The 72,089-nt window shown below is 43.1% G+C and overlaps 1 protein-coding gene across 1 annotated transcript; it reads right to left on the bottom strand.

Annotated features, from left to right (window-relative positions):
• Nucleotides 1-42,733: 42,733 nt before the first annotated feature.
• On the bottom strand, nt 42,734-71,716 carry LOC311496311 (forkhead box protein O6-like). The gene is made up of 2 exons (XM_084556121.1): nt 69,937-71,716; nt 42,734-46,842 (listed from the first exon to the last, which is right to left on the bottom strand). The coding sequence occupies exons 1-2, from the start codon at nt 70,423-70,425 to the stop codon at nt 45,121-45,123; spliced, it is 2,211 nt and encodes a 736-aa protein (XP_084412247.1). The 5' UTR covers nt 70,426-71,716; the 3' UTR covers nt 42,734-45,120.
• Nucleotides 71,717-72,089: the final 373 nt, after the last annotated feature.

Below are 72,089 nucleotides of genomic sequence, written 5' to 3'. Positions count from 1 at the left end.
AGCCACGGCCAAAGCCCTATATTTCAAAAAGTTGCAACACTGTGCAGGATCCAGAATTGCTTTTATGCCTCCAGCAGTTCGGCCGTTGGCTTCCCGGAACGTAGATTTGGAAGCCATACTGTCCCACTGCTTGGCATGAATGTAGAGCATTTAAACCTAATAGGACCTATGTGAACTAAATAGTGTAATGTTAGACCTGAGACTAGCATGAAATGTTGTGGAACAGGTTATTAATCTTCATTTTGATGCTAATCATTTTCTGAGGAGTTGCTTTTACCGCCACATCTAACATGTATGGATGGGTAAAGAACCTTGCTGCTGTCAAATATGTGTCACGGACCTGGTCTGATTAATAAAATATATATGTTTTGATTAGAAAGTCAATTTTTTATACCTCATTACACCACAGCATCTTGTATGTGCTGTAAATAAAGTAAAATTAATCAAATGGGTAAGATTTCTTGGTGATTTCAGTCAAAATATGACATACAAAAAGTACTGAACTCAGATTATATATAAAATACAAGTGATATCCATGCATATATATATAAAAAATACAGTTTTATCAATAACTGCTCATGTGGTCAATGTGTAAATATATGTGACTGACGTACCACTACAATTCATCGTCCCCAACACTCATCTACGTAAAACTGCTCTGGCCTGCTCATGTTGAGACACATGCTCCTGTCTTTTGTGCCAAATGATAGGCCGTACTGCAGAGTGTATAATTATTGTAACAAGCCTTCTGTCTTGCCCTGTATACACCAATGACGAGAAAGCCTTCAGAAAAAACAAACAGTGACACTGATGACTGATGCCTACTCTTAGACGCTCACATTTAAAGGCTACCAAACCATAAGACTCCTTTCTCTGCGTGGACTCTTTTTTTTTTTTCTTTTCATGTGCTCTCTCTTTTCAGTGTCATTGACTGCTTTATGCCAGATATAAAAAGCAATGCATGGCCAACGAAGCGCATAATGGGCAGATTTGACTAACGTGTCAGTGCAGAGAAGTGAAAAAGCGGAGGGAGTGAGTGAGGGAGGGGGAGAGGAAGGAGAAGAGGGAGGGTGAGGAAGGTGAGAGGAGGAGGGAGGGAGATAGAAAGGCTCCAGGAGAGGTAAAAGTAGAAAAAAGAGGAGAGGAGAGACAGAGGCAGAGGGGTGGTGACCTGTGCCCTACCCTACAACAGAGGTAGCCGCCCTGGCATCTGCAGGCGCAGCAGGCATCAGATGACATGCAGCACGACTCTCAGCCTGTGACTGAAGCAGATTGGACCGGCACATTCACGCTGAGCCATGGTGGAGAGTCTCTGCTGTCAGATAAAGTGACTCTCTGTCAAATGAAAACAGATGATAAACTGAGTGGACGTCCAGTCTGAATCACAACTGAAGCAACTATGAGCCAAATCCAGGCAGGCGCTGCTGTGAATTGAGAGCTTCTTTGAGTCAAAACCCGCACGGGCTCGATGAGAGATCGAACGGAACAGGCATTGAGAGTCCAACCATGCATAACCCCCTCAACCTGACTCACCCAGATTCGATTGAAGCTGACGTGACCGGAGCTGCGGACCCCATTGAGAATCTTCGCTCTGAGCCTAATTCTCCACTCTGTCATGTGAATCACGTACACCATGAGCGCAGTTGACTCCAGCTGATGTGTGCTGACATGTAAGTGCCCATAGTGTGAATGTTAAATCCAGCACCGCGCTTCTATCATCCATGTGTAAACTCCACGCTGTGTGTCTGTACAGTGCATTAATCCCTACTGGAGATGATGTAACTGGAATTCAACACAGGTCAAGCATTGTCCATAGCTGACTACTCCACATAATGTAGTGAATACATTAGTTACATCATCATGTAAGAGTCCTCATAATGTCAAATATCAACATGTAACTGCCTTAGGCTTACATGAAAGATTGTGAGAGACGTACAGAATAAAGGCACTCGTAATCATATAGATCGCCATCTTTTATTACATCCTCCTACTTATAAAACACAGAAAACATTAAACTTCACAATTTTTATTATCCTATCTCAACTAGTGAGATCATTCAAAAGTAATATTCCACCAATAATGGTGTTAGTCATAATACTGTGGAAGGAACAAGAAAGTAGAAGTTGTCACGGAATACACAAAAGATCAACAAACAGTCTCTGGAAACGAAACTATTGAATTTACGGGAAATAGTCTATATCTTCTATTATGTGTGTAATGTAAAATCCAAGAGTTTAATTTAAAGCAAACAAAGAATCTGTCTCACCTTATCTGTCGCAGATGTTCAAAACTCCGCATCCCGTCACGTTCCTCTTCATTTCTCTCAAAGTGCAACACCTCCATCACTGCACTTAGAAAATTAGCTTGGCGCTCAGCCAATTTTCACACCTTTCCAGACATGGTCAATTGCACTAAAAAAGGTGACTGTCAGTTTTTTCTTTCTTTCTTTTTTTTTGAGAGAGAGTCAAAAAAACGGGTATAAGAAAGCTCATTATCTGATCCTCTGAATAATGTTTTATTTTTCCATTATGTCTAAACATCACATCTGAAAAACATGGCTTAACACCCACACCTGCAGTATGTTGTCAGATATGATAATTGTTTTCTGAGAGCGGTCGAAGCTGGTGATTCTGATCATTACGAGCAACTCCACCTCATCTACTTCATCACTTCATCTGCAGATTTTGTCATATATCTGAAGTCCTTATTGTTTTTATTGAGTAGATTAATATGGATAGATGGACATCACAGTTCTGTCTGTAATCTTTAAGGGATTGTTGTGTCTTTGTCAGTGATTGCCCTTTGCTGTAAAAATAACACATTTTAATGTAAACTGGTATTCCCCTTTCACTGCTGATGAACTGTTGTGGACTCTTGATTGGCTCCAGATGTCTGCCTTGTTGTCATTTTCCATGGGTGGCCACTGCCCTGCGTGAACACATAGTGGAAGAATACTGGTTTGTGGGCAGACAGACATGCAAGGAGCAGGTGTATGCCGTAGTGGTGCAGTCCCAGTCTCCACCCCCCACTACTCCGCTTTTTAATGACTGTGGTACAGCCCTCCACTGTGGCTTTGCCACACCCCTCATGCCTTTCTGAGCGTTTGAAATGTGCCAGCCAGATGTTCAGAGCTTACACCTGTAGGAGACACAGTCTTTGACATGGTCTCTGCGGATCTGTGATGAACACACACACACACACACACATACACATATATAATAAGCCCATATGCATGACTGTGGACTGAAGCACGATATAAATACGTCCATGTGCCCAGCAGAAGTGCATGCTCACACATATGCCAACAGATGGATCAGCAGACACGAGCCATCATGCAGACACCCTGGCAGACAGAATCAGTCACACACAAACAGCTCCATCTTTAACCCCTCATTTATCACCACGCACTCACCCACAGCTTGGCTCCGATGTGAATTTCAGGGCGCTGGTGGGGCAGCGCGGCACACAGTACATGCCACCTTGGTGCCATTCACCTCTCTCCCACATTTGAGCCTCCCTCCACCTCCTTTTCTCCTTCGATATTGTGTGCCATTACGCTTCAGCATTTTGTAACTGGAGACTAACTGTCTGGCTGGTATAAGCTAATGGAGAAGAGCGAGTGTATGGACCGACTATAGGAGAGACAGTCTTGCTTCCTCGCATGCTGCTGTCAGAAAGCATACGGGCCTGATTAACGACAACAGCCACAATAGCTCTTTATGCATTCTCTCCCCACTGCTGGCCCGCTGCCAACTCACCCTGAGGGAAGGAGAGGTATACACAGTGTGAGCAGTGTATGTGTGTGAGACAGAGACAGACTGAGGAAGGTGAGATATGTAATGTGCTCTGATTTTGTGTGCATGAGAGAGCTAGGTGCGAGAGGGACCATTCAAAAAGTGCTAAAGAGAACAATCAGACACTGCACATCCAATTCACAACTCTTGAATCTCCAGCCTTTTCTGTGAAATAACATAAAAATAAAGAACTACTTACCATGGCATCTTATATCTATAATGTCTATCAACAACTCTCAAAGTGACCTAAACATGACGCTTGTTCTAAGGAGTAAAACGAGCCGGGATGTTGTACCAAATACATGGGAGATGGATGAAAATAGCCCTAAAACCTCACATCTCTTTTAGGTTGTGTTTTGGGTCTCAAGTCTCTGCAAATGCTGAATACTTGCGTGTGAGTGCTTGCGTGGATGTGCTTGCGTGTGTGTGTGTGTAAATATGTGTGTGGCTAGCTAGCAGCTATCTCCCCTCGCTCCTAACACAGAAAGGTTGAGAAGAGCCATCTTTCATCTCCTCAGCATCATCACAGCGTCTGCATTATTAATGGCCCTGATTACTGTAATCAAAAATTCTTATTTATTTGGAGGAGTCGGAGGAGGGGGGAGGAGGCAACGAGGCCTGGGCTTCTCTCTCCAGACAAAAAACCTTTGGTCTCCTGCTTTAATTTTTCAGAAACAGAGATGCTGCAGTGCCCTATCTTCCCCAAGTTCGGAGCTAAGCTAGTTAGGCGCACATAAACATGCAAGTACTGAGGCATAGACAGTCGAAACTTTTTCTTTGCACACAAAAACCCACGGTTGCACTGAGATGCATGTGCACGCACGCACACAAATGTAACTGTCAATAATAGCATCTTAACAAAGACCTTGATTTCCAGACAGCCAAAAATATGAAAAGACAAATTCACTCATCCCTGCGTTTCATCTGGTTTTGAGTTTCTTTTCCACCTCCTTACCCTCTTTCAGTAAAGTCTGCTTCCTTGCTTTCTTCGTTCTCCTCCTCCCTTGCTTCCTCCACCATCCACTCCACCCTGTCTAATCTTTCCAGGCACTGCCATTTGCATGCAAATAGTCCATTACCCAGTGGCAGGGAGACACAGCCAGGAGCTCACTACTAGGTAATCAAGGACAAAAGAAGTGCAGGAGGGATGCAAGAAAGAAATGGGCGAAAGAGAGAGAAAGAAAGCGGGGAGAGAGCGGTGAAAGATCACAGGTGAATGAATGTTATAGAAAGGCATCAAGTGACTTGGCAGAATAAAAGAATGAGGGAGTAAAGAAAGAAAGAGGAGGTGAGGCAAAAGGGAGAGAAGGAATAGCCTACTGTGCAACTAACAGAGAGACGTGTTTGAAGAGGTGATTGGAAGCAAGGATCTTTGTAACGTAAAAGTTACAAGTTAAGTTGAAGGCTAGAATGAGCGCAGCTTAGAGTGTGAGAAGGATCAAAGACCACTTCATTGCAGCTTGTCAGCCTGTCAATCTGCTGCAGCTTTATGAAATAAAAGACTGTTACCCTGAAGTAAGCATCCAGAGGAAAGGTTTCTCCTTACATGTTGTGTCTGCATTTTAAAGAACAGCTTGCAACAAACAGCTTGTCACCATGGCAGGGCCCTTAAAAGGCCAAATTTGTAGCATTTGAAAAAGGTACATTTCAAAGCGAATATAGGCACACATTGACATTTTGAATATATTTGATTGTTTTATTTTGTCAGTAGAAATTTGTCACACTGAAAAAAAACCCAGCCATTCTGAGGTTTCTGTAAATTGTGTTCACATTGTTCACATTCCTCCCAAGTCCAGCTCTATTGTTGTGTTTTGAGGACTGTCAAGGACAGACGCGCATTGTGACAACTGTTGACGAAAATGGCTGTCTGAAATGTCAATCTCAAATAACGTCAATGCATCCCTTTAAAGCACAACTTTGTCACTGGAGCTGCGTTAAGAGTCTCTAATGAGACAACAGTGCAAATTATGTTACGGATACAATATGGAGTCCAGTATGAGAATATGAGGCGTGCCAGCCGATACTGTGCACTGATCAGTGCTGCGTATCGAGACAATACTCATAAATATTTGTTTGTCTTCTCTCACCGGCAGTAAAACCCCAAGAGGTAGAGCTCAACGAGGTACAGCACAACAATCTTCACATTTCCGAAGCAGGGAACAGAAAATGATTCACAATTAAATTGACTATGCGTCAATCCAACCATTACAGCTATAATTTTGTGACATTGTGACATACAATGAATAGCTGTGATATTATTAAGACTAAGGGTCCAGGCACACCAAAACTGACATCAAAGAACAACGATGAAATGGAGCCTTCCATCATGTATTGGGTCAGAAGGTTGAACACACCGCAAAGACTACAGCCAACGGCCAACTAGCAACGTACGTTCTGTGCCTATGCGAGAGGAAATAATTCTAGTCTAGAAGGTGGCAGCTTGTATCTGACCATATAAAAGTAATACACTGACTGACAAGCCAATATTGCGATTCCTCGAGCCACATAGCTAGCATAAATACCTAATGTTCGGGGAACCAAGACTTCTGCTATATTTTGTCACATTTTACAGATTAAATGTCTGATTTGTTAATAAAAATGGTGCTGATGCAAATTATTCTTTGCAGCTCTAGATTAAAATACATATTTTCTATATTTCTGAATATATGAAATGTGCCTCGTTGCTATAGATATTTCCAGTCCTTCATCTTTTCAACACACAAAGTTGTTCCACCAAGCCACCTTCTTGAGGATTGAGAAACAGGGAAGGATTACAGCTGCAGACAGATGCTTCTGTGGAAAAGCTACATCCATTGTCACTGGCTTGAAAAATAATATCGATTCCTAATTGTCAAAAGACTGCAAACAGATGATGACACCGAAGGGAAATATTTCCACTAAAATAAGTTAACTTAGCCAGCCTGTGTTGTCCTCCTGCCCTTCTATATACCCTAAACTAATAAACCACGTGACCTTCTCCACAACCTCTTTCAGCTTTTGTTCCACTTCCACATCTTTATCACCCCACACCTTGTCTCGCATTCAGTACCTCTCCATCTCTCAAAAGATGCTTGAAGTAGCTAAACTTCTTCTTATGGGAGAAGAAGAAATGCATTAACGTCAAAGGAAATGAGCCCCCCACTGCCGCCGCCACCTCCGAGCCCCTCCTGTCCCCCAAACCCCCTTCCTCCTCCTCTGCGAAGCGCTTGATTGCGGCCCGTTTGATGTCCTAAACGCGGCGTGCTAAGATTTGCTCTCTGTTCCTCGCCGAGCCTGTTTGAAGCTCTGCATGAGCGACACACATTTTCGACGTTACACTCTGCTAAAACGGGCAATTATTTTTTTCCCCCCTTTTTATGTTCAGCTTTGGAATCGCAGAACATAAGGAGGTGGTACAGGAGAGAGACAGGGAGCAATGACTTGCACCCACACATTTCTCTAACTAAGATGTAAATATGCATGGTGCACAGACCTTTCTTCTAAGACAGGCACTTTATCGTTTTCTAAACTTTTTTTTTGCTTTTTTTCTGTCACAAGCATTACTGAAATTACACCTCCTGCAGATATCACCAGCATGCACCTATTAAGACCCATATATTACTGTCAGTAGTGCTTGGTTGAACCTGCCTCAACCACCTCTCAGCATCCCTGAGCACTTTCATAAGCTTCCTGTGTCAGTCGTGGGAATATAAAAGAGTCTTCTGTGAAACAAGTTGTTGTAAAGGGGTTTATTCAATGTATGAAGCGCAGCTGAAGCTGCCCCAGGCTCGTTTCTTTCTACACCCACTGCAGCAGCTCCAAGACATTGGCTTGGAAAAAAAAAAAAAAACGCTCTAGCCTTGGACCTGCTCCTCACCCACCCACTCATCTCTATGTGAAGCAAGGTTACCACTTATGCAGATTTATCATTTTACAGACTTGCATTTAACGTGTAGTCTATCCAGAGCTCTCGCAGACTGCGATATCTGCTTGGCTGCAGGTTCGGCTTGATGTGCTGTGGCACATTAGCAACATATGCCAGCACACACATGCTCACATGTACACACCCAAGCATGCATACACTGAGACCCAAGCATGCAGACTCACAACTCTCTCAGCACTTGGCCTGTGCCCAGCATTGCACTCCCCTTTTATGACCCTTGCTTTATGGTTTATTTAAAAAGTAACAGTCCCTTTATAGGTCATTAAAGCAGAAATAAAAGGCAGCAGACGGCCTGCAGTGGATTGAGGAGTGAGCAGACGCCAGCCAGATTAGCACACACACACACACAAACACACACAAAAACAAGTGTATGCAATGGTGCATCCAAGGCCAAGGGTTGTGACCCACCTTGTGAGAGTGAGTGGCCGCACATCATCACTTTACACATAATTACCCTGGTCGTATACTGAGCTAAAAGGAAAAAAAGGAGGGACAAATAAACACATGTACAGGATGCACATACAGTATGTGTGCAGCACTGCATGGACTTAATGCAAATTTGAAGATGATACTACATGAAAATATATAGTGGTTTCAAACACATAAGCACACACATATAGTCAACGGGTTGCTCACAGCAAACATCCTGGCAGGCATGTGTGATTCACGTGTAATTTCATCCTTTTTAGGTTGTCTCTCCTTCCCCCCTTCTCTCGTACTTACCCTCTTCTCATTCACACACACTCTGACCTGTGCGTGATGGTAAAATGGGCATGATTAACTGTACAGAAATGTCAGCCGAGAATAATGGCTGAAATGTAATTACGGAGCGAATGCGGTCCATGGAGAGATGAGTAAGACGGAGAGGAAAGGAGAGACACAGAGCGAGAGAAAAACTGAGAGAAAAATTATACGATTGCATTCATTCAGTATACTGGTTCTGTGTGTGTAGAACGGGGTTGTTTATGCACGGTGAAACACAATTTTGCCAACATTTTTCTTTTCCAGTTTATGTGCTAGGATACTTCATTCATGTGTTCATAAAAAAAAAATAAATAAATCTGTCAAATTTATTTGTGCACATGCACACTAGTGTTTCGTGTGTTTCCAAACAAGCATGCACGCACATGTTCGAATGACTTATGTAGATACCGTATATCCAGAGCTAACAAGATTGATTGCGACTCCATCGGAATTGCTTGTGTTTCTTTCCGGCGTCCCTAATCCAAAAAGCAGATGCTCAGTGAACTGCACTTACAATAGAAATATTTGCTACTTAGATTATGAACCACAGTGCAATTTTGACAGTAAGTAGTGAGAAATAATTGAGTTTATATACAGAGTGTTAGTTCTGCCTCAGATATCTTTGCGGCTATAAATAAATCTCAGGCTGATTTAGTGTAACGTCCTTGGACTGATGTGTGAAGAATGGCGGCGTGCATACATGTGTAACTGTGTATGAAACAAAGACATGGGAAGAAGCCGTGACAGTGAGTGGGTGTGTCGATGTTACATTTAATATTAGTAGAGGGTACATAGTGTGTTTATTTGTGTGGCAGAGAAGGAGAAAAGGAAAAAGAAGGGGGGGGGGGGATCACCAGAGAGATGATTTATTTAAAAAAAACATCGATAGGCAAGAATCCACTATCGAACTCTTTTTGCGAGGTTTTTTAAGAGCCAGTGCCCTTACTGGAAAGTGTTTGTCTGGAGTGCTGCTTTACTGTTGGTGTGTGTATGTGTTAGATTTGTGTAACGTGTGTGTGCTGTATCAGTGTGTGTGGACACATGTGGACAAATCTGAAATCGTTTGCTTTCAAAAGGCTCTCTCTCTCTCTCTCTCTCTTTCTCTCTCTCTCTCTCTCTCTCTCTGTATCTGCTCATCTCTCTCATCTAACCGACCATAGAGAGGAAAAGAGGCAGCAGAGAGCAAGGCCATAGTCTTATTAGTGATAATGAGAGAGAGCCACTCTGCCAATTTACATCCGTAATCTGATATTAGCTCTTGCCACCCGCACTAAGGGAGCACATGCACACGGATACCCACTCAGCTGTAGACAGGCATGGACACATTTGGATAGCAGACACACAAGCGCACACTCAATTGTTTGAAATCAGCTATTCATATTCATGAAAAATAGCCAAACTGCTTTTGAGGGAATACTACGCTGCCCCCTGAGGACAATGGAAATATGCTCCAAAGGTCGAAATATCCGAAACCACGCGACAAAGAGGGTAGTACCCGAGTAATGTTCGTAAAATTAACGAAAAAACAAGTTATAGTCAGGACAAATGCAGAAAGACATTGAAAATTAACGAAGCAATGTCCATGTACTGTATACATGTTTAAAAAGCTCTCTTCTTACCCTGACGCGCTGGTTCCCCACTATCCTTCCAGTTTTTAATAATACGTTGGACAGTTCCTAACCTAATTTCAGTAGTTTCTTCAATCTCCTTAGACTTAGTTTTCTCTGCTTGTGTCATGGTTTTGTCATGTTTTCTTCAGTCATGTCTTTCGTCAGGTCTTTTCATAGTCACGGTTTAAGTTTCTTGAGTTTCTGTTTATTGTATTTTGCTTTTTTATAGTCATGGTTAGTGTTTAGTTTTTCTGTTCTGTTTCCTGTTTTATTTTGTTAGGTTCTGGACTTCCTGTTTTTGTTACTTCCGTGTTTTCCTTTTGATTAGATCACTGGTTTTCACCTTGTGTTATTTCTTGATTTGCTTCACCTGTGTCTCGTCACCCCTCTGTTCCTCGTGTGTATATGTAGCCCTGCCTTCCCCTTTGTTCCTTGTCGTGTCATACTATTTGTCCGCCATGTCCAAGTTGTAGTATTGATAGTGTTTTTATTTTTTGTTTGTTTTTGGATTCCCTGCCACGTCAGCAGCAACCTTAGTTTTTGTAAGTTGTTTTTTGTATTAAATAATCCTTTTGCTAACTCCTGCCTCCAAAGTACTGCGTTTGGGTCCAAAACTCCCAATCCCCGTTACCCATACTTGACAGTTTGATGCATGCCAATGATTTGACCCTTCTTAGACAGACTAACATCTTTTCCACGACCACGACCTTTCGACATGGTTGTTTAAGAACTGAGAAGCTACTCATTGCATCAGTTGAGGTTAAATGACTTGTTGCCCATGCACTTATTATCCAATAGGAGGCTCGTACCTATTTGCTTATTTTAAACCAGCTGGCAGCTCTTTTTTTTTTTTTTTTTTTGGCCAGGCTGTGTATTTATAATTAGTGCTGTGTATGTACAAAGAAAGGCACTGGCAGCATTGTGAAGCAAAGAAAAAAAAATTAGTTTAAAGCATATTTAGCATGAGCTCATATATGTAAGTTTTGACTAGTTCATGTTGCGGCGGCAGTTCTGGCCAGACCTTAGCCAGGAATTAGTTGCTGTGATAAAATGTAAACATGTTGAATCTGCTTTAAACTGGCAGATCCAGAGGGTTGCACCTTTAATAGAAAATGCAGTTTGTGCTAAGGAGGTCAGACTCTATCTAATTCTGCAGCTTCCGTCTGGTATTAAAAATGGAGTTAAATGGTGGAGAAATGTGAGTGTAAGTGTAAGGTTAAAACTGAGTAAACTATACTTTTTAACATGTTTCTATAATGAAATCCCAGTGGTTGATAGCTTGAGTATAAAGAGCTGTAAGTGGTTTGCTTTCTGTCCGTGAATGCGTGTATGCTGTCAGTTTTCCAATACAAAAACCAATGGGTTTGGAACGGTGCGCCTGGGATTTTTCCAAAAAGACAGGATGCAATTGTCTGACTGAAAATAAGAAATCACCTAAATTATGATGTACACAAGTGCATGCAAGGCAGCCCGTGTACACATTTAGCAACATACTCCTGCAGACAAATATTCACGAGAAGCATCACATGCACAGCAAACTGTATGATACCTGGAGAGACATATGGCCTCTGTCCCTATATCAGTCAACTAATGGCTCCAGGAAACTGATGGATACAGTAGGCTCTCCTGGGTGAACACTGAAGAATTTTTGTGAACATAATAAGTCCTGGCAACATGTTAATGAATATTCCATCTACACTGGAGAGGCAAACCTTTCAATCACTCTCAATCCCTTGTGTTTCAATTAGATCCAAACCATCCAGAATCAACTAATTGTCGTAAGCACTTAGGCATGTATGGCAGGATCCCCACTGCTTATCTGTGGGATACAATGTGGGTTTCAACTATGAGGGTGACAGAACATTATGCAAGCCAGAGGGGGAACTTTTTAGCTGTAATAACATACACTTAAACACACTGTCATGTCAAGCAACCACTCTGAGATCACATGCTTTTACTAAAGGCTGTGGTTACGCTTCTCAATATCCGCATTGTTTCAGTAGAAATTTCATCATCCATGCATGCCCAGCAGTCTGGTTTAAGTGCCATACGGATCTAGAAGCGGCACCGCACAGCATTATCTAATAACAGCACATCTTGCTCTAATCTAATCTACTCAGTTCCCCGGTCTTAAAAACACTGTTGTTTTGGCAATGCAAATGAAGTGGAATGATGATTGTCATGTAAGTGCGCTGGTTCCTGCTGTATGTTATTCAACACACCTGTCACCTCTTTGCACTTCTTCACAAAAGTGCAAACGAGACAACAAATATATCATTAAAATATTATTATGTATACATTTAATCATTTATACTGAAGACAGGAGGCAAGTCCACAGCTTTTCAATGCAGATAGCAATTAATTAACAGTTTGTACGTGTAATGTGTGCAACAGCAGCTTGCCATATGTCCTTAGTGTACTGTGTATTTTCTTGATGTCGTGCATTGGTGTATTTGAATCGAAAATTCAACAGTCGGAAATTATTTGTGTCTGGTCTGCTTATTAGTGCTGTAATCCTTTTAATTTCCTTTTTTAATTTTTATTAATACATTGTTTAATTATTATATAATTCTTAAATTGACCAATGCTTACGTACACAACCTCCTGTGGCATGTAAACTTCTCTGTCTGAGCCATGTCAGCTCTCTATTTAAAGCCAAACCGTGATCTTTTTCCAAACCTATTTTGTCCTTCAACCTAACCAAGTAGTTCAGTTGCCCTGAAAGTCCGGCTTTTGATGTAGACCACCATCCACACTGTCCCCTTCAAAAGTGGACTTTGTTGCTCCTCATCACACTATATGTCGTTTGGACATTCACCGGCATTCAACACACAGTATTCTGTGTTTTTATGTTTGAGGGCTGGATGGAGTAATTCAGCTGGTTTATTTTCAATAGATATGTCGATCATTAGCCCCGTGTCACCTAAGAGAATAAGTCTGTTGGCCCAATACTTGCGTCTTGACCACCAAGCCAAACTCCTGAACTATTTTAAAAAATTGCTGAAAAGATGCATGTGAAATGTTCAAGGAGGAATGTCAAAAGTTGTATCATTTATTTTTTCAAATGACTATTCAATTTATTTATTTATGTGGTACATCCAGTAAAGAGGCTGACAAGTACTGCTTTGACTAAAATGGATGAAGCGTTGTTATGCTTCATTTATTCATTTCATTAAATGTGTAGTTGTAGTTTAGAACAGGTTCAAGAACACCAATGTTTACTGACTCATTGTTGTGAGGCTGTTATTTTCTCCTTCATTTTCAGTGTTTTCAAATCTCTAGTATCTCTCATTCATAAGAACCCAAGGTTGATAATTTACAGCTTTAGATATGTTATTGATTGACTTTGGGGACATTTCTTGAGGTGGAAAAAAATGCCATAGGCGTTTTAGGCATTAATTAGTCTATTAACAAGTAAAAATTATGTCATATGTCATAGTTTCAGCAGAAGTTGTTTTTTTCTGTTTCTGTTTCTGTGATACCAAAATCAGTATTTTTATGTTTTCAGTTTTGGTTGGACCAAGCAATCAATATGAAGTTATCTTATCTCCTAGACTGAAACTATAACAGGGCCTTTTTGTGATTTTGTGACATTTTACAGATCAAATAATCTAGTTTTCCTCATGCCAGTAAACACTTTGATTAGTATTTTTGCCTCTTGTTCTTGCCAAACTCTGCCTAAGCTTGAAAAACAAAAGAAAAAAAATGAAAACTGAACAATTTATTTACTGGATCAAAAATATATGGATGTAAAGGTGATATTGCTATATCAAAAGGAAAACACAGATCTTGGAGCCTTTCCGGTCTCAGCTTTCATCTCACTGCATTTTATTTTGGAGCATATGTAAATGTGATGTATGTGGATAGAGATGTCTGGTCGTCTGTCAGCATGCTGAGTCAGAGTCTGGCTCCAAATTGGGAAATCCATCACGCATGGAAGAAAAGCACATTAACTGGATTAACTGGACATAAATGGAAAATGAATACGGTGTAGTTGGAAAGACAGTACATGACTTAAAGGCCCATGCTTCAGCAAACTGCTGGACTTTAATTACATTCATTATATTCAAGCTGTGACTTGTCTAATAGTCACAGTCTCTAATATGGGTATTGTAGTTTGAAACAATCAGGCACCTTATTAAAATCTGTTTTAATCTCACACTCTTAATTCTCTGGTTTTCCTTTGGCATTGACTGCATTAACATTACTTAGTGCCTAAACCCTCTTGCTTTTGAGTGTGGAGAAAAATACAGCCAGCCGGAGCATTGTGCCTGTGTGTGTGTGTGCACTGCATTTTCTGTTTGACTGAGAGTGACTTCTACTTCTCCCTTTCAATATCGTGTGTGCCGTCTCGCCTGCACACTGCCAATGTACTGTACCACACACTCTTTCTCACCAATTACCTGTCTGTATCTCTCCGTCTGTGCTGTGTGATTGAGAGAGGGTGTGAGAGGAAGAGAAAGTGAGAATGCGTGTGTGTCTGTGTGTGTGTGTGTGTGTGTGTGTGCGTACCTGCATGTGAGCGTCTTCACATTCAGGCGTGCGTGCGAATGTGTGTGCAAGAATGTGTGTCCGCGTCTCATTCTTCTGCCTCTGTTTCCCCTCCGGATCTCATGTATAATTTATGACACTTCTCATGAATATGCTAATTAGCCGACGTGCAGGGAGAGGTGAGAGGGCTTCCCCTGTTCTATTCTTACTCTGGTCTGATGAGAGAGGGAGGAAGAGAGGGATGGAAAAGGGAGACAGAGAGAGAAGAAGAAGATGATGATGGGGGAGAAACTGTGTGTGTTGAGTGAGAGAGGGGAAAAACGAAGTGCAGAAAAGGAAAATGCTGGAAGGAGAGGAGTGTGGAAATACATTTATGAAATCCCCGGCGTTCAACAAATAAGTATTGTGGCAATATGGACGGTGGTGAGCCCATGTTGTGCTATATTGTGCTGGAGACAAATGAATCACCCATGCTGAGGGGACGTGGAGAGGCGAGATTGGAAGAGGTAGTGAGAGAAACGGGGAGATGAGAGGAAAAAAAAAGAAGGGAGAAATAGTTGTCATTGTTCCATCAGCATTTCAGTCGTGTTTTTGAACGGCTAGACAGGCAGGCAAATAGGACCGGTATTCCAGTTTCAATTGCTTCTGCCATAAATAGATGATAGGTGCCAAGTTTCTGAAGAGACACTGAAAAACACCCTTCTGAGTATCGTTCTAGACAAAGGCAAAGGGAGGGTGACGCAAGCGCTTAACACTAATCAGATAAATTGCAGAGAACGGGAGGTAGACGGTAGAAAGATTAATCCAATAGCTAACAAACTAGCAAACTAAACATCAAACGCTTCGTCTTCAAAGTTGCGTAACATGAAAAACCTTTTAAACCACATCAAAACCCTCACAGACAGCTGAGGGAAGATCTCTGTCTGCTTTCTTCTCTCTCTCTTTCTCTCTCTCTCTCTCTCTCTTGAACTTTCCGTCAGTCTATCTGTAAGGATCTCTCTCTCTTTTTTTTTTGTCTCACACTCAACTTCTCTCGCTCTCTCTCACCCTTGAATTCCTTGTCTTCTCTCCCTCTCTTGTTGGCCTACTATATCGCCTCTGGAGTTAAATCATGAGGATTGAGTCTCATGTGAAATAGTGCGTGACACTCTACGGATGTGTTTGTACATGCATGTCGGTGTGTGCACAATGTTTGCATGAATGCATACAGTTATAGCTACGTGTGCGTATGTGTGCGTATGAGAGAGTTCATAAATGAGTGTGTGTGTGTGTGTGTGTGTGTGTGTGTGTTGCCTTCCCTCCTGGCACCCTCTGGGTAGAGAGAGCATTCCAGCGGGCAGCTGATGATTCAGCATCTGTCGCCCTGCTTATGTAAGAGAGCAGACATGGCCCGGATGGCTGACTGGCTGAGTTAACTGACTGACTGGATGAATGGCTCACTTACTGACTGACTGACCAACTGACTCAGTAAATAAGCTGACTGATTTACCAACTGACAGCCTGACTTAAAAACTGACAGTTTTAAAATGGTAGTGAAGATTACTTAAAAAACCTAAAATGGTCTTAAACTGGGGTGTCCAAACTGAAGCCTGCGGACAATTTTTAATTGGCCTGTAGCAAATTCTAAACACACCATATAACGGCGTCTTGAATGCTGCAGCTTCTTCACAAAACAAGATTAATCAAAGGAGACTTGTGCCGCAGGTGACCAAAAATGGTAGAACCAAAGAAACACAAGATAGCAAGTGAGTGCAGAAAATCTTTCAAAGAAAAGAAGGAGAAGTGTGTCTGTTAGATTTGTAATAAACTCTTGCTCTGATGAAAGCGTATAAGAAATGGCACCGCCAGGAAACCAAACATCAGACCTACACTGGTGCTGAACCACAGCAGAAAGTTAAGCTAATGGCAGCTAGATTATAAGCTCTACAAGGTTTTTATCCACGCTAACAAAACACAGGAAAATGCCTCAATAGCCAGTTCCAAGGTCCTCAACTCATTACCCGACATGGTAAACCTTTCTCAGATGTTGACTTCATAAAAGAGTAACTCACTAAAGTTTCTGTAAAAAAGGCAGGCATTCAACAACCGTTAGCATGTTGAAAAACACAGTTGTGCGTCGAATCAAAGACTTGTCGATTGCATGTGATGAGAGCGCAGATTCCACAGACACCACGCAGATGTTCATTTTTTATCAGGAAGTTGAAGATAACTTACTTGGTATTACAGAATCGTACAAAACATTTGTGTTATCCCAGTGGGAAAAGGAAAGACGAGAGGCAGAGAGACTGAGCGAAACACAGTACAATCTAGCTAGCCAGCTTTCAGCTAAGCTATGCTAGCTGATACGAGTGATTACACATAAGGAGTCCGGCGACCAACTTGTGCAAATGACGTGAGCCACAATTTGCTTTCATTTCTTTCTGAACACACCCTCAGTACCAGCTGATAGCAAGTTTTTATCTATTTTTTTATAATTATTATAGATTTTAGATTTTTGACAAACGTCAAGTCGACCTTTTTGAAGCACAGATGCATTAATGATGGATGCTTTCCACTTCGGGGAGGTCCTGCTTTTGTAGAAATTGGTTCACTGTCACGCCTTACTGGCTCACTTCGTGGAAACGGAGTCATATATAGTACATGTGCTTTTCCCACTTTGACATCAAAATACCGCACTGTGAAACATGTCTGCTTTTGTAAGAAAATATATAGGAATCCCTGTTGTTTCCCTCAAACCAAGATGCCATCATAAACTCTTTTTTAGTCCAAACAACAGTAAAAAATAAATAAATAAAGATATTCAGTCTACTGTCATGTGCAAATATTCTTTTTGCTAGAAAGACTAAAACTAAGAAAAGAAAAAACACTGTTTAAATACAGTTCCAAAAATTAAATGTGTGAAGGTAACTTTATTTTATTCCCCCCACTCCCATCACTAAGTCCAAAACTGGAATCTAGCCTTGGTTTCCTTAGTTAACAATAACTGAGTTACGAATTCAAATATTTACTTGACAGTATATATTGCTTGACAGCTAGCTATCAGATTCACTGACTAACTAGCTTGCTGACTGGAGCTAAATAGACAAGCTGGTTGCCTGGGTGTCTGATTAAATGTCTGATTGGCTGGAGTCAGGTGGGGAGTAAGAGAGGAGGAGAAGAAAGAGAAGCACAGAGGCAAACCTGAGTTCATTACAGTGAACTTGCAGAGGCAGTGGTGACAGGCCTGAGAGAGAGTGCAGAGACGGGAAGAAATTGAGAGTGACAAGAATACTCTGAGCCCCCATGCAAATAGAAGCAGTTACCTAGATGGCCTGCTCCTTATAGAGGAGCAGAATCGCAAACACACAATAGAAATCTGTCGGCAAATAAGCACACAATGCAAAACACTCGCTGTGCGGCTGCACATGCACACTGGGTGTAGGAGTTGTTTCTCAGGTGAAAGGTTTTTGCTGGCCACAAGCACAGAGGACAGCTAGGACAGAGGTGGTTGGTATGGCAGCGTGTGCGTTCATGGATAAGGAAAAAGAAAGATCAACAAGAAAAGAAGAATAGGGGAGGAAAAAATGAAAAAGAGGAGATGCTGTCTAGTTATTTGACCTTCAGTGTTGGGCTGTGGGAAGGATCAACCTCTGGAAGACACGGACTTCTTGGCAAAGTCACTCCTACACAGGGCTCACTGGAAGACGGGTCAGGCCAAATACACACATACACACACACACACACACCCACACACACACACACACACACTTCTACCCCTGAGCCAGCCTTTAGCAGACACTCAGCCAATAGATATGAGGTGCAATAACACCCGATGTGAGTGGGTTCTCCTCTCATCGCTTTAAAACAGAACACACCAGCAACACATGCACACGCACATGTACTCATTGCGCTCTCCAATTCACACATCTCACTTTAGTGGCCTCAGACTAAGGGAGAAGGAGGACTAAAAGTAGAGGAGGAGGAGGGGGATGACAGCGGGAGTGAGAGAGAGAGAAAGCAAGAGAGGTGTCGCCTCTCCTCACTGATCCCTTATGCTAAGAGGGATTTGCATACATTTTTAATCAAAGCAAATTAGATCATAACCAAATTAAATCACGCTTTCCAGCCGCCCCCTTCTCTGTCTGCCTCCTGTTCCATCCACCCACCTATTCCTCATCATTTAATTATAGTCACTAATAGGTATGGTTAGACAAAAAAACTCTGCACACATATGAAGCTAATTGTCAAATACATGCAGTATATACTGTGTGTGGAATATGTCTTTGCTGCCATTCAACTGAATAACATTAAAAATGTATTTTTCCACAAACGGCAGGCAAAGCCAATCTTACATAAACGGCAGACTGCATTTTTGCGGGGTTTGCTACTGTATCTGTCAAACATGTACCGACAAATACTGCACAATAAATCACATGAAATAACACACACAAAGCAATCACCCAGCACAGAAACTAGACACCTCCTCCCACATTCCTCTCCACACCCTATGCTGCTAAACAGATTGGTATCTGCCCCCATTGCTAGGTATTGCCCATTACATAACGACTTCTTACAGTTGTCCAATAACTCAATAGCAACCCTATTATATGTAATCATCATCAAGTCCACCTCTTCACTGGGCCAAACACACAATGTTCCGAATACATCCCTGGAAAAAAAATGAATAAAAAGATCTTCTGTCACATATATCACATATGCCAATACATACTTAGAGCTAAATAATATACTCACACTTGCCAGACACAGACACTCATGTGTGTGTTGAAGTGTACTCTGTTTCTCTGTCACACACACACGCACACACAGGTGCCTGTAGGCCTAGTTGAGATGCAGACTTCCATGTCCCAGTAAATGATATTAAAAGTCATATCATGAATAAATCAGCAGACAGGGCGTTCACATCTCCACACTCAAATACAGTAGACAGAGAGGGAGAGGAAGACAGAGAAGCCCCCCCACCCCCATCAAGCATGCCATCACATAGAGCACCAACCAGCACACATGTACTGTGAGTGCACGCTGACATAGTCATAATGAAAATTATGATGGAAAATAACAAAAGGTATTTGTACTTCTTAAATGCTATGTTTAATGTTATTTAACACTGAAACGGACTATGTAGTTTTAAGGTCAACACTAGCATTGTCAGAAATCCTGTTTTGTCCATCATCTTGGCAGACTGGTCCAGATAGTACAATCCCCATGAGTCTGAGGTGCTGTTACTATGGAGGAGAAGCTTGACAGGTGAGAATCTGAACAGTTCAAAAAGCTTCCTCGTTCTGGTTGTAAACAAAACTCGATGCCAAAAGCTGCTGAATTATGTCAAAACTGACACAGAGTTCAACAATGAATGGACCGAAGATTTCGATTTTGTTATCTCAACATAGCGATGTGTACCGCCAACCAGCGATTAGCAGCAAACGTGACGATATTTTACACGCTTTGGTTGGATGATTCCTAGCAAAAATGTACCTGTGAAGTTAACATTCCCCCACATAAAGCTTAGACAAAAGTTCAGTAAGGAGGATCTGTTCCCATACATTCTGTCTCTAATTCTTTACGGTCCAGTTGGGATATTTTTGCCTTTCTTTTCCCCTCATTCTCTTCGGCTTTCTCGCGCTGTCAGAATCACTTCTTGCTCAGTTTCAGCGTCACTACTCTTGTCCAGTGATCTGTTTGTCCGCTTTCTCCGAGCCAATCTGTCCCAAGTCAGTGCAACTCTGTCTGTCTGCCTTTCAGGCCGTCCATGGTGCAGCCGTCCTCCTACCTGCTCCACCGCCAGTGTCACTCCAGGGGGCCTCTTCCTCTCTCCTACCTTAAACTGGGACTCTGACTTATGATATTGTTTCTCATCAGAGTCTGAACACATAAATATTTAACATCACAAACTTGATATATTCTGCTCTTTATTTCCAGATGATTTCTCCTTCTTAAAATATATTCAAGATTTTGCCATTGACTTTTATTGTTAATAAGAAGATGGCTGAAGCAAAGGATCAGAAGTGGTATGTACTTTTTCCTTTAAGAAATAGGACGTCCAATTAGCTGATCCCACTTCGCAATGGTTCAGTCTAAAAACAAATATGTTTCAGGGCTTCCAGTGTAAGACGTGGACATAACAGATCAGTATCTATCCGAGCCAAGCCTTTTGTTCTGAGCCTGTCATTGTTTATCATGTAACTAGCAATTTGAGGATTAGAGTTGGAGCTGAGACACAATGGCTACAAGTGCGGAATATATGCTCACTTAACTGAGCCCTCTTTGTGAGTTTGTCATACGGCTCTACATTAACAGGTTAAACTCACCTGGAGACCAGCTCCTGCTGCTTGAAGCCATTTCAGTTCCATTAAGATGAAGCAGAGTTCATGGAGTTACTTTTGCTCCATTTCAGCTCTGCCCTGAGGAAGAAATAAGAGACATGATTCCTGAGGCTATCAACTGTAATTTCCACAGTATATTTAAAGGAGCTCAAACACTTAGAAGACCTTGTAGATTTTTTTTTTAAGGCTTAAATCTAGGCATTTTAAATGTGAGCATGTAACCGTCGACTCTATGGCTTAAAGGTGGGATTATCAAAATGTTTTCCCCTTTGGCAGCCTTTTGCTCAAGCAGCAATGAGGTTTGCATACCTCTCTGTAAAGTTTAGTACGTATACTTTAAATGAGAACTGATAATGCTGAGTGAGACTGGTGCGCGTTGATGGTTGTGTCAACCTTTAAAGTAGTTAATGTACTGTTAACAAGCTTCATTTAGTTTCTTACCTGTTCATCTTAATTTGTAACCTCCAAGGTCAGCTGCATGCTTATTAAGTTCACTGGTTCCTGGGAATATGGACCGCTCCCAGCAGATACTCAAAGTTAAGTCAGTACAATACTCTAAGTGCTCGCGCATGCACATCTCAATTTAACATGTACCAGCATTTTAACTACTTAACTAAACTAAATTATTTTTTAGCTGAAAAAGAAAAAATGAATAGTTCCCAAATATAGGTCTGCTTCTTCTTCTATATTTGTTTTTGCGAAATGTGAGACAAAAAGAGAAAAATATTACTCTACCAAAATAATTTAATGCTTTTTAATATATAAGGTAGATGCAGTCACAGCTGCTCTTACTTTGTAACAATAACAGCTCTTTGCAGTAGGTGGATAGGTCAACTCTGAGGGAAATGTGTAAGACGGGGTGGAGTTTTTCAAAGATAATTCAACAGCAAAGCAGTTTGGATTCAAGTTCCTTGAATATTTTTGATCAGCAAAACCCATTACTTTGGCAATATTACTCAATCTTAGTAAGTATACTTGAACTACTGACTTATTTATGTGCTTTTCCATAGCACAATTTCTTCTGAGTGTGTTGTAGCTGTCAGGGACAAACATATTGTTGAGATATAACAATATCTTGACCACCGTGAGCCAGTCTTATGAAGATAATATTTTTTAAAAAGACATTTCCTGGTTAGTGGTTCCAGGGGGCTCTTCAGGGAATAAATTGAGTGATGACACACAAAAGACTCCTGAATCCAGCGTAACACTCCTTATTCACTTTGCATGTTATATTACGTTTCATATGCCGTAGCGTGTGTGTGAGCGTTTATGTGCCACTACATTGTGTTCAATGTCTGCAACAATTGCCTCGTAAGCCCTGGGCTGTGCGTATTTTGTCATGAAATTATTTGCTCCCTTTGTCACAATGTAGGCAATGTTCTCAATTTGCCGTATATGTGCTCTACATTCCAGTAAGTATAATTTTCGTACATTCCATTTTCTCGCCATAAAGGTGAGGGGCCAAGTATTGGTAAAAGTACAACATGTTCCAGATAAGTTTTTATGCGTAACAGTAACCGAATCATGCAGCAAATATCTGAGAGGTTTTACAATGACTTTGAGAGAGGAAGTGGAGGAGTCCATTGGGAGATACAGTATGTGTACTGTATAGTAAGGTGTGTAGGTGTGTGTGAGAGATTGTGGTGAATGGCGCAGAGAGCAGGGAGTTGGCTGATGGGCAAAGGCATGCTGCCTGCAGGTTCAATCTGCCTGCGAGTCAGGCATCAAACTTTCACATCCACACATCAATTATTCAGCGGCCTGCATTGTCGGAGCGTTAGCATGCCACAGTGGCAGACGACAAACTTGGATGGGGAGGGAGAAGGAAACCGGAGGACAAGGAGGACAGGTGGGAGAGAGATGGGAGGATGGGTGAAGAAAGAAACTAATGATATGAGAGACGGAGGGAAAGGCCGCGTCCCCTGTGAAACAAGATGCAATATAAGTGGAAGGGCAATGGAAAGGATCCAGGGTTCAAGAGAGGAAGTCAGAAAAGTAGAGAAAAGTTGAGAGAAAAATTACAGATTAAGCTTTGTCTTATGGTTTAACAAAATAGAACTCTAATATGTTTGCAATAAAACATTAATACGAATTAAAACGATAAAAACAACATCTTTTTTGCTGATTTATTTTAGATGTTTAATCTTTAATCCACAGATTTTACATGTATGTATGGACTGTATGAGTCCAAGTTGAGGAAAATATCAGCGGTGTGGTACAGCACAAGAGGACTACGGACTGTATCAGCCATCTCAACAGATAAGATAATACATGTATAAAAAAATATTGAAATTTTTCTCTCACATGTTTTGCGGCTCCAAAACACTGGCGCTACAAGATGCAACATGCACCAAGGTGGAGAAATGCAAAATGCAAATGTTTGGTATTTGGCATCAGAGTACTTGATTAATCTTTCAAGAAAACTGCTTTGTTGCAGTTGCTCACATAAGGTGACAGTTGCAAGGAGATGGAATCAAACACGACAGAATAAAATAACTTATTTATTTAAAATATATCATTTATATATATATATTTATATATATATACATATTTTTAAATATAAAAAATGCATTAAATCAAAATATTGCATTGAGCAAGTATTTACAATTAACAGTGGATGGTTACATTAAATTATAGCAGAGTGTACCCAGGTTCAGTTCGTACTTGTTCAAGTACTTGTTCTAGTACCTGTTCAAAATATTCCAACCAAGCTTTTGGCCATTGCTCTTTTCAGTTCAATCCAATAAGGTTTTCACAATGCAAACCACCACTCCAGGACACCTGCAGTAAATGATGTGGCTGTCTACCCACTAATAGTGTATTAAAAGTAGCTATGAATCCACATCTCTAGAAAAATATTAGGTTCCTGTTTAAAGGCTTTTGGGCTGCTGGCAAGCTGCAAGGTTTGTGTTATGTATTTGTTCAGTAGCTTGTAGTTGTTTACAGCTTAATTAGCTGATTTAATTTAGTTGGTTTAATCATACTTCCTTTTACGTTTAAATAGGCTGCTTAATTAGACCTCTGTACCGTTGTTGGTATATATGCACAGACAGACCTTGATTGACATCTCCCTCACTCTTATGTTGGTGCTGGTAATCATTCCTATTGGTTCATAAAGTTTTTCCTAGCACAGGTCCACTCAACTTTAACTTGACCAGAGGTCTAATCAGCCAGGGTAACTCACCTTGGTGGGTGAGCTTTGCCTTAAAGCAGATGCAGTTTTCTCTCTGCACTGGTACTTTCTACCCTAATCATGCTCAGGTTCTAAGTAAATGCGGACAAGAAGTTAATGCAATATTAACCTGCATGCAGTTTAATTTTATTTGCAGCTTACTATAACATATGCTGCTAAAAGAGACAACAAAAAATATTATTTAGAGAATAAGGAAAGAGGACGCACAGGTATTGGAATGTTTCAATAACTTACTGCAGTCTGTGGTTCACAGAGACACAACAAGAAAGAGACAAAGAAGAGGACACTAGGAGAGCACACTGACAGCAACCACTCTTGCTTGTACTTGTTTTCTCTGTATCCCTTCTGCCATACCTCGATTTTCTCCTGTAGCTCACTTCATTGATTTTCTCAGACTTACCTGTAAGGAAAAGTATGGCTGACTTGGACTCTCGCAAATTATAATGTGACATTTGGTGGAAAATGCGTTGCAGATGCGAATGAGGGAGATAATGAGATTTAAAGGGGCTTAACACCGCTAGAGTGGCCCTGAATGGCTTTCCACCGCTCTGCAATTGACTGCATGACTGACCCCAGTGTCAGCTTATGTCACGTATCATCTGTAAAAAGGGCAAAATTGAGCACAGGTACTCCATCGCAAGTGAGATCTCTTATTTCCAGACAGAGCGAGCCTCCTCTGAGCTGCACCCCGTATAATTCCACGGTACGGTCTCAGAACAAGGCTTTTCAGCTGATCATGCACAAACACACAGGCGCTCCAACAGTCAAGTGCGTCTGCACACGAGAGCACGGATACACACCACGCGCACTCGCACGCACTCACACACAGGCACGATTTCCCACTTGTGTGCGAGCCAGCCATCGGAGAGAGCAGGGAGACAACTGACAGCCAAGGCAAAGTGCTGATGGTAGGCAACATTCTCCTGGAATTCTCGAAAGCCAGGACAGGAGGTTGTTGGGCGAGTGTGTGTGTGCCAGATATATACACCCTTTGGCACAGTCTGATACTTAATTTTAATTTTTACTCCTTTTTAATATATTTATTTATAACGTTTATGTTAAATTAATAGTGAAATTAATAGTTCATCATTTCATTTTAATTAAATTAACAGAATTTATTTGAACTAACTTGAACTTACTGGGAAGCAGAAACAAAATAATACAAATAAGACCAGAAGTTTAGCAAACCTACTAAATGGAAGGAGACTGGTGGCGTGAAAGAGGAAACGATATGTCAAATGAGTGCAGATATGAGGTTATATTGTGGTTCTCCAGTGAATGTGGTCTGGCTTGGCATGGAGCCCCTAAAAATAACTACAGTGGCAGTGAGCCTTCGTCCGTCTCTACCCTTGGCCTTTAAACGTCTCTTCTGCAGCTGCAGGGCAAGTTAGTGACCTCTCCATCCTTGTGTTTCCTCTTAAGACAAACACACACACACACACACACACACACACACACATTAAATGTGTTTGTATAATTACACTTGTGAAGACCTTCACCGAATAACCTCTAACCTTAACCTCCACCTACAACGCTACGCACATTTAAGGCCGAGCACCGACTAGTTTTCTTACTCCATAGAGATGAAAATTATTTCGTCTTGTTGCTATCCTTACACTCAGACAATCAATTCTGACCCTGGCTGGATGACACGATGACACGAAACAATGTCTGTCAGCAAATGATTAAGATGTTATATCTAATTTGTTTAATGCAAACCTGGAGTGTAAGAATTGGCACAATGCAGTGTTCCTCATTGTCATGTACTAGACTAGATGCAGCAGTTTTCATTTTGTCTGGCACAGGCGACCCTTAATAGTTCATTGTGCCAAGTTTAGACTGCATTAGCATGTCTTAGACTTAAGGCGCTTTTAGAGTACTGCGGGACCTAGACGCAGTAACCTACGCACGTTGTCAACATCGGTGCGAGCCATTTATACTTGTGCGCTCGTCAGTCTGGCTCGCTCTGTAACAACGCCAATCAAATGCTAGTCGGCGATGCGTCATTTTTGCTAGTTGGGTTAATTTTTGTTTCTACTTCCTGCTTCGCTTTCCACTTCCTGCTTTACTTTCAATTCACCGATCACAAGTCATACAAATGTCTGTATCTCCAAACTTCCTCAGTTAACCTTACCAATTCTTTATTGATCCAAAACAATCAATTCGAAAATTGTGGAGATGGAGAAGCAGACTAAAGCGGAAACACACTACTACCAAGCGGACCAATCACAGCTCTCGTGCTCTACGTCGCGTAGTTACATTTCTGGGGGGGTACAGCGTTAGTCTCTGCATAGGTGTCTGCGTTGTCGCTGTAGCCTCTGCGTCAACTTAGCGCAGAACTCTAAACTGCCTATAAGATAATCAACTATTGGTGGTAGCTGCATATAATGTTCATATGAGAGAGGCATCAGTCTTCTCATGAAACTTTCTGGGTGAAAAGGGCAAACCACAACTGTTGGTTTTAAAAAAGGGAAGAAGCACGGATGTCTGACAAATTACATGTCCATCCAATCTGACTACCACACTCTTTTCTTTCCACTTGAATGAATTTGTCAGTGAGTACGAAATCTCACCGGCAAATTCATTCACTTCGAACAGAATCTCCAAGGACACTGGGACACTACGCACATGCAAAATGCCAGATCTGTTACCAAAACAACCTTTGCGTTCGACACAGGTAGGCAGACAGGACTTGTCAACATTTTTCCACAACACTGTTTGCCATCCACTGGTGCAGTGCCACCTAAATTTGTCAACCACAGCGTGAGAATTGTGAGCACGTCCTTTGTGTCACATGTTTCCAGTTTACTACTTCTCCTCCCATCACATTCCTACTCACCATAACTCCAGGACCACCACGATGCCCCTTCAGATGTGGACAACTAGGATACTAAAAAAAAAAGAAAGAAAGACAAGAAAAGAAATTAAAACTAACCACAACCTAAACCTACACCAAAATAGTGCCCAAGTAAGGGGAATTCTGATTTTTGTTTTTCCTCTTGTTTCTCTCCTCGGTCAGGCCTCAGTCAGGATATTTTAAGATTAAAAGAATGCACAGAAAAGAGGGCAAGAACACACAAGCAAATACACTTACATACTTAATTATTCTCTTTGCTCGTGTTCTTTATTTTTACAGTCCTACATGTTTCCTTCCTTTCTGTGACGTGTCTTTATCGGTCTCACACACTGACCGATCATGACCACTGGACCGTCCCTGATATAGTGTGCAGCGAGGCACGCGCATGCCAACACTGTGTCTACTTACAATCTTGATCTCTAGTCACTCAAGCAGGCAGACAGAAGACACGAGGAACAGTGGAGCTGTGAGGGAGACTGAGGGAGAGTGAGGCGAGGCCATCGTGGGGATCATCTATATTTTATAGAGCTCTCAATTAGTGTCAGTGTTCACGGGTGGGAGGTTGGGGAGCAGTCCCTGTCTACTTGGCCTGTACCATCGACCCCCTTTACAATTTCCCTCCGCTGTGCACAATACGATGTCAGATTTAGGTTCACCTCAGGGCTTTTCCAACCCCAATGAACGAGATGCCGTCAAGGATTCCTGGCAGCAGTTTGATCTGATGTAATTTCTTGAATGCGATATTAGTGTTAGTCTAAATGTGAGAACAAGGAGAATAAATAAAGATCCCCGGGGATGGCACACTTACGTCAGATGTTTACATTTATCTCGGTTTTCGTGTTGCACAGATGGTAATGTAGACTCGTCATAAAACATGAAACGCAAGCAAAGACGTGTTAAATGGCATCCAGAATAATCATCCAAGATTAGACTCTCTGAATGTTTTCAAATCTTATTATTCATTTCAAATCTTGTTATCTTAAGACAGAGGTGACGTGTACATTTATAGTTCAAGGTTGAAAAAGCTGCCTTTATGGGTATCAGGATTAGTATTTCCAACCTTTCTAAGTATACTCTTCCTCTTGTGTCACCACCCCACAAACAGGATGAGGATAATTTCACTAGCGGTGCCAGACTGCTTGATTCATTCATCGGTTCTGTCCTTCATGATGCTATTAGACTCTATGAATAACATATTATATTATTTCTACTAATTACATGATTTTTACTGACAAAGAATTATAAATTGCCAGTAACAGCTCTAGGCTACAGTGAGATAGAGGCAAGTGCTTTTACAGTGAGGTTAATAGCTTTCTGTGATACCAGATCCAGCCATACATAAATTACTTTGCATTTGTGACTTTAAGAAACTGCATCTTGCAACTTTGAATTAATCAGAAATGTCATCAGTTCAGCATGATTTCCATTAATTTAGGAGACAGAAGTAGAATCCATGCGAGAATCAAGGTGGCCAAAGGTTGTATTGAGCATTTATTTATTTATTTATTTATTGCATGCATACAGTACATTAGGTATATGTTTGGTGTGGTTTAGCAGGATGTCTCATGCAAACACTTGTTTGCTTGCATGTTGCAGTTTTGATGGATCAGACCTGAGGGTTGAGTAAGCGCCTGTTTACCGTGCAGGTCATGAGATTTTGACCACATTTGCCACACCCTCATGGGAGTGGTCTCTTCACATCATGTTTGGGTAATTCCAGCTTTCCAGCACCTTCAGGTGAACATGCAGGACAAAGGACAGCAAGCAGAGACACCAAAAGCAATGAGAGACAATGCTGAAGAAACTCAACCAATGAATGAAAAGAAAAACACAGTGTGTATGTTTAGATTCCGGGAACACAGAGTAAACTCTGTATATCAGTCTTTGTTAATCCGTACTGATGTACTCGCAGTGGTTTCTAGCTTTATGGATACATCTGCCTTTGCACTGCCTGCTGGATGTAGCCTCTCTTTGTTAATGCCAATAATGAAAGATGATAGAAACAAGTGAAACCAGACAATCATCATCCAAATTTTCTTTTCTTTTTTCTTTTGTTTTTAGTTCAGCACATAGATTACGCTATAAATCCAGGTATTAGAAACCTGGATTATGTGTTTACATTTAACAGGAAATGGCCAGAATAATTCATGGCTTTCTAAAATTGGGATTTTATCCCAATTTCTGAAATGACAGAAAATCAGTCATACCTGACATACAAATGATTATAAAGTGTATACACGTACAACAAACACAACTTTAGCTAGTGTAAGGATCTATTCCTGTGAGCCCTGCTTTGCACTAAATCCACAAGGAGAAGGTGTGCTGTCTCTCTAACCTTCTTTCTTTATTTCTCCTTCCAACCCTGGAAGCTCCAGCTGCTAGGTTAAGGCTTGTCTCATTTTCCCCTGTGGCTCATTTAACCATGAGAGGAGAGGAGGATACTGAAGCTGGAGACAAATAGTGGGAGTGGATGAGGGTCTGTCATTGAAATTAATGAAAAAGAAAAATATCAAGCGACCAGAGCGTAATTGTCAAACGTGAATGAGACAGCAAAGTTTGGTCAAAAGGAGGGAACGACTACATTTAAATGCACAAAAGAAACCCAGTCCCCAGGTGAAATATGGTTATTGTGCACATGAGTCTGACAGTTTACTGTTCACCAGTGGAGAGAGAGCTTAAAACTGTAAACGCTTTGTTTTCAGTTGCACTTTAGATCCAAGGACACATCACTTTGAGTAATGATGATCCACACACATACACACGCTGGTAAAATCCAGTCACAGACAGATGCATGGTCTTAAACTCACGTCCCTCCAGTAGAAAAGTAGGTGTGTTAACAATCTTCATGTTTTACCAAACTCGGCAAAGTAGGTTTCTTGTGACATGGCATTTAAAAAAAAAACAGGTTATTGCACAAAGCTGAGAATATCTATGTAACTAAAGTGCTCTCAGCAAGCAAGAGAGGCCAACTGGTGTCAAAAGAGAGCGATAAACATTGTGAGTGTGGAGTACCGTACAGGATTTACTTTGCTGCCCAATTGGTGGCCATGGAGGTTAAAGGTCAAACCTAAAGGCCAATAGTGATTAGTTCTCCTGGGAAGGCCACAATGCACATCTGGCCTTGAGCATCCTTGTCTTTTTTTTCCGTTCAAACCCACAGTAGAGTGACCTTGAGAATGTCTGCTGAATTTCTTGCTTTTTCTCTCTTTTTTTTTTTTGTCCTACCAAGCTTCCTCAAACTCACTGAACAATTACTGCCATAGGAGGCACGGAAATAAAGAAAATCTCAGTCCCTGCAAATGGAAGGGACCTGGTGCTCAGGGGTACACACTAGTGTGTGTGAGAGTGTAGGTGGATGATGGTAAACCATGGGTCAGGGTCCCTTCCTCTTTTTTCTGATGCATTGGATAGCTAGAAGAAATATCTGCAGAGAGCACTTAAGGGTATGCCTTGGGCTAGGATTACTATGGGCTAGGAATTAAGAAGGAAGCCAAAGGTCGGAGGGCTAAGTGTGTATATGGATGTGTGCATGTTTAGTGTTTTTGCTAATGCAAGCAGTGATTAAGGAGAGAACTGGTCCATTCAGTTATTCACCGCATTACATACTGAGTATCTTCATCATTTTTATTGATTAATACAATGAAGTCAGATGGAATATAAATAGTAAATGGTCCTGTATTTATATAGCGCTTTTCTGCCTATTGGTACTCAAAGCAAGTCCCCTATTCATTCACTCAAGCGCACACACTCACATTAAACACATGTTGCAGAGACCAAACCACTAACCCTCTGGTTTGTGGAGTACCCGCACTACCTACCACCCTATGTCTGTTGGTTGCATGTGTACCAGCAGTTCATAATCTGGGGGTTTTGGCACCGCAAGAAATTGGGACAATAAAGGAAAATGCACATAGACTGCATGTGAATAGCACTTCACGACCTTAATACAACTAAACTGTATAATTGTTCAATCATGCGCACCTTATTCTTAGTTGTCTCAGTTCTAAGTTCTCAGCTTGGACAATACAGGCATGTTGTGGCTCCGTGTCTTCATCCAGACACTTGGACAAGTGGACATTTGTTCTGCTTTTGACCAATTTTAATGTTTTTTGTTATGGAATACTGTAGACTTTTACCTCTGCAGGAGCCCCAAACCCATCCAAATGAAACAATTTAGGAACAAGAAAACCAATCATTCCCAAATTAGGGCTATTCCTTGCCATTGGAGGACCACAAGGAACCTTTGATTTGAATGGACAGTTTGGGCAGCATTTGACTGAAGGTGCACTGACAGGTTCTGTGGGTCAGCCTGTTCAGTAAACTCTTATTTGATTTCTGTAAAATTAGTTTCATGGGTAATAAGTCTGTAACAAGGGAGCAAATGACATGGGTAGTTTCTAAAAGTCATGCAGTGCTTTGCAGTTATGGAAGAAAGAAATCACCCTCACCATGAATACAGCTCAGGTGCTCTTGGACCTCAGGGGAACTTTATGGTTCAGTGCATTCTGTAAGAACATTTGGACAAAAGTTTAAGGATCAAACAATGCTGCCATTAAAGGACAAGCTACACTTACTTTTGAGCCACGTTAATATTTGTGTATTATATAAACATTTACAGTAGGTAAATTATCTCCATACTGGTTAAGTTTACCTATTCACGGACCCTTTGTTCATCCAAATGAAACAATCCGATAAGAAACAAAAAAACTGTGCTCACAAATCATGTACACATTATCTTGCAATTAGAGGGTCAGACATTTTTTTCTCAAAATTTCCATGTCTTGGTGAAATAAAGCGTGCAATTATTGCTGCATTATTTATTTTTTTTAGCATTTTTTTTTAATCATTTTGTAAAAGTTTGTATTTTTTTGCACCAAGAAAGCAGACGACAGTGGCCGTTTATAAAAGTCATGCAGAGGTTCGCGGTTATGGAAGAAAATAATCTCTGATATGATTGAAGGCCACTTGAATTTGCCACACGCACGAGAGACTATCAGATGACCACCTCCATACAGCCGGAGCAGACAGACTACTGGTGACTTATGCAACTGTAACTGATCTAAGTGTGTAGCTCCATAGCTCATGGCAATGTCACGGTGTAGGCCTACCTTCAGCATTTGAAGCTAAACACAGTACAAACATAGATGAGCTGCTGTGGCTGTGAGGCAATGGGAGCGCTGATCTGAGAGCAGTCTCGGAGGCCGGCTGAGGAGAGCTGCAGCTCTGGGCTCTGGTGAGTAGTGAGAAATTAATTAAGAGTGAAACAGCAGCAGGAGGGAAGATAGGGGGGAGGGCAGCAATGGGACTGAAGGAGGGAAAGAGCATGAGAGAGAGAGAGAGAGAGAGAGAGAGAGAGAGAGAGAGAAGGTGCCTCTGGGAGCGGGCTTCCTGGAGGATCAAGACTATTACTGCTATTATCATTGTCTAATTTTCCTTCATTTGCTCCCTCCTCCCATCTTCCTCATCTCACCTACCCCTCTTGCATCTTCTCCTTTTGGATTTGTTCTTTTCTTTTTTACTTCTTTCTCTCCCACCTTTCCTTTCCTCCATCGTCTTTCTCCATCTTTCTCCCTCCTTGCCTCTCCATTCTGGCCTTCAGAGTGAGGACAGGCTGCTAGCCAGCGGGTGCTGTAGAAGAGGGAGAGCAAGCGAGAGCCTAATGAGATGTCTATCGCCTCCGTCTAGACTGGACCGCTCCTTTCAGCAAAGAATCACCACCACCACATCACACTGCACTGTACTACACACTGTATCCTGTCTGCTTGCCTGCTGCTGCTGCTCAGGGAATAGCGAAAGGCAAGCTTTGTGTGTGTGTGTTTGGGGGTGCAAGCATGTGACTGAAGGGTGTGTATGAGGCAGTGTGTTTAGGAGGCGTGTAGAAGCAGTATGTGGAGGCACTGGCTTGGCTGTATGGGTGTGTGTGTGTGTGTGTGTGTGTGTGTGTGTGTGTTTTGGAGGGGCTCTCTGACAGAGCTGTGTTTGTCTTGTTTGTGTATATTGTGCAGACAGACATTTCTGAGTGACAGTGTGTGCTGCTGTCAGGGTACTATCTCTATAATTCGAGTGTGTGAGAAACTGGCCCTTGGGTTGACAATATTATGATGGATGCCCTCACACACACCCTCCTCCACTGTGATTGCCTGTTAGGGGTCTACTCTCACAGGCTGACAAAAAAAAAAAAAAAAAAAAAAAAAAAAAATCTGCCCTCCAAATCCACCAGCATACACACTGTGCTTGCAGAGGCCCCCTTTTATTTCCTGATATGCAAGCTCATGGCAGAACTCCACCACAGGGACCTCTGCTAACACCAGGGGGACCTCTGTTGTTGTGGAGAGACCTCTCCACTGGCAAAGTCACCAGAAGTACTCAGTTACACATGTTTCCTGATATCCATCTCCGCTGTGTTTCTGTTAGCCTACAAGGCTCACTCAGTGTTCCACAAATAAAAGACATATTGCCGTTAAATCCATCATGTTAGATGCCCTCTAATTCCTTATGTTGCCACAATGTAAATTTCCTCCCATTTTTTTTTCTTTTTCACCTCAGTATTAATGCCTTCCTAAAACAAATGAATAAAATATCAATGACAAAAGAAACATGTAGTTGAAATAAAAAGTGTAAGGCAGTACCAAGCAGAGTAAAGCATGTGCTCTGGTGTGACTTTTCACTTCTCGTAAAGGTTTGGTCTTTTGGAACATCTACATATTTGAATTATTGTTGAGAGTATAGTTACAAGATTGATACCAGTCTCATATTCGCATTGCGGGTTGGAGATGTCATGTTCAGCTTATGGACTGGAAATCGTATGGTTACCATATCTACACTGATGAGGCATAACATTATGACCACTGTCAGGAGAAGTAAATAACATTGACCATCTTGTGACAGTACAATGTTCTGAAACTTTTGGACCTGCCATTCATGTGGATGTTATTTAGACATGTAGCACCCACCTAGACCAGACCAGGCACCCCCACCCCATAGCAATGACACTCCTTGATGGCAGCAGCCACCCCAAGCAGGATGCAGCTACTCAATACTCAAAAAACAGTGTAAGGTGTTGACCTGGCCTCCAAATTCCCTAGATCCTAAACTGATCAAGTATCTGTGGGATGATCCACAGAGGTCACAACTGTTTTTGGAAGCACAAGGGAGACCTGCACTGTATTAAGAGGGTGTTATGCCTGATCAGTGTATATTCTGGCTATGATGCCGGTGTAATACATACCCAGCATTTTGCTATAGAAATGTACTATAAAAACAATATTTTATGTGTCACTATTGTCTCATAAAGAACAACGGTTACACTTCCTCTCTCCAGCACTTCCATGCAGTTTTTCGGTTATTATTGTAAGTCTCCAGATACCCTCAGTTGGCACAGGTATTGATTTTTGCCTTAGAACAGGCGCTTCCAGAAGCTGCGCACAGTTTGCACCCTTCTTTTGTCGTTTGCCAAAAAAAACATTCCAGCATGAAGACCCCCAAAAACCAAAAATTTGCCATTGTCACGTTTCTTTTAAAAAAAAAATATATATATATATATATATATATAGACAAAGAACGTGTGCAGCATCACCAAGATGGGTTCAGGTGGCAGCAGGTGAACAGAGCTGGGTTGGGTCCACTACAGATGGTTATATAGGCAAAAACATAGCCCTTCTCGCAGACTAGCATACTGTACAAAAAGCCAACGGAAAGTTTCCAATGCAGCTTTGTTGTTATAATGACCATGTCTTTTAAAAGAATGTCATTAAGCAGCCAATGAATGGGCAGTGGCTAGCAGCTAGAATGCTACTATGAAGGCAATGGACTTCATATCGCCTGTCAACTCAGTTCCCTGTGGGGGTGAGCTGTGAAAAGCTGGAGCTTGTTTCACCAGAGGCCTTCCACTTTCTCTTTCTTTGTCTCTTTACATGGGTTTTATAATAAGGAGCTCTTGTGAGGCATCTCTTATGGTAACCTGGCCACTGAACGCACACACTCTGTTCATTAAAGTGCCACTTTGGAAACGGCGAAGAAATGGAGGGGTAACGAGGGAGAGAGAAATGAAAAGAAGCAGAGGGTGAGAAAGAGAGAGAGCGAAAGAAAGACAGAGAGCTTGTTAGCAGCCATGCTGAAAGTCTGCTCTAGTTATTCAGCTGAATGAGAGGCGCCGCCTTTTTTTTTTAAAAAAAAAAGAAAAGAAAATACTCTTCCTCACTGTCTCTGTTTCATCCACTCCCTCCTGCTCTCTCTTCTCTGAGGCCCGTTGGTTCCAGGTGACAGACTGACTGAGGGTCAAGCAAGACTGCACACTGGGTACCTCACCTTCATCACATGAAAACACACACATTAACTGTCTCTGTCGCTCCCTGAGACACACACACACGCAACGCACTCACTCACTGGGCTTTCTACTGCAGGCCTCATTAACTACACTACAGCTGCCCCTGCTTTAGAGATGCTCCTCAGCACGCTGTCTCTCTCTGTCTTTCCCTCTCTCCCAAACCACACACACATTAGACCTTCCTCTGTCTTCGTCTACTACAGTCAAACACGTACACAGTCACAAGCACACATATCACCCTCCAATCGTATTTTTATTGCTAGTAAGTAAATAATAAAGCTTGTCGTTTTAGTTTATTACATATTTCTGATTTTGCAAAAGGAAAAATATCTTCTACACAAAATGTTTCTTGCAGCACACAGAAAGTCATAGCTACAGTTTAAAGTTATCAGATCCTTTTAATGGAAAAAAATAAAATAAAGCTAGTTGTTGAAGACAATTTTATTTAAAAAGCCATAAAGACTAATCTACAGGTGCCATTCCAAATGACAACAGACCTGTGAGTGAATTGAGTAATCTTACGTAGTCAATTAAGTAGTCAATATGCAGGTTTTAAATGTTTTTACACATCTGGTAAGCATCAGAAGTCACCATCTAATGTAGGAAGCTGTAAATTAGAATGTGTGATTTGTTCTAAGATCAAGAACCTATAGTTTCGCTCTTTCTAAAAGGTTATATTTTAAACATATTATATCACATTATAACTATATGGGTAACTGTATGCTACTATGTTTGATCATACAGTCCAGACTTATTAGACACATTAGTCATTAAGTTTGAAACAAAAAAATAAATAAAAATATTATTAGAAGACAGTACAAAATTAAAGCAAATAATAATACTCTTCTAAAGTGTAAGTAAGTTACACATTATAAATCCAAGAGTTCAACGTGATGTTTTGCATTTGGTCCATATACACACTACTGTAAATACACAGAATATAAAGGTTATGCACAAGATACAAATGTACCATTTGTTTAAGATCTGTATTATTTTCTTCTCGTTTCCTTTCCTCAACTCAGTGAAGGAAATCATGGGAAAGGTTATTTTACCTAAAAATCACCTCAGCAGTGTGCGTCGAGAAAAGAGCAACTGCATCTGTGTTTGAGTCAATCTCTGTGTTTGTATGTATGCTTATCCCCTGGGCTGCTGCAAGGCCTCCGCAGAAACAACTCTTATCTCCTACAATCGACTCTGACGCTCCAAAGCTGCTGCCATCAGCCTCAAACTCATTAATTACTCTTTAGTATCAAGTCGTAATTAGAGACAGCAATCAGGCCCCCCCACCCACCCTTTGCTCCCCCACCCCCAGTCCCTATTAGCACTCCAAACCATACTGTGTGCTGGAGAGCTAAACTACTTGCTGCACAGTTGCATGATGCAGACACGAGCTCCTCTATGAGTGAGATTAGGCCATGTGTGGTTAGATAGATGCAGGGAAGTGGGGTGGGGGGAAGAGTGGGGTGGGGGGGTGGGGTGAAGGAGGTTGAAGGATCAAGGAAGAAATAAAGAAGGAGTGAAAGGTGAGTAGAAATACGAGAGGTGAGGCGATGTAGGCGCTCAGGTGGAGCATTCGTTTGCCGTTAATTATGTCACCACTGCTTTAGGTCACCCCCTCCCTCCTCTGCACATACACACACACGCACGCACACCTCTCTCCTTGTCTCCCACTCCTGATGAGTGGATCATGGCGGAGGGGGAAGAGAAAACATCTGATTAGATCAGGCTTGTCTGTCTGCACTGGAAGAGGGTGAAATGGGGACAAGAGGGAAGAGGTGGAAGGGTGGGGGCTTGGAGTCATTAAGGACAGTGATTGGTTTAATAATCCTCAAAGGAGAGCGACAGGAGGATTTCCCGGTAGGTCATCTTTAATCAGGAAAAACTCAGTAGCCTTGATGTGTTATGAAGTAAATGTTATTTTTAAAATCACCATGAGATTTTTGAGGAATCAACACAGAGCTTTGAGCGTCATTATAGTAATAATACCTGAAGTGAAGAGCAATGCAACAAAGTGACATGTCCAATGAAGGCCGTGATTAGAAATAAGAGAATGAGATTGTTCCTTAAAATAAATGGACCTTGACACACATGTATAAAGTATGCTTATAAATTATGGCACTCCACTTAGGGCAGGTCATGCATTTGTGCACCACTGTACCCATATTTCAACCCACCTTCCACAAACCCAAATCTAGTTTGTTCAGTAATAGCTAGAGAGCAACCAAAGAGCTACATCATTGTGTCACTATATACAACTGTGTACTTCTTCTCCAGTCCGAGCTTTGAAGCTCCCTCTGATTCACTCTGAGCTTTTGTCAAGGAGCACAGTGCAAGAAGACAGATTGTCTCCTTCACGGATGGCTGCTCCTTAGGTTTCATGTCCAGTTTTTCTTATTCTTTGAATTACGCAGTTATAGTTTTAGCCGATCTTGTTCTTGACAATGATCCCGCCCCCAGATGCTAACACATCAGTTCTTGGTATGAAGCTTTGAATTGCCTTGGCGGAAAAGGGGAAGCCTATATCATGACATACTGAGACACTTAATAGAACTGATTCATTTTGCTTGTGTTTTCTCTACTGTGACAAGTCGGAAAGAGGTGCAAAAAAGACAAACAATAAAAACATTATGTTTTCACAGGAAGTACAGCAGAACAATTATTCTTGTAAACATAGACATGCTTAAATTAGCTATGTTATAATACAATTTGACAAACTCAACTAACATTGTGCTAATTCTGAAGTATATGTACCAACACATACATACAGGACCTATAGGAACCTGTTCCATTGTTGTCCATTCATTGTCAGGGAAAAATATGCATGTTATTGTAGGTTACAGTTTTGGGGGAGATGAGTCAATGAATTAATGAATCTGGAGTTTAGAAATATAAAGTGATTTTATTTCAACATTACCAAAGCATCCTTACAAGAACAGGAAAGCTAAAATCAAGAACAAACAATGGATACACAAAATACATTTCTGGCGGTTTGTAAATCTTTGGCACTTTGAGGCCACAAACTCAGCTGCCATTCACTTCACCAGCGACATTACTGTGTATCCCATTTATGACCTTTTATAATACCGATGGTTCACTTTTCCAACTTGCAAAATTTTCCTATATGTCATTCACTCACTTGTTTGTTTCAGCACATTATTTAAGTATACATAATGGCCCATGACCAGCATTGCAGCCCCTCACAATGCACCGCAGCAGAAAACAATGGTGCATTTTTTCAGGTTTAACTGCTGCGGCTTCGTTTCTATATCAGGAAGGAATACAAATAGAATATATACCCAGGGCAGCACAATGGTGTGGTGGTTAGCACTGATGCCTCACAGCAAGAAGGTGGAATCCATGGGCCGATTGGGGCCTTTGTGTGGAGTTTGCATGTTCTCCCTGTGCCTGCGTGGGTTCTCTCCGGGTACTCCAGCTTCCTCCCACTGTCCAAAGACATGCTAGTTAGATTAAATGGTGATTCTAAATTGGCTGTAGGTGCGAGTGTGAATGGTTTTCTGTCTGTCTGTGTTTGCCCTGCGATAGACTGGAGACCTGTCCAGAGTGTACCCCGCCTCTCGCCCAATGACAGCTGGTTAAGTACTTTAAATTGGTGACTTTACTCCTCTGTTTCCTGAACCTAGACTTCTGTTCCCATACCTTGTAGAATGTACATACATTAGTACACTGTTACTCTTTGCTGACACAACTATTTGACAATAGATTGCTAACGTAGATCTCTTTAGACTGAAAATGTGAACAATTACCTTGATTGACCCTTTGATTGACTTCTAAGTGGACTTTTTTATTACATTTTCAAAAATGCACATTATCTGTCAAATTACTAAATGTTATGCCTATAACATTGGGCTAAAAGACCACTAATGTCTATATTCACAGGGTTTTCATGGGGTTGTGTTGCTTTTCAGGATACCTTGGGTGGAGAGCAACTGTTTCTCAAGACTGGGTTGTTGGGGACTCTTCAGTTAGAGACAATCCAGGTTTCCATTTCACTTGACCACACGTTAAAAATTCAATCAGAAAACTTGTTTTGTTCAGTTTTCTACTTTTCCTCTGCACTGCTTCATGGGCATCATGGTTAGAGTGAACCCAAACTACAGTAGACATTTTATTCAAGTCTTCCAGCCTAATGTCTTCCTTGCCAAAATGAATTTAAAGACAGTATCCTGTTTGTGTCATATTGAAGATAAAAACTGTTATCAAGTGCCATGTTCACCATATTCACCAGATTATCAATATTCCTGGGATATATTTGTAAGCTACTCTATTTTTCAACCGCAACTACTTGATAGCGTGGTTGATGCATAGAAGTATCCTAAAACCTCTTATTTCAAGAATAAGCTCATTAACTGCAACAATTTACTTATTGTGGTGGAGGCACGAACATAGAGAAAAGAGTGTCTTCACATCCAACAGCACACAGGGCGGAAAACTCCCTATTGCTTCTATAATGATTGGCAGCTCTTTTAATACAGAGACTAACATAAGACAACAACTGAATCCAAGTTATTAATGTTTGCCGCTGCTGTTAAGGTTTGTTTACATCAATGTGGGGAGAATTAAAGCCATCTGAAGTAATGCAAAGACCCCTCCATGGTGTTGTTTATAAAGCCTTCAAACTAAATGGTGAATTCTTTTATGGTTTTTCCGAGCTACTGGAACAAATTTAAATAAAATAACGTTTGTACACCGTGCCATTTGATGATTTTTCGTCAGTGCATTTAATTTAATTCTTAATGAAACAGAACATGCAAATGTGTTGCACTGAGTGAAAGGTTTATGTCCACTCTGACGGTTAATCATCTTACTTTTGCCATGTCTCTCCAGTGCCACAGCGTTTCACTCCGTTTACAGCACAAAATTCTCAGAGGCCCATGTGACAACCTCGTCTAACATCACCTCTGTGCTTTGGCTTAACCCCAAAGAGGTTGTTCGGCGTTTCAACACCTCTTCTTTTGACTACATTCTTGATCCTGTCTCTGACTTTGAGAGCGAAAATGAAAGCAGCAAATAAAAACAACCGACAAAGCCTTTTCATATTGTGAAAATCTCTCCATGTATCTGTTGGAATTCTACTTTAGCCTTTAATGGGACACCACCTCGCAAAGAAATCGTGTCCTGAGGCATCGTGTGACCTAATAGTTTGGGTGTGTGCCACATAATTTATTGAATGTCGTGCCACTCGATCTCTGCGCTTGTTTCTCGTCTCTCACTAGACTACCGGCTATCCAAAATAAATCCTTAAAAGAGAAGAAAAAAAAAAAGAAACAAGTCTTTTCCTCCTGTAAATGACAGCTGTCTCTCAACTTCAGGCCAAGTGATAACTTTCAAAAGGATCAGAAGGAAACGCAGAGCACAAAGACTGTACATGGCCATAGTAAACAAGCAGACTCAAGCAAAGTGCGCTGTTTAAATTCTTCTAAATCTCTTTGTGGCTTTCAAACATCCTCATTCTTTACTTCAGTCTGAGGCGGAGTATGATGTTGCAGAAATGAGTTGGCTTTGGCTTCAAAATACAGCATGTCATCCCCGCATTCAACAGCTCAGCCAGCAGCAACCTTCTCCTGGTGGTCTTTTTGGTGTCCTCTCTGAACTCTTTCCCCATATGGAGTCAATTTGGTGGATAATTTTGGGGATCCTCAGGACAGCACCACAACATGCTACAGTAAAAGTAATGTGCAGTCTGACTTGTTTTTCTCGTCTGCTATTGTGGAAGAGTCAACATTTTTTAATCACTTGTCTGTGAACGTGTGCTTGGAAAAATGAAATCCTGGTAAAGGTTGATTGTTGAAGTATATTTGGTTACGTCTTATTCAAACTTCACACTATTGGTGAATTAACAATTTCCATGAACTATTGAATTTTGGAGATATAGCAGTTTTTCTACTTTGCAGCTCAGTTGGAAAGTGAGAAGTGCTGAATCCTCATAAGCACTCAAGGACATCTGTACCCTGGAGCCTTGCCTGGGTGGGTCTGTCTGTTAGCAGTTAGCAGTGTCCCCAGCCAGCCTTTAGCTCCAAGGGCGGTCTCTACAACAATATCAGTACACTGAGTAAGGAGGGACCTGCTCCCAGATGCTTGAGTGGATGAATAATGACACTGTAACGTAGCTTCTCTCTTTCTCTCTCTCTCTCTCTGATAATGAGGAACAGAAGAGCAGAACCTCCCTGAGGCATCGCACCTGGACTGGACCGCCATCCTGTCTGCCCCAACCTCTCTCTCTCTCTCTCTCCCTCTCTCAGGAGATAGGCAGAGAAGAGTGAGACTCGGGCCTTATGCCAGGTTCTCAGTCTCAGTTACACTCAGTCACACTCAGTTTAGTCTAATTGTGAGATTACGAAACCTCTTATAAAGTTACCGAACCATGTCTGAGCACATCAGATCTCTAATCCTGATAACCAAACCTATTTATTTATTTTTTTTTAATTGTGTGCCTTTTTTCATCAGGCATCTTGCGCTATAAGTTCCTTGGTCTCTTCCCTCCACACCTATATTTTTTCTCTTTCTCTCTGCTTCTCACTTTTTTCCCTACAGAGAGGCTTTGCCAAGTGGAGTCAATTAAAACTGTACATCTAAGTGAGAAAATGAGAGTGTAGGTCTGTGTGTATGGTTTCATAACTGCATTGTGCACTTCTTTGTGGAAATGTGTGAACTTGTGGTACTTTCAAACGTGTGTGTGAATGTGAATGTGAATGTGAATGTGCATGGTGTCTGTGTGTGTGTAAAAGTCTGAGTAGTGTGTAGAGGCGGGGGCTCCCCTGGGGCCTGGCAGTATGGCGCTGTAGAGCTGCACACTCCTCCTGTGAAAACGCCTCCAATGGGACCGGGACAGCTGTGGCCAAGCTATACTGCTTCGTGGGCCATAACAAGCCTTATGACACACACACACATACACACAGTAAATACACCTATTACTCCAATCCTGGCAACTCTGTCTGACTGTCTGGGTGCCTCCTTGTTTTGTCTCTCTGTCAGGAACTATATTTCGCTCACACACACTAACATTCACTTCATGTCTGCTTCTTTCTCGTGCATTCTCTAGCTAAAGTGATGCTTCCCATTGCATGTGAAAAAAATTATTTCCCCTTTTTCTGTTTGTTCAGCCCATTTTCTGCCTCCCACACTTGGTGTCCTGGTCAAACATGACTACCAACAGCGGTTCTTGCCCAAATCTGAAAAAAAAAACTTGTTTTCAAAGTGAAACAAACTACATAATGGAGACATAAATTACAAAGCAACTCACAGGTATTCACCTTCTTAGTTACTGTATGCAAGTACATTTTAACAATAGCACCTGTCAAGCACAAGTAACCTCAGGAAAATCCACTTCAGACTGTTTGTCTTGTGAAGAAAAGCCCCCATCCCCTCCCACACACACATTTCCATGGCTATAATCACAAATGTGACGCCAACAGATGGGTTTTTCTTTTAATTTCATTTATTTAACAGTCACCAAATGATCAGATACATTCTCTTAAAAAAGAAATAGACAACAAAACTGATATTCCTTTGAGATTTTAAAAACTATTATACAATATTTTTAATATATAGATTTTGTACAAAATAAAAGTCAGTAAAAGGGGCAACGGGAGAGTGACATCTTAAAAAAAAAACAGAGAAAAAAAGAGGAAGGGACAGGAGTTGACTCGAACAACTACCACATTTAGGAGTGACAAAGACCAATCTCTTTCATAAATAAATATAAGAAAATTAGACATCATATATAGCTCTCTTTCCAATAGCAGGGCATTGCTAAATGTCTGTAGCATAGGATATAACGGAACTGCTTTGTGAGGCCCAGTTTCTTATAAAATTCCACGCATTTTCCACACAGAGATTAACTGGAACCAGCGCGGCTAAAAGCCCTGAAATAAAGGTATTTACCTCGATAATGGGTCTGATAGTCTGTGCCGTGCTTGACCTTTGGCTGTAACAATAACCCCCGCCCCACCCTTACCCCCTACCTTTTCTTTTGTGTGCCGCATTGGTACAAACCAAACGCGGAGAGTCTCCTTGAGGGAACTAGAGAATAGGGGTGTCCTCTTTTTTTCTCTCTCAAGGACATGAGGAAGCAAGCTTCAGACTCCCCCATTCACAAACACTTAAACAACTGAGCAGAGCACATACAGCATGGGAGAGGTGCATGGTATTGGAGCTTAGGAAGGTCGTACTGCACTACCAACATCGTTTCACCAATGTGTTCTGTCCTTACACTGTGGATATTTCAGCACCGTCCTCATCAGTCCTTAGAATTTCAACAATACAACAACAACTACAAGACAACAGAATAAACACACAAAAAGTGGATGTGGATGGCTGTGGGGCAATAAAATCCTGTTTAGACTAATGCCACTCAGATTGGCTGATTGTTTTATCCTTAAATCTCTCCCTTTGCACATATTTGTGAAATTCAGGGTACAGTAAGCACTGCAAACATGAGAACAAGGGAACAAAATACAGATTATGGAGATGATTTACAAGGTGACTACACCATCTGTTTTCAGACACACATCTAAAGAGCACTGAAACTGAGACTGATGATTGATCCCACTGCAACAACAGGCCTTTGTTCCATCCTTGTCTCCATCTTTTTTTTAATACCCTCTTGGAACAGGCTAGCGGACAGTGACATTGGCCCTTCTCAGAGCAGGACAGCAGGCAGAGTGGCTTGGCGTTAATCACCATTTTGTCTCACTTTCTTGGCGCATTAAGTTACAGAGGAGAGCGGTGGCCCGGGCAGCCAGGGCGGGAGATGGAAGGACAACGCGTTAGATTCTCAATAATGACACATCGCTGCCGCATCACTTTGGAGATTAAAAGCAAGATGCTGAATTTCAATCAAGCTACATTAATGGCTCGGTGTGGGGAATGGTCACTTTGTCTCGACTGGCAGGCAGAGAGGGGAGGAGGGATGTAGAAGCAGAGAAAGAGAGAGAGAAAACTGGTACAAGAAGCCCAGGTGAGACAAGGTGATGTGACATTTTAATTCACCAAATTGCTTGCTAGACACTAATGATAGAATCCATTTAACGACATAGTGGCAATATTCTCTAACCAATAGCAAAAGGCCATTAACAAAATGTTACATCCAAGAGAAAAGTCAAAGCACCAAGGACTAAATGTGTGAAGCTATAAATAACAGGGCTGCTGATGTAAGATAATTAATTGAAACTTCTGGATATATGAATACAAGTTGAATTTTCAATACATTGCAGCCAATCTTAAATAAAATATATTTTACTTGTCTTTTAAATTTTGGAAGAATTTTGGAAGATTTGAAAGAGACAGTGGCCAAGGTTCTGCATCAACACTGCATTAGAAAACAAGGATTCACTCAAAAAAAGTAAATAAATAAAACAAACAATGACATATAAGAAATTAAGTTCAATTTTAATTCAATGCCCGGATCTGACACTTTTTCAGCAGAGCTTATGATTTCCTCATTTGTTTCTGTCAAATGCTGTAGCCACCTTACAAAACATGCCAAGCTCTGTCTGAGCTGCTCTGTGAAGCCATTGCACCGCGAGATGTGACCCACTTGCGATAAAGTGCATTCAGAGTTCAGTTCTCATGGTAGATGAGAAGCGATGTTGGGCAAGCACAGCTGAGAGATTGTCATCACAGTATAGCTGATATAAGGAAAAACTTAATGTGACATGTGAACTAGATCTCTTAGGGAGAGGGGGATCAAAAGAGGAGGGGTGACAGAGGAATTGTCAAGACAACCAAAGGACATGGGAGTGTTGGTCCTGTAGTCTTGTGTGAAGTCAGGGATGTCACAGTTGAGCACAGTGCTTGATGGGCAGGGTAGTTCTTTCTGAGGGTACGAAGTATTGTTCTAGTCTTCAGCCAGGCACCCAGCTCTGGTTGCTATGGGCTTGCTGTGGACCAGCCAGTCCACTCATTCCCATCCCCATGCCCATGGTCACACCCATGCCCATCCCCATGCCAATGCCCACCCCCTGAGCTAAGGAGCAGTCAAAGTTAAAGTCCATCTCCTCCCCAGAGTCCATAATATCATGGAGGAGGATGGACTCCACATCACAGTCCAAGCTACCATGGAACATATCAATGTCAAGGTCAGCTGGTAGTCTGTCATGGGGGTGCGGCTGGTGATAGCCGTGGTAGTTGCTACCAATGCTACCATTGCCCATTCCTTGGCTATGGTGATACAGTCCGTTTGTCATACCTTGGTGTTGTGGGTCTGAGTAATGGTTGTGACGTGGGTGTGGGGCAGTGGCCACATGACAGGAGTCCTGGGGTATGCCAAGCATACCAGCTGGATTTGGAGGGAGTGTGGTGGAAGCAGGGAGATGGGCATGTGATGCGGGGCTGTACAGGTATGGAGCTTTGGGGTTGTAGGTCTGCAACGGATTGTTGTGGCCACGTGGGGTCAAGACCGCAGCCCGGGGAGGTGTGTGGTTATGGCTCTGGCTGAGGGTGTGTCCATTGTGAGTGAGGCTGTGAGGTGAGTTGTGGTTGCGATTGGTTACATTGTTGTGATTATGGCTAGTATGGCTGTGAGTTCTGTTATGACTAAGAGCTGAGCTGTGACTATGAGGTCCATTGTGGCTATGGCCATTATGATGGCTTGGGTGGTGACTGTGATGGTTGGATCCAACTCCATTACTAGCTTGACCCATCATAGGATGGCTTTCCCTCTCTTGTCCCAGCATCATGTCCTTAGAACAGTATTGCTGCCCTGCTGCCCCCCCTGTTAATAGGCTCTGCAGGGCATTGGTGCTGGAGTATGTCCGCATTGTTCCAGAGAAACTGGCTGGTTTGTTTTCCTGAATTGTCTGCATTGGTGAGTGGTGACGCAGCATACCCATGCCTGTCGCCCCATAGATGCCCGCACCATAGGAGCTCTGTCCCTTCACTCCAGAATTGTAGTGATAGACAGGGGTTTGGTGCTTATGTCTACCAACGGCTGGATGCTGCTGGTGCTGCTGCTGCTGCTGTGGACGATGAGGAAGATAACCATCCTCTATCATCTGCTCATCCAGACTGATGGCACCTGTCAGGTTAGCCAGCTGAGGCAGCTGCTCAAGGGGAGGACAGTGATTCCCTGCCCCCATGGTTGGAGAGCGGGCACTAGTTGGTGAGGGGTAGAGGTGCGGGGAGGTGGAACAGGATAAGACACCCTCCTCTGGTTCCTCTGGCTCTCCCTCAGCGAGAATGGGCGACAGACGCCCACTCAGGGTAGAAGCTGAGGAGCTAGCCCTGGAATGGAGGTCTGTCCAAGCGTCAAACTCTCCATCTGTTCCAGTTGTGCCTCCTGTTCCTGGCAGGCCTTTCCGTGATGGGCTGCTATGGTCTGGGGAGCTCTGGAGCCCCACCACAGCAGACCCTGCTCCAATCCCAGGACGCCCAACCCTCTTGCCTCTGATGCGGCCTTTGCTTTTTAGGTATTTGGTACTGTTGTCCATGGAGACTGCTCGTCGCCGCGGGGCTTTTCCCATCTTCCCTCCATCTGGGTTCAGCATCCACCAGGAACTCTTTCCTGTCCCCTCATTTTGCACCCGGATAAAGCGTGTGTGGAGGGATAGATTGTGTCGAATGGAATTCTGAAAAAAAAAAGAAACAGAGGATAAGAGAAACTAAAATTAAATTGCAATGTATCTCATATCAATTCTCATTTGTATACAATCTCCTTTTCTGAGATGAAAACTTTAAATTAGTAACATTTGCAGAAGATTCAGATTATAAATTCTAATATACAGGAAAATAAGAATTTTTGACTTCAAAGATCAACACTACAAACAAACCTTAACCACAGCCGCCAATACCACTTATAAACCATTTAGTCTATACATGCTGAGTCACAGAAAATTGTGCCAAATTATCAGGCCATTTCCATGTCTATTATTAGACATACAAAACATGAAGAAGTAGATACTCAAACCCCCTGGGCAATCAGCGTCAAAGTCCGAAAATTGAGAGCCAATTCAAAACCACAGACATGTTCAAAGAAGAGCTACAGCTGGCACGAAGTAAGACCTTGTCAGCCTCATCCAACCTGAAATGACCCGAGATGCAGTCTTGAGACACTCTCCTTATGTACGTCAATCCTCCTACTTTCATTTCCATCAATCCATCTGTCCTCCTCTACTTCTCCTTTTAGCTTGGCTGATGTAAGCCGCTGAGGTTGGGGCGTACTGTATGTTTGAAGTTGGTGCCAGTCTGGCTTAATGCCAGCCCCATCTCTTTCGCTCTCGCAGTTTGAAAGGGGGGGATGTATCACGAGATTGAGCCAGGAGCAAGGAAGTCTAATGGATGTATTCCACCCTCTGACATCTACCTTCACTGTCTATCTCACTTTCCCTCCCTTGTTCTGTCTTTATCACGATCCAGCTTTCTCTTTTGTCACTAAGTGCTACATACTTCAACTTGTCTAGATTTTCGTTTTTCTTATTTTACACACTTCTTTGAACACAAGTCATTTTCCACTTCTGCTCTCAATCTCTATGCCTTCAATTATACAGTGTGTCCCCAATTACTTTCCCATTATCCTCTACACCGGCATGTATAGTCACCGACTGAGTAATTCACAGGATATAGGGTTTCTTTTATTATCATTTACATCTCAAGGCTGAATGCTGAAGGTTTCTGATGTGCAACAGAGTCTGTCGTTGTAATTCTGGTCTTTGTTGTGGATGAGCCATTTTGAAGCAGGAAAATATCAAATCAAAAGCACCTCCCATGGTTTGGGAATATACTGGTACAATAGATTGTTTCAGATTGAGGGGTACTCAGACTTCCACCATCTCCATTATGTTGCGGATTATTTGTATTCACATGGAATTGCACGGCAGGGAAACAAATAAATCAAATTGCGGCAGAGAATACATAAATGGGAGGCGAGCTGAATTCAGGTGATCTGTGAATGCCTCCTTGGGTTATCTTGCTGTGACACCTCCGGCATTGGGTAACCATGGCAACCGGGTAAACGTGCAACGGCACAACTATATCATATTGTGGTGAGAGTCAAGAGAGTCGGAGAGAGAAATGGAGGGGGAGTGGGGGATGGGGGAAAGGATGCAAGAGGAGGCGGCTGTTTGATGCTGCTGCTCCAACACTAAACAGCCTTTCATCTTGGCAGTGCAGGTCCGCAGGGGATGCCCGCTCCCTGCTTCTGACGGCTTCTCTATGTGCCGCGCCAACTCCCTGTCTCACCCTGGCTGGATCATCCACGTATCATACCACTCCAAATCATCCCCCATCAAGTTCTGTGCATGCCTGAATTAAAACATATGTAAGCTTTCATGCCATTCCGCCATGACCGGTTGTAAATGGGGCATCTTTCAGAGAGCTGAACCACTTCATGCTGCAACTCTATGTGACCTGTCAGATTCAAATCTCGATTTATCTCCGTATGTAGAAAGAGCCGCCTCATTGAACTTGGACGGATTTGTCGTCATCCCAAACCCTCTTTATCTGATGAATCCACCTGCTAGAGAGATTTGAGAGATTTGAGATGGTGGCCAGCCATAGCGACATCATCATCATCATCATCATCATCACCACGGCTGCTGGCACATGGTTTTTCACCACATGCTTTTTGCTGTCATCTTGTTTGTGCCTCCATGTGTTTTAGAATCTAAGAATAGCTTAGACTGCAGGTGGTTCCACTGTGGGTGTGGTTCTATCCGCCTCCGGTTCTCTGAGTCAGGGGCAATTTGGCCAGCCTATGGCCCTCACGCCCCCGAAGCAGGCAGTCACTGCTAATCCCCCACCATCCCTGCGTAATCCCAGACAATCCTGGGCTAATCCCAAGTTGATTCAGGGGCACTCCCAGCTGGGTGTCTCACAGAGAGCCATACCAGGTCACCACAGACGCAGTGGGCAGCCTGGAAATGCTATGATCCTATAGTAATACAGCATGAGGGGAGTTTGTGATGTGGGAAATAGGGACACTATAAAACCCTTATATGATGTAGTGGTAAACTATTATTAATGTTTGTGTGCGTATTTTAGTGGATGATGAGGCACTGAGTTGATGGTAACCATATTTTTATGCCTCCATCAAATCACCTACCTTTACTCTGTGCTCTGTCCTTGAGGTTGGCTTTGCCACATTTTTACCCCTACGGGTTGAATAGAATAAAATTGAAAACTTTATTATGTATTAAATATTCATAAAATGGAAATTCTCTTTCAGCCCCCTGGCTTGCTGAGGCAGACGGATGAAGCCCACAGAAACATACAATGACAGAGGAACACACACATCATACGCCTGGGTCCAGGAAGCTACTTCCTATTCAAATCATACCCCTTTAATACAATGGGCCTAGTGGAGAGGGCTCTAAATAATGAATGAACCAGTGGCTGAGCTTATGCAGAGAGATCTACTGCCGGGTCTCCTAATACTGGAAAGAACAGATGGAGTCATAAGTAGTGGTGTGACTCTTTTGTTTTGTTATCAGGAACATCCACCCTCATCAGTCTAAAACAAAACTAAATCAGGCTGTGAGGAGTTAATTCAGCTATTAAGTAAAAGAGGTCAAGGGTAATAGTCTATGGACCAATCAAAGCCAATTAAGGTGACTGAGGCTTTCTCGGTTGCATGGAAAAAAATCAGCTTGGGTTCAACTCTCATTAAGGCCTAAAATCCTGATAGCTGATTTAGATATTTAGACAATAGATACCAAGCCACAGGATAGGACTCTTTGTTCTCAGATTAAAAGCTTAGGCTCTTTACAAATAAAACTGACATGCTGACACGTTTTCCACAACACACAGGTGGAATAAGCACTAGGAGGGGTTTCCATTGGCTATGGGAAGGTATTATGTTCAAATCAATGAGACAAAGAAGTGCACAAATCTAATATAACAAATTATTGCTCAATATTTTTTGATGGGATGGATTTAAAATATATCATTTTACTGTAATGACTTCTTTAAGAACTATTCATCTGGTTCTTGGAAATCTTACAATGCCAATCAATTACTCTACTATTCTCCCTCTCTTCAAACTCAGTTTGATTCAGGGACTAAATAGGCCTATTTAGAGCTGAGAATCAATGAAGTTTAATGGCTATCAGTGCTGAGGCTTAGCACGCATCAAGGACTGTCTAACTACACAATACACCTGCATTATGATGCCAATATAGGAGCTCATTATACCATGGCCCCTGCTCACACAATAATGTCTAACAGCTACTGGCTTGTGATTTAAGTGACCACTTGCCCAAATTGGCTGGATGCCCAACTGTGATGCCACTCCCAAGATGTCAGTCAGGCCTTGACACTGGGGGCAGATGTAGTATGGGGGTTGTTATGTTGGGCTCTATGAATCTAGGATAACCTGACTAACTGGCATGGGTTCAGCTGTGCTGTAAGGTACAGCAGAAGGACCCTGAGCGTAAAGGGAGGGAATATAGAAGTACCACAAGGGGCCCCCCCAAGCCGCACAAAGAAGTGCCCTCAAAATGCCCCCACACACCCATCCCCCTCCAAAAGGCCTCCATCAGAATCCACTCAGGGATTTTCCCGCTCATACACAGAAGGATGAGGAAACAGGTCAAATGGTTTATAGGACCCATCTTGTGGCAACGGTGCACTCATTCAAACAGAACTTAGTGAGAAACTAAGTACTGTGAATGGGGTCTGGGAACCGGCAAAAAGAAACCACTCACCCGATTCAAACAACCTCAAGGGTGAAGCAGTATGGAGCGCTTGCCCAGCTAAGAACACAGCAGCTGTTCTTGTAGTGGCACCGGGTAAAGCCGTTTGCCACACTCGACTGGTATTACCAAACCATTTCATGCAGAATGGAGCCATTATGTATTGTCAAAGGGTATCCCTCTATGGTGCACATTCATTTGATAAGCCTAAATCAAGGGGGAGTAACAGAAGCGCTAACTGTGTTTATTGTGATGCTGTTTTTGCCTGTGCAGAAGGCAGGAGGGATCAGGGGGAGGGGAGGTTTCAACACAAGCAGTTTTGTTCAGTGCAGGAATGAGTTTTGTCAGCTAAGCCTGTCTCCAGGCTATTGGTGGAAATTAGCGCCAGCTAAATATTCGCTTTCCGTGATTGATGTCACGGCTCGTGTTGTCCCTTTGAAGGGAAATAAAGAATTTAGAGCCATGTGGATTAATAGGGACAGGGTTGGGGGAATTTTATGTGTCTGAGGGGGACTTGAAGAGCGACTGAAAGGCCTAATGGCTGCACAGATATGGCACAATGAAGCTGCGATGATATGGTGTATCAGGGATAGAAAAAAAGACAAGTGAGACTATGACAGTGAGTACAAGAAAGAAAATTGGAAATTGTTTGTGTGTGTATGTGTGTGAGCGAGTATGTGTGAGAGTGAGAGAGAGAGAGAGAGAGAGAGAGAGAGATGTAGCTATTTGCCTGAGAAGCCCAGAGTCAGATGATTAAAATCCCTTTAGGAGGCTTCTTTAAGAGAGACAGATGGGCAGACAGGCCTGTTTTGGAATGCAATCAAATTGAAAAGATTAAAAAGGAGTCTCTTTTATTAGGAGGTGAGAAACAGTTACTTCTCTGCCACATGCCATCATCGCCTCCACAGCAGTGGTCACGACGGCATTGGCATGCAATTCACATTGCAGGCCTTGTTGAGGAAGAAATAAACCTGGGATTAAGAACCACATACATCTTAGTGTATCACTGTGGGGTCTCTGAGGATTGGCACCACTTGTAATTTCTACATCTTTTTCACAGAAAAAATGTCAAAAACTTCAAGCCCTCATGCAGGATCATTACAGGAGAAGCTAAAGGCTCACCGAGAGCCATCCTTTAACGGAAGGAATTTTCACTTAATCTCAATGCAAATCTGAACAGGTACAATTCAAATGTGCATTCCCTTGACTGCCACTGTACTCGAATAGACAGAGTTTGCACAGTAGAGTGATTCAAGCACTGTGAAAGGTGCTCTGTATCCGACCCCATTATTCTACAACACTGCAGGAGTGCCATTTATAAAAAGGCTTAAACTGGAAAGCAAGTGTGTGGTAGTGTGTCTGGTAGCCTCAGATCAGGAAGTGGCTGTGGAGAGGAGTGTAATGGAGTTGGTAGGGGATTCCTGCCTGACTGTGCACTAATTGCAGCCAATGGCTGGCGACTCATCAGCCGTGCCCACCCTGGCGCCAAGGGAAGGTTTGGCATTGGGGTGGCCGGGTGTAGGACAGAGAAAGGCTGCTGCAGCTTTGGTGAGTAAAAATAGATGCTGACAGATTAGTAGAGCATCTGAGACCCGGATAGGGGATCGGAAAATCCGCTCGCCTGATGCCAGAGATGGTGTGTTTCCGGTGGCCGCAAAGGGGACACAATATGGGCATCACGTCTGACGCCCACTCACAAAACAGAGGAGTCTCAGAAAGGGTGAGCACGTGCCACAGTATAGCCCGGGTGCGGTTTTTCCACTGGGACCTGCAAGGTGGGCAGAGCTCACACCCTCCCACAGAGGATTCACACAACAGGTGTTTGGGCTGGGCCACCTGTAGGGACGGCCGCCTGCTCGCACTTCACACCTAGTCTAGGGAGCAAGCTAACATTTTCCACTGGGCTTGCCATGCCTTTGTTAAAGACCAACACGTTTCTGGGGAGGCTTTTACAGCTCTTTTTACAAGATCTGTAAGATATGCGTGCATGCAAGTGTGTGCAAGTCAATATGCATTTATGAGTGCCTGTGTGTCTATATTTGTGTATCAGTCCATTTAATAGGCAACAGGCACTGTGTGGATTTGATTATATTGAAACCTCCCTCTGCTATATACAAAGAAACTGTCAGCCAACAATGGAATCAATGCAGACCCAGGCTTTTTTCACACTCAGCCTCCACATAATCTCATTCATAACAATGAGAATCTCATTTCCTACATTCTAAAGGTCAGTGCACACCTCTGATCACACTTTAATAAAAATCATTCTCAGCGTTTAATTTAATTTCAGCAGAGCAGGAAACTCATAGGCGGCCATGCACATGGCATGCAAAATTCATCAGATCGTCCCTTTAATTGCTTCAATTTCACAGCATAGAGAAGAATGACCACAATCACTGAGAAGAAAATAATAATGCACAAATCCTGACCACAGGCACACACATTCAGACGGCACACAGGCACACACCCTGACAGAGAAAAGGCAAGTAGAGTCATGTCAAGTCAAGTGCCAGTTTTGATGACATTTTAATATAATAAGATTTTTTTTTTTTTTTAAATTGGACCAACACTGCAACATGTACTGCCTCCATATCTCTTTGTCATCACACATTTTAACTCTCACCTAAGTTGGCAAACTGTACCCAACAGCCGCACATTCGTGCTCAGCCGCACACACCTGTGCACAAACTCACTCACTCTCTCACACACATACATTACACACACATGCCAACATGACACAAAGCCTGGCACACCGGGCACACTCATTACCGCAATGCCAAGCTACCAGTTGCTAAGGAGACCTGTGGGAGAGGGAGGGTTCTTTGTTGTTGCCATAGCAGCCAGCTTGCTCCCTGCCAACTCTCTCCCTCGGGGAGAACAAGGCAAGAGGTGGGGGGTGAAGTGGGTAGAGGTAGGGGGCAGCGGTTTAATAGGGCTATGAGGTACAGAGGAACTTCATTAGCCATCAGTGTGCGGCGCACCAACCACTGCTCGCCGTGAATGCCTACCCACATTCTACACTTCAGCCTGCAGACTTCCACTTACTCACGCATAGCCCATACACCGCCACTTATTCATACACCTATATGGAGAAGAAGATGGAGAATGGCATGCTTAGAATTAAAAGCAGGGTTTAACTGCACAAGGGAGGGGTTGAGAGGGCAGAACTGGGTGAAGCACAAAAGTAGGGTCTTGAATGTGGGGGCCTGCTGGGAGAAGATGAGTAGCAGTGACCAAAATCACACAAGCCTAAAGGCTGTATGGAAACAATGCTCTCTGTAACTGTGTCTCTTATGAACCAACCATGACCTTCAGTGACAGCCTTTATCTTCCAAACCATAGAATAAGAGTGCAAACAGTCAGTCTTATGGTATTTATGCTGTGTATGTACATATATGTGCATGTACCACTGTGTTATATAGTAGAATATGCACATGCCTTTTCTGCACCCAGTGCAGCTATACCGCAGTTCCTCCCATTTGGCTTTATTTTACCTCATGGCATGCCAGTGGTAATACATGGATATTTTAAAATGCTGTTTTTGTATTTTCATATTGTTCTCTAATAGTTTGCCATGCATGCTAAAATACCAATAAATGGACAGACACTAAAAAAAAATATACATAAGCACGGTAGCACTCTGCTCAGCCACCCCTGACTCTCTCTGATACCTTGTTTTGTGTCCATTTTAAAACAGTGATTTGAATGTGAATGATGGTCTAAATGCTACCTGCTAAGGAAGCTGTTAAAAACGCGACGAAACTTTTCAAGCTTTTGATGACATTGCATTTTTGACCATCCATCACAGTTTTCAGATGTATCTGTATAGTGGAAATGTTTCATCTTACTGTGTAAAAAATCTCACTTCAGTTTGAATGGAAGAAAAAAATTGTGTCGTTAAAATTATCTATGTTGGCCTACGTGACCTCAGCTGTAAGGATAACATCAAGGAAATGATCTGTTTAATAGAAAAAAGAACTCAAGAAATTCTCCAGAAGTTCGATACATTAATAAAATGTGATTGTGTGTGACAAGTTTCAATCAACAGTGGCATGTTTTACACAGGCCTGCAGTTGTAAGTCTAAAAAGTGAAGGGCCTGAAAAGCTAAAAAGAAACGTCTCTTGCTGGACTGCTGCCAAGTGTCCTACGTTTGCCGTTTAAAAAGCTAGAAGGTAAAACAGAGTACCATCAGGATTAACTAAAATGGTCGACGTGACAATAACAAAGCAGAAAAGATATAGTACTTAAAAGATTTTCTTGGCTTGTCAAAATGATCAACCATTGAGATTCAAAAGCACTGCTTTATCGTAGATAGGAAGCCGCACAGAGATAAAAAAGATCTGTTTCAAAATGGATCCATGGTCATGCGGACATAGCCACAGAAGCAGGATGCTTGTGAAGTCAAGGAGAGGACTGCTCTCTAGTAGGGTCAGAGTGATTTCTGTATTCAGTAGCAGTGCCTCGAATATTGACATCCTGATAACCCATGATGCTCCTGGCTGCCTCAAATTCTCATATTTTAAGTGCCAGTGTACAGTATGAACGAGGGAGGGTATTGATTTGGTCTGAATGAACTCGGATTGTGTGTACGGTGAAGAAAATCACCCTCAACCCAAGCTGGGCCAGTTCATTGAAAACTCACAGGGATGCAGAATGAAGGATGGTGAGAAAAAGACACGACCGTCCAACTGGGAGGAATGAGGAGAAAGGGGAATTTACCCCTTCTCCCTACTACCCCCAACCTCCGCCTCTATCCGTTTCCTGAAACAAAAGGATCCCAATTAAGTCAGTTTGAGTTAGGGTCTTGTGTATGTGTGTATGTGTGTGTGTGAGTGTGTGTCGGTAAAAATGCGAATCCAAATCATGAGTGCATATGCAATAAAGGGAAATGGGGGGCAACGCATTGGAAGTTGCGGAGACTGTCTGAGAGGAGGAGGAGGAGGAGGAGGAAGAGGAGGAGGAGGGGGTTCTGGGGGGGGGGGGGGGCAAGCTCTCACTCTCTCTCTGTCTCTCTCTCTCTCTCTTTCGCTCTCTCTTGTTCTAGCCTAAGAGGGCCAAACTTGCTCTCAGCTCCTCGACGGGAGACGCTGAAATATTAATCGCCACGCTCCAGCCGCAGACTAGTGAACACAATCGCTTCAAACTCCCACCCTAATGAGTGTGTTCATGAATGGCTAATGTGCACAGATGGGGGGCTGATGACTGGATAGATCGCAACGGGGAGGTGAAGGAGGGAGATGAGGCAGGGAGGAGAAGGGGGGGCAAAGTGAAATTTCGGCGGGGAGTGGCGGTGGTGGTGAAGGGGTGCAGAGGCATGCCATGACCTTTTAAGAGCCTCCTGAAAACTTAATTAAGACTAGCCCCGCGCTACTCTTTCTCTCCCTTACCCCTTCTCCCACACACACACACACACACGCCTGCATACACACAATTTTCTATGATCTCTCATTCTCATTTTGTCTCCTCCAAGTGTATACCGATTGTTTACCCTTGCCCTTAGCCCATAAACCAAACTGTGAGGCTGTACAATAGATTTCTGGGGATACAACTGACTCGCACACTTTTAGCAAACATCTCAGTTTCTTGATAGGGCTAGCGCACAGACCCGTGCAGAAATAAACAAAAAAAACACGAGTGCACATTAAAACTGCAGGAGCAGGTGTGTTTTTTTCCTCGCCCCCTACATGGATACAACTCAGAAAAAGGAAGGAACGGATCCAGAGTGTTTGAAGGAGCAAGGTGGTGAGCTCTTTCACCTTAAATACCATTCACCTCCACAGAGGAGGGAGAGTTACATCCCGCTCCTGGGTTGAATCCTAACTGAACCTAAACATGCTTGCAACATGGGGCGGCGAGGCCAAAGCACCCTTTCAGTTGGAGTTTGTTGCATGTTGAATGTTAATGCTTCACATGCAACTTTCATGGCCGAATCTGGCCTGTTCTTTCACCCTAGGGATGATTTCTACTTCAGTATCCCTCCCTCCTCATCATTGCATATTCTTTTCATCATTATTTCAAATATTGATGTCAGAATCATCTTGATGACATGTGGAGAGTAGCAGAAATGCGGGTTAACGCGTCTTCCCAGGACTCTCCATTACCATAGGGGCCACCTACGGATTAAGAGCACCCAGCGTGTGAATGCATATACATACACACAGCCTTGCATCTATATGCATACACTCACTGCATCTAATTAGAAGCTGTGACCTAAATCCTAACCTCTCCATTGCTGTTAGGACTGGGGACTGGGGCGGGAAAATGTAAGGTGCCTCATACAGAGAAGAATGGGAATGGAAAAGGATTGTACAAAGGGTAGGTGGGTAAAGTTTTTATGTAACAAATGATTAATCAATATATGGAGGACACATCAAGGCAGAGGCGCACTGAGAATGAACGAGGCTGAGGAAGAAGACAATGAGATAATCTGGAGGGAGCATCAAGTAATACAGTGCATGTCATACATTTGATGCAGAACCTACTGAATATTGTGAAACTCTGCAGCTTATATTTCTAGGATGTCCCCATGTATTTGGACCACAGGCACAGATTCTAACTTGAAAATTAGCAGTGTAGCAAGATATTCTGTGCTCATTGTGCTTTATGGGGTTGAGCTCAAGAGAGATCCAAAATTTCACTCAGCTGTCAACGGAATACTTGAATGCATTTATCACAGTTTGTCTAATTCTGTCGTCTAAATTGCAAAACTTAAGTGCAGTCAAACAACAAATCCGCTGTACCTCAATATTCTACTTAGCTTATTTTCTCCGTGCCAACCATTCTGTATCTATGATGAGCAGTTCTTAATTCTGAACTCTGCTCTCAAATTGTTCCTATTGTCTTTATATTTTTCACCATGTCTTTTATTTAGAAATGCATCAAATCCCTCACGCCAAAAGAGATGCTGGTAGCAACATTAACTGTCTAGCTGTGCCTCATGTTTACCTTGATGGCCCGTGTCTGTCCATCACGTAAAGGTTTCTGAGGACAGGCATATTTGCAATAAGTGTACTGTTAGCACCACCAGGGGGTTCTGTTTGTATGCAGAGAAAGTGATGGTCCCATCCGCGCACGAATACACATCGGTCAGCATCTTTTGCGAGAGCCGATACATGTATGTGAGGAAGAGCTACACCTCTATATGTCCTGTGTGTGTGTGTATGCCACGGCGCTCCTGGATGGGGGCTGCAGCGTTTCCGCCTGAGCGCGACTGTCAGTGGGCATCACTCAGCCCTGCAGTGTGGCAGGACGCGAGGATCATTAGTGGAGACGGAGGGAGCGAGAGAGGGGGCAGAATGGAGGAGAGTAAAGGAGAAAGGGGGAGAGAGGGGCAGTGACTGTGTGAGTCGAGCAGTGTGTCTTAATATCCGTCTTGAGAGCATTACACACACGGCAGTGCACTTTCCTCTCAGTCACGCAATCGCCCCACCGCAAAGACCCCAGCTCAGCCCCCTCCGCTGTCATTTTCTCCCCTCTGTCACTCTCCTCCCCTCCACCCATCTTAGCCTCTTTCAACCTGCATCTCTGATTGACCCTCTCTGTCCCTGCCCATATCTCTCAAGTCGTGCCCTCACTTAAGCATGGCGGGTTGCAGCTTTTCATTTCCCCAGCTCCAGATTTATCCATCCTACTTCCCCTCTTCGCTTACATCTTTCCATCTCAGCCCATTGCTCCCATTTTTACCCACTCTGCGCCGCACAGCCGATCTTCTCCTTGCACTAAGCATCATTGCTACTTGACCTGCTCTTAACCGCAGCAAGGTGAAACAACTGTTCTACACATGTGAGACATAAGCTCTTTTCACTTCTGTGTCTTCCTTTCTGTCCCCTGCTGTTGTTCGTGGCAGCCCTTCACTCCTTCATCCATCAGATTATTCATTTGTACATTAACCCATCAATACTTCTGTACTTCAATGTCCTTCATGTACCAATCCACCAACAGCCTTTTCCTCTATTATTTCCTTCACTTTCTCTCTTTAGACAGAACAATCCCTCTGATCTCCTTCTCCTCCAGGTGTTACGACCTGTGCTGCAGCGCCCTATGCCGAATACCAGAATCAACATGTGTGACATTTAAACAAACAGAATTGCTTCTACAAAGTTAGCTGCTTTAGCGCAAGAGCTAATTCTCCTCTTAGTTTGCTCACTCAGTAGGTTTCCAGGTTCAGGGATCCATCTGTTTGCTTTACTGTCGTAGAATTTATCACACACAGATTAGGCCTATTCTGTAGTATGTTTGTCCCAGGGAAACCCTGGTGAGCTTGCTGTTGGTAGCGAGAGTAGTTCAGCATTACAGCCCTGCTGATAACAACAGCTCAACAGTATCATGAGGTTAAGCGAAGCATTCTGGCCCGATGCCAGCTCAGCCAAAAGACTGAAGAGTTTCAGGTGGTTTGGAGGCAGAGACTGGAAGGAAATTGGACTGTGAGCATTTTGCAAATATTGTGGAATTTTTCCACATACATACAAGAGGAGAGTCAACATATGTAAAATCTACTTGCATCAATTAAAATCTTTAGTCCTAATCATGATTCCAGACACTCACTGCCTCGGTGGTGTACAAACAAAACTCCACAAACATGCATTCACACACACACACACACACAAAAAATCCTTGACCCAGGCCCCACCCCCTCCGATGGCCCCCGTGCACTTCCTTGCCACTCATCTAGATCCCTCCCCAGCCGGTCTTTGGGCATGGATCACTTGTAAGGATTTGAGAAAAGACTTCACTAAGATGATTGCTAAAATGAAGGGGGCAAATTACCATTGCACAACTGCGTAAAAAAAAACATCTCGGGTCGTGATTTGCCTTATGTAATAGATTGTGCGTATGTGTGTGTGTGTTCCCGCAATACGGCCCCTCTCCCCCACTGCCCCAACCCCACGCCATTTACCCATTTTGCGCTAATTGAGGGATCTTTTTTCGGAAGCTGTTATTGCACGCATTTAATTATTTATTTTGACGGGAAGCAATCTGGTGGCTAGTGAAGAGATCATGAATGTGTGTGTGTGTGTGTAAGAGAGAGAGAGAGAGAGAGAGAGAGAGAGAGTGGTAGCAGGAGCCAGAGCAAGAGTAGGTCAGCGTAGCTTTTTGGGTAAAAGTGTGTGTGTGAGTGTGAGGGCAGAGCTACAGTAAGTTATCTGTACTGTATGTCTGCGTGCTTTGCATGTATGAACAGTAGCTATATAAGAAATTTACTTTGCGTGCTTGTGTGCGTGCTTATGCGTGTGTGCATATGTGTGCATGCGTATTGCATCTCAGAGTGCATGGCTTTCTGAGTGCAATGGGACTGCACTAATGGACGCACACTTGAGCTGAAGTGTGCAGAGTGTAGCTGAAGTGCAGCCAAGTCTAGTTTCCAGTCCTGCTTGGAAGCCCTATAATCTACTCTCTACTATCCTAGCTCTCTCTTTTCTCCCTCTCCATTTTCCTCACTTCTAACTCCTTGTCTTTCTATCTCGGTCTCTCTATCAATTTAATATTTTCATCCCTCCTTCATCGACTGAGCCAGACGCTCCCGTCTCTGCAGTGTCTCCCTCTTAAATCTTTTTATCCTGGTTCTGAAAATGAAGAGACGTGGGTGAGCGTCATCTCTGGCTGGATGTGGACCCCCCCACCACCACCACCACCACCACACGCACACACACACACACACCGTGAAGAGAATGAAATAAGGGAAGACGACATGTAACCACCAGTAGTCTTGACCTTTATCAAGCCCCAGCCCCCAAGGCATGGTGAATGAGACATTAAGAAAATGACTGAGCATCATTTACCCCTACTTACACATACACACATCTGGCCCACTGGCCAGACTGAGCAATGGCTCAGATGCCTTTTACCTGGACCGGCCCGTTTCTGAATGTTGAGGATAAGCTAAAGCCAACTGATCAAACTGGTGATAACGTTTATATATTCTACTGCACTTTAAAAAAGAAAAGGCTTGATTGTTTAATTGTGATTGGTCCGAGCACTTCTGTGAGTGCTAAGTCCTGTTGAGAATTGATGTTTCATTATAAACCAATGGCACAAATAATGCATCAGCCTCTGAGATAACGTTAAACCTGTGAGGACAAGATGCTAACGATGACAGTCTCATCCAATCTGTATTTCTTATAAAAGATCATTTCCCTGTATCTTACGTTTTTCCTTTCTTTGTATTTATTTTTTTTTCCCCTGTGTGCACGTGCACACGACTGGCACATATGCATGTGTGGCCACCCTTCTACTCCAGTCAATCAATGAGCAGAGACAATTCCCCGAGTGACATTTACGGAGAAGAAAGAGAGCCATTTATCACTTTAGTTTTGGGATAATAAAAGAATGACTGAATGAGCCAGTGTGTGTGTGTGTGTGTGTGTGTGTGTGTGTGTGTGTGTGTGAGGGAGAGAACAGGCGAGAGAGAGGGAGCGCTAAAGATGAAAAGGGGATTTCAAAAGCACATGAAAGGAGCAGGAGAAATGAGCGAGGGAAGAGGGAAATGAGTGATAAAAAGGGTACTTTGTGGGGAGGACTGAGAGTGTGAAATAGAACAAGGGAGGAGAGAAGAGAAGGCCGCGAGTGACTGACAGTGAAAAAGAGAGTACGAAAGAGAAGGGCAGGGGGGAAAAAAAAGCCCGGAGTACAAAAAAAAAAAAAGGCAGAGACATAGGCAAGGGGATAGAAAAAGGCTTTTGGCGCAGAGAGAAAATGAAGAGGAAAGAGGGGAAAGACGAAAAAGGGGTCCAAGAGGAAGGCAGAAAGGTAGAGGAGACAGTCTGGAGACAGAGCGAGGCAGACGTGCTGGGTTCATTCAGGGCTATGAGCAGAGTCTGAGTTCAGACCTCACACGGTCAGCATACTAAACACCGGACCCAGTGTCCTGACCCAGATTCATGCCTCTGACATACAAATCCAAACGTGGAGGGAAGAATTTCACCCCCTGCCAGGCCATAGCTTCCCTCGTACACACAAAAACACACACATGCCTTCTCCCTAGCTCCCAGCTGGTCTCAGAGTCACCTCATAACCCAACAACCTCACCCCAATCCTGTAACCTCCCCACACAAATGCTGGCGCCCACGCAGATTTGCTCGCACATAAGTTGTTTTACACGTACAAATGGGCAGGCCCGCAGAACCACGCATGTGAAGTGGTTTCTGTCCAAGGTCACTTTCAACTTTCCAGTTCAGGTGAGCTGACATTGCAGCTCAGAGGGGTGCTAACCAGACGCCACCCGAGGTGACCTCCACAGCTCCATCCATCAACAGCGGATGCGTGGTTCGGCCGCAGCATATCCACCAGCCATTAGCATAACAAGCATCCTTCCTGAACATAACTCTTGTTACTCCTCTCCGCTGCCCTCCTTTTTTTTTCTATCCACCTGCTCCAATCAGTCAGCGTTAACTACATTTCTCTTTGTGAGGCGGCTCCCTCCATCACTCGCCGGGACCGCCAAGCTCAGGTAAACTGATCGACGGCCCTCGCACGCTCCACTTTCCCCTCCCACAATCCTTTGGCTCGTGACAGCGGCTTGATGGACAGGCACAGAGAAGCGAGAGACCCGGCACATGGCTGCCAGGAAGGGTCTGGAGATGGAGCGTTGTGAAATACACCGTTTACCTCGGCGTACATCATCCCTTTCTCAGGGACAGACGTGGCAATATGCGTGCACGTAAGCACACACATTTACACACATGCACACAGCCATCAATCCCTTGCATACAGGAAGAGATATCAGACGCAGAGAAAAATTGAATTAGGAAATATGGGCAGTGTGATTTGTGGGAAGCCATTTTTGAGGTTGGGAGAGAAATACGGCTTGGAGCGCACTTCATCTTATGGCGCGAGCAAAGAGGAAGGAGCATCTGTGTTGTTTATCTAAAGCCCCCATCAAGTTACAATGGCTGGATTTGAAATATTCATATAGCTACATGTATGACAAGATCAAGCCCATTATGTTGCTCTCTCTGCGGGGCTTCAGTGAATGGACTGAATGGAAGCCCATCAGTCAGTGTAAATTATGAAGACAAGATACATTACATAAGCTTATAGATGGGCATGAAGAGGAATATTATTGCAGCATGACATCAATCATGGCAACACACGTTCTATAGTGTCATCAGTATGATAATATCCAATAGGCTAGTTCAAGGATAAAGCCACCATTATAGTATTTCACAAAGCCTATAGAGAAAGGAAACCATATTAGGCTTTGTGTATTGTGCATCATAAGCCATTATATAGCTCATGTTTTAGATGGCTCCATCACTATACACATGGTACTTGAATCTGTATGTAACCTACAAGGCCCCTTATTGGTTGAGGTTATTGTTACGGTGAATCAACTAATTTCCAGGTTTTATTTAATTAATAATGATATAATACTAACAGAAGCAGCTAAACTTCACATTTGAGAAGCTGGCAACGAAACAAAATGTTTGGCTTTTTTTTATTATTATTGCCTTATAAATGACAAATGAATGACATTTTGTTTCCACTCTCCAACCTGCAACATCGACTTTCAGGTTGCGTCTTTGTTGGCCAACAACGCCAAACATTCCATCGTAATGCCCGTACAGTGTACGGCCTGTATCTAATCAGAAATATATGAGGCACATCTTTAAGTACACATAAAAATAGCATTTTCATAGTATGTTGCGCTATTAAGGTGCACGCTAATACGGAGCAGGCTAGCCAAGGGCTGTCTCGCTGTGATAGGGGTGAGTACTGGAGACGGAGCAGAACAGAGTGGAGCAGAGCAGGCCCTGTAGTGGTGGAGAAAAAGACAGAGAGAGTCAACCCAGCGTGACTACCGCCTGCCTGAGTGGAGCAGCCTGCCTGCAATTAAGGTGGAATCAGGGAGAAATCTGCGCTGCCTTGATAATGAGCCTCGTCTGAATTATTAACGAGAGCTGTTCCCCCGGGACCTGGGCTCCCACTGAGCCCATCAACCCCCCCCAACACACCCACATGCACACAGAGACACGGACGCACACTCATACGGGGAGACGAGCAAGAAGCGCGCTCAGAAACATCCGCGCGCGCAGCAACAATCACACATTATGCACATTGACACAGATGAGCAACAAGCATGCCGCTGCACACAGAGAGCAAAATTTCCAGTACCACGAGGGCTGACACATTTTATTCACAGCTGAATATCCACATTTGTAATACAAATATTTCTCGAGGACAAAATAACTCCATTCACTAGCCGTCACACTTTTTTTCTTTAAGAATACTTAAACATAGCAACTGACTGAAAGGAAATGTCAAACATCTCACATATCAGAAGAACCTTTTAAGGTGTGGATCTTATCCATTCAGCCTGTAATTTGGAATCAAGCATTATGCATCTACACCTGGCATTTTCTTAACCACATTACATTAGGGAGCAGTATACTGAGGCATTTCATTTAAAGACCAGTCATTACAATGAGTCATTCAGTGTGCATTAGTCATTTTGGAGAGAATTTATGGTCATGAATGAAAAATGCTTGATTTTGAGTCTTAGCTTTATTGTTGTTCAGCAAAATCTCTTAACTAGTAGAATATTAATACATGGATTTATTTATTTTTTATTAATAGGAAAAGACAAAGGGATGGTGGCGTCAATAGCAGGTGGCTGGAGGCTAACTGAGTAGGAACACTGACTTTTGCTCAACCGCGCTGAAGTATGGGTATGTGTGTCCAGCAGCACTACCGTGACTCCCTCTGCTCCCTTCCCTCCTCTCCAGCTTCATAGCTTGAAATAAAAAGATGTGCTCTAATCACCCAGCATCAGTTTAACACTCCAAGCCCCCCAACCCCAAGTCCAGTCTCCATGGCATCAAACTCACACAGCCTCGGAAAGAAACCCACACCACATTCAGTCCCTGCAGCTGCGAATGGTTTTGCCAAAAAATCCACGAGCGCCTACCAAACAGAGCGACGCCTTCCACACCGGCCAATCGCCGGGAGTCAGACAGGTTTCATGGCGAATCAGGCGGAAAAGCGGCACCGCAGAAAGTCACTTCCACACCCGGTCAGCCCCCCTCCTCTCCCAAAAAACGTCTCACCCCACCCAAGAACAGAGTGTTCCTCCATGGGTGGTTTGTTGAGGCACAAGAGATGTGTGCGTTTTGTGCAAATGTGTGTGCCAGAAGGAATAGTGGAAACCATCACCCTAAATAGTGCAATGGGAAATTTCTCTATGCTTCACTATGCTACTGGGGGGGGGGGACGAACAGAGTATTTAATATTCTGAGAAATGTCACCAAACGAGAAACGCAGGGGGGGGAAAAAAATGCAAAGCCATGGGTAATAGGCTTGGTAAGAAATGCTTCAACAGCTGAAGTTCAGTACAGCTGAGGAGAACATCCAAATTAGTTCAACCCTGTCGAATTGGGAACTTGACGGTCTCATCCTCCAAACGACCCGGTAGCTGAAAGGAGTCGAGCTGGGTAAAATCCAGCATTGTTATCCTATTATCTCTGAGATAATGCGAGATATGAGATTTCTCTTGGATAAGAGGAGGCATGCTGCTTGAGGCAGTCTAGATCACTTGGCAAGATGACTGCTAAAGCTCAAAATCCTGACGCCATAGCTCCCTTGAGAAAGACTCCTCACCTCAATTGGCCCTTGTGCCTAAAACCACTAAGACAGAAAGAATGTATAGAATGCCTAATGCATGGAAAGATAGACAGAGCAGAAAAAGAAAGGCTGAGGATTAGAAAAGGGGGAGATAACATTGGCAGATAGAGTGATAAAGTGTAAAGTTATATCAAAGGCAAAATGATATTGTTTTTCATATTACCGTCTCCTGATTGCTGTCTCCCGTATTTGAATGCGTGCCCATGCTCTGGTAATTTGCATGTACATTAATCATTTTCAGTGAGAAATGAACTGCCACGGCTGCCTGAAGGCTGCAGAGGGAAAGGCAGTGAGAAAGGGTTTCTTGGCATCAGACACCCGGTTCAAGCTGAATATACTGCCTGAACTCAACCTGGCTCTGGGAAAAGGAGCCAAGGGGAGATGTAAGGTGTTCATAATCCTACACCATAAATCTGTCCAGCACGCATCATATGCTCTCATTTCGTGAGTGTGTAAGCGCGCACATGTGTGCGTATGTCTGTCGCGCTCTCAAATTACTCTCCTCCCCTGAGCCAAGACAGAGGATAAAATATGAATCAGCTGAAGTCTAGGATAGTTTCCAATCTCCCAAGACTCCCCAACCATCATCAAGTGACAGGAATATTCGCACTCGGAGATACAACAGACAGAATCGTGGCGCTCTACACACTGTTGGAAGTTTCAAGTCTCTCCGTGTCGTGTTAAGCTTCTGTCAACCACATTCCGCTTCTGTACATTTGACATTCATATCCCTCATATTTGTCAAGTGTCTCTCAGCTGCAGCTGTCGGAGCCCCTGCATAGTGACAGGATTATGAGAGTCTGTCTGTGTCTTTACCTATAAATCAATTAGATAAAGTGATATGATGTGGCCTTGTTATGAGGACTGCTGCCTGTGGAGACAAGGGTTATGCCCCTTTACAGAAGATCGTGCGTATACCTAGAGACATCTTTCTTTCTCTACTCTTTAATTGTATTCCCCACATGCAGTTTTGTCTTTGGTCGCTGCAACTTTTCTTTCTCTTTTTTGAGAGCCATCATTCTGGTGCATCTGATTTATGTCAGCAAGGGAAACCCCGTGACCCTGCTGGCCCTTGACAGACCTCTACCTAAAAACACTTTATAAATAACCGTCTAGTCACATTGGATTAAAGTGTCTGAGTGACTGCCTGGTCCCCTTGGTGACCTGCTGCACAATCCCCTGGCATCTGACTGCCCTAAGTGCCGGAAAAAGCCCTGGCACTGTAAACACCTTGAGGGAAAGTAATGGCAGAAGGAGACAATTCAACATAGCTGTTTCTTAGTTGTGGTGATACCTTATGCATATTACGCATATTTTAATATGTAAATACCTAAAAGTATTGGTGTATTATGGATTTTTGTATCCCATGCTGGCTTGTACAATAAAGCAAACCCCAGTGTAACAATGGCATCATCTAACCCCCTTGAAGTTAATGAACTATTGGACGCCTACAGGGCAATCCCCACACCAAGTGCTACCCCACCATTAGAGGCATTATGAAGTCAAGAGCGAGACTACGTACCATTCACCGCAGTGACATGCTGTCAGACCAATCAGAGGGCCCAAACACACACGCCTATAGAAGAAGACAGCCCTTCCCCCCCGCAACAGACCTCACAAAGACACACACACACAACACTGGCAACCCTGACGCTTTGTTGCAACAGACATGTGCTTCTCCCACGCACAAAATGCAGAATGCATCCACGTGCACTTGCGCATGCTCGCACTCAGATATAACTATCCATGAAAATGTAAAACATAACTGTTCATACGTTGGGTTCATTATCAGCTGCCAACTTTAGCTTCTGGATTTCGTTACAGAACACCAGAAGCTATATAGTTATACCCAGTGAATTTACCATCAACCCAGAGTGCAGCAGCGACTAGAATCCCAGTGGAAAGGGTAACAGGGTTCACAAGAACACAATTCTTCGTATCCTCCCTCCAGTAAGGAGCTGATTAGGAGGCAGTGACCTAACAATACTGCAGCCTTCCTAGAAGTCAGAAGCCATTAGGTATTTATAGGAGCTTAATGGTACTGTCTAGGTGTACTGGCTGTCTGGTGCCCATCATCACATCCTCTCCAGGAGTCACGGCAGCACAATCTGCTTTTCAAGATTCTTCTAGAAGCGCTATGCATGATCCAGGTTCAATAAACTGTCTCTAGAATTCTTTTTGGTCAACCCCTAACATAAACCCTCTACCCCTCCACCCTCAAACCTCCCACTCACGCTCCAACGTTATACCACTTAATTTCAGTTTATTTCATCAGCAGCTTAATTCTTTTATGTTTTTCCCCTTTATTCACCACAACTGAAAAAAAAAAAAAAAAAAAAAGAGAGACCGTTTTGCATCAAACGCTTTGCTCGTGCATGATTTTGTTGATTGGGATGAAAATATAGTGGATGACACAAGTGGTGTTTTCCAACTCAGAAATGCTGCTGTCAAATATAATTGCCCAATATGATTATATTAAATTATATGTATCTGAGTGTGCACCTGTTTTGTGCACGAGCGAGAGGGGAGGCAGCAGGATTGCGGGTTCACGGGCTGAATCTGAACATGTGGACTTATATTTGTCGAACGTTGTCTTCTGAGCTGTGATACTGCTGTTAATTGCTGGTGAAAAGAGGTTTTTATCTCTTAACTATCTTAAATGAATAATCTGCATGTCAAATTTCTTGTCATATAGTGCACAGAATACAGAAATTTCACAGGGCTCTAACATGTCTATTGCAAGAGCAGGCAGCTTCATCCAAAACAAGTGTTTTACTGTACATACATGTATGCTGCTGAGTGACAGCATTTCCATCTGTTGCTTGTGTGATTCCTGTACGTAAGCTTCACATGTGACTTCTGAGTGTATGTTTACATTACCACTCAGACCAAAACCAGGTCAGGTCTGTTACCGACATTGCGGCTGCCTGCTTTAAACGACTTACCTAATCCCCCGTCATTACCTGGAATGGGCCCCATGTCTCGCCTGTGGCCTGAAATAGTCCAGGACCTCAGACTGCCACTGTCAAGCCCCCTAATTTGCAGTTTCATAAATAGCAGAGTGGGACTTTGGCGCTAAACATAAAGAGGCCCTGTGGTGGAAGACTCCTGGTGCGAGTGCAGAGCGAATGAAACGAAGCCTACCTGGAGACACACCTCACAGTAGTCAGTTCAGTTTAATGGGACAGGCTTAAAGCAGCAGTCAGGTGCTATGTGATTAAGAAAGAGGCCAAAAGAGGAGATTCAACTCTGACTTGGGACAGAGCTTACGTTATGCAACACCGATACAACAAGTTGTGACAAAAGGCTGATTCCTAGAGCTGAATGCAAGTTTGAAGGCATGCCATTACTGTGGTCTTTGATTGTAGATGATGATATCAGCGACACATCTAGATATTTCTGGATGAGTAGGATGCATGAAGCATGGCAAATTCAGTTCTTCTTCTATGTATTTTGTTCAAATACTGGATATTTAGCAACAATCATCACAGGCATGGCTTTTAGAGTCTTATCTGAATCCTTTCCAGTGGTCTTGCTTTAGAAAAACTAAATATTCAGATCAGTCCATTACTCTGATGACTGACAATGCGCGCACAAATAACTATACAGCCCCTACCTTCTTTACTTTCTTGTACACTGACAATTCACAAGCAAACTTAGCATCTGCTCTCGGGGCTCAAACCAGTTAAGTTGCACGATCAGGACAAGCATGGCTGCCCTGCTGATCCCTCTGCCCCTTCTCACTGTCCTCAGATGGCTATAATGAATAGAAACAAGATGAGGCTGGGAGCAGAGGCTGATAACATGGGCAGATGTCCAGGAGGTTACTCTAGGCTCTCAGCCAGACAGGCAGCGGTAGCGGACTGTGGTCAGTTGCGGACACCCCTCGGAATATTAACATTGCGGACAGCTGACCTGTGATCTCCTACAAGTGTCAGTCTGTTGATTCTTAGCTATGTTTTAAACAGAAGACTGGACAAAAGTGGGCGTTTGTGCCAACATGCCCACACTTCTCTATGTATCGGCCACATTTATCTGCAGCTGATATGGAGTTAAATCATTAGCTGTGGTCCTGCCCCTGCTGAATAGATTTCATGCCCTACTACCAACGCTCCTGCCCAGGCTCTCAGCAGCTGAGACGAGAAAAGCCTTGTTAGACTCATAGCAAGTGTCACCACTCCAGCCCATTCCACTGTGCCATCAGTGATGTATTAGAATGACTGACGGCAGTAATGAACTAAGACAAGATAAGGCATGGCACCATTCATGCGTAACCGACATGGAATCCCACGGTGACATGTGCAAGGCAGGATGGGTGAAAGAATCATAATGGTTTATTGAACGTGCATAATAATCAATATCATCAGTGTAATTAACACATCGATAACCTCACCATGTATCCTGTGTTTGTTTCTTACCTTCCAGCCAGCAGAGCTATTACTGTCGCCCTTATCCTTGAAATAGGGCACATAACGGACCATCCAGTCGTATATCTGTGACAGCGTGAGTCTCTTTTCTGGGGTGCTCTCAATGGCGCGGGTAATGAGATCCGCGTAGGACTGGTTCCCCCACGCGTTCCGCCGCGAAGATTTGGCTTTGCGCAAGGGTCCTGTCACATCGAGCGCCGCGCCAGCCAAGCATGGGTGCGTCGCGCCCGTGGGTGCCAGGGCGCCGGCTGGATGCTTCAGGTCTCCCGGCGTTCCGCCCACGAGCCCCGCTCTGCAAGCCGGGACGTCCTCCGGTTCCACCTTGATATTGGCCAGAGGAAGACCTCCGCTCACCTCGTGTCCGCCGGGGAAATCCTGAGGGCACGGTAGCGGCCAGGTGCACGAGCGAGGCCGGCTTTGCGGCTCGAAATCCGAATCAACCTGATGAGCGTCTAAATCGTCGTCCTCCATCATCAACATTTACCCTTCAGTTGATAATGGAATAAATCAAAAACAAGAGGAAGGGAGGAAAAGCACCTCCACGATTCACGTATCCCACGGTCTTCAATACCACTTCACGTTGGAATTTGCCTTGTAATACAGCTATTACGCTCAGTCTCAATCGATAAGCGGCAATTCAGCGGAGTAGGAGAATCATGATGAATGCAAGCAAAATCACAGCCTCGCGTGTAGAGACAAGAGAAGTAATAAAAGTAATAACAATTTTTTGTCCATTTTACCCAGGGTAAATAACCAAATGGCGATTGAAATGCTTCTTATTTGACAGTCTACATCACCTTAATACGCTCAATCTCGAACGCGTGTCAGAGTCAGTCATGGGGGCTTTTCATTCCAGTTGCAGCAACAGATGATATTTCAGATAAGGAGCGAAGCAGCCGTCGATAAATCCTCCACAAGACAACGGGAAGAATCGGAAAAGAGGGGCAAAAATCACCAGGGCTGCGCGGAGAGCATCCACCGAGGCGTTAATGCGTGATTACCGTGAATTATTAAATCTTCCAGTCTGCACGGATTAAGCTGGCAGCGGCACATTCAAGTCCATTCAGCCTGAACAGCACCCAACTGTCTGCAATTATAATGAAGAGGCGTGCGCATGTGACGAATCGATAAATTTCCTGTCTGAAAAAAATATATAAAGGGGTGGGAAAAAAAAGTCCGGCAATCAAATCTCGCAGCCACTTGTCAGGAATGATAAAATTGGCTTTTATCACACCCCCTCTTGCTCCTCTCTATCACCCCTTGCCTTTTCTCACTCTCTCAGATCCCACACATGTTCTCATTTGCTTACAACTCGTTCCGTCGATGTGAACCGCGGATGACGCGCCGGCGCTGTATAGTAGAGATGCTGCCAATTGGAGTGCGCTCACGAAATCAATACTCCCCAAACATGATTACAGCGAAATCCCGAGCTATCTCTCTCCCTCTCTCTCTTTCTCGCTCCCTCTCCCTCTCTCTCTCTCTCTCTCTCTCCCTCTCCCTCTCCGCTGTCTCAGTTACGAATGAAGGAAGCAATACACAAATTCTAAATCAAAACTCTGCATAATGATCTCTCTGGCGGAGCGTCACATGGCGCTTTCTGTGCCAACCTCCGTGCCCAGACGCGATAAAACAAGACAATGTGAAATCCACAGGAGGAGGAATTCCTGCACAATATCGACACTGGCCTTTGTCTTTAAAAATAGGCTACTGTCTTTGTGCGTAACGTATTGCCCCGTGCCCAGCGTTCAAATGCCCTCCGGGGAGAACTGACGGTACACGGGCGGTTTCACCTCCGCTGATTATTTGCGGGCAATACCTCAGTGAGTGTAATTTTCTATGCCGATTAGTCAGATTTAGTTCAGATTAACAGAGATTAGGTAACCCTAGATTTTAATCCGGGAGGGTGAAATGGGGCTGTTGAGAGGCTAGAGTGGACAAATAATTTCTGCTTCAGACTGAGGAGAAAGAAAAGACTTGCATGTTATCACCCCAAATCGCATTCACCTTAACCACAACGCCACTCAGCTCTCGCAGATTGATCCCATGGGTGAGTAATTCTGCTGCTGCATGAAGGGTGGTGTGGGTGATTCCAACCCTCCATCCCACCACCAATGTTCCCTCTAATTTTTCATGTGTCTGGGCAT

This window comes from Chelon labrosus (genome assembly GCF_963514085.1).
Source record: "Chelon labrosus genome assembly, chromosome: 12".
Taxonomy (NCBI): domain Eukaryota; kingdom Metazoa; phylum Chordata; class Actinopteri; order Mugiliformes; family Mugilidae; genus Chelon; species Chelon labrosus.
Note: the sequence above shows the minus strand (reverse complement) of the source record. Positions and strands in the feature narration are given on the sequence as shown.

Coding starts and splice junctions, on each gene's coding strand:
- LOC311496311 (XM_084556121.1), bottom strand. CDS start 70,425: ATGTTGATGATGGAGGACGACGATTTAGACGCTCATCAGGTTGATTCG. Junction 46,843..69,936: donor ATAGCTCTGCTGGCTGGAAG/GTAAGAAACAAA, acceptor TTTTTTTTTCAG/AATTCCATTCGACACAATCT.